Genomic DNA, 60,948 nt, shown 5'->3' with positions numbered 1-60,948 from the left:
CCTATTGAAGGATCTAGATATTCATAATCATTTTATAAGTGACAAGAGTATGCATTTTATGATGACATGCTGCAATGGGTTCATACAAAGGCTGCCAAACTTGGGTTTTGTGTTGTGATCGGAAGGTACGATAGTGATTCGGATAGATGAAGTGCATTTGTGACATTGAGATGCAAAATAAGTGGTAAATATATACTTCCTCTCAGAAATTTCAAACAAGATGAAATCAATTCAAGAAAATGTGAATGTCCATTTAAGTTGTATGGTTATCGGTTGGCAAATAATAAATGGATATTTAATGTGATATGTGGTTTACATAACCATGATTTATGTGCAAAGTTAGTCGGTCATCCAATTCCAAGAAGAGAAAGAATGTGTTTCCGACATGACATTGAATTTGGTACCTCCCAAAAACATACTTGCAACCTTGAACCGCAAAAGACTCGGGAATATCTCAAATGTCAAGCAAGTGTACAATAGGCGTTATCAATACAAATGAGTGCTTATGGGGATATAATCGGAATGCAACACCTCTTGAAATTTCTAGATGATAACAATTACGTATCTAGGCACCGAAGATGCGAGGATGGAGTAACAGTAAAAGAAATATATATTGGACTTATTTTAATTTCATAAAATTGTTCAATATGTTTCTCACTGTGTTTATAATTGATTCAACATATAAGAGTATCAAGAGGAAAAAGAGGAAAATTTTTGTATTTCTAGAGTGCGAAAAAGAGGAAAAAATTTGTTTGGGCTTTAGAGGTTTGTCGGTCAAAGTTGAAGGACCAAGAAGAAATACCGAAAGTAGTTATTACTGACCGCGATACCGCTTTAATGAATTTGGATGCAAAGGTATTTCCTACTTCTTATGCATTACTTTGTAGGTATCACATTACAAAGTGGGCGTTATTGTGGAGAAAATTCTGGATGCATGGTATGTTATAATAAATGCATCTAAAATAGTCATATATGATGATGTTGTTATACATTTCAGGAAGGTGTGCATGAAATATCATGATTTACTAAAATATGTTGAAAGCACAATTTTGGACCAGGTAAAAGAGAAGATTGTTTGTGCTTGGGATGATTAGGCTATGCACCTTGAAAATACAACAACAAATCGAGTTGAGTTTGATCATGCTTGTTTGAAGAATTGGTTGGGAAATAGTAAGGGTGATTTGTGTGCGGATTGAGAATTTGTGAATCAAATGATACAAAACCAGCATAATAAGATACAAAAATCATTTGGTCGTAGTATAACAGTGTTGGAACACACGTTCAAAGACAACACTCTATATTCTCATTTGATCGGCAACATATCTCGATGAGCTCTAAATTATATTTTTCACGAAGTCAAATGAGTTGGTAATTTAGGTTCAGATAGCTCAAACTATGGTTATGCACTGGTGAGAACATATGGTATTCCATTTGTTATATCTAAGAAGGTGAAACTTGATAGCCTGATATGAATGGACGAAGTCTGCAGTTATTGGAAGAGGCTCAGTTTTGATGATGGCGGTGTTATGAAAGACATTAAATCGAATATCTCCATCTTGATTGAATAGGAAGCGATACAAGAAATATTTTTAAAGGCCGATGACAACACGAAACTCCACATTAAAGAGCAATAGGGGAAGATTGCATTTCCGGGGACCAAGGACTTGAAACCATCCTCTCAACCGGTAAAAACAAAAGGAGCACCTAAGAAGGTCAAACCTACACCGAGTGGCAATTCAGCATTGAGGAGTCCATCATATTTTAAACATGTTGACAAACTTTTTCTTGATTCTCCGACTCCAGAATCTCAGAAAAGTGTTTTCAAAGGAGCTCGCATTAGCAAACCACCTCCTACGTCGCCTTCATGAAAAATTCCATTCATTGAGGAGATGTTGGTTTTTATGCACAATTACATTGAACGGATCGTCAATGTCAAAGGTGACGGTAACTGTGGTTTTCAGGTTGTTTCTGCTTTACTCGGCAAAGGGGAAGAGGATCACTCACTTGTTCGTCGTACTCTTATCCAAGAGTTGAGAAGCAATAAAGAGTTATATACACGGGTGTTTGGGAATAAAGAGAAAGTTGAAGAAATTTATCACTCTCTTGTACCTTGTATTAATGGACATGCACAGGAGGATTAATGAATGTGCTTCCTTGAGATGTTTCATCTCATAGAAAATGCGTATGAGAAAGTGTGTATTGATCTTACAAGATACAGTTTTTCAAAAACTTTTTACCCACTTCCCACTGCTCCACCATCAAATTCCAGTGATCGTATCATCTATGTTGGGTGGGTTTCAAATCTGCATCATTTTGTTCAAGTGTGTTTGAAATCGGGATGCCCTATACCACTTACATCGCCGGAGTGGGTTGCTCATTATACAATCAAATCTGAGACTTGGTCTGACTAATTTATTGAAAGGATGCAAGAGTACACCAAATTGAGCAAGATTGAAAAACAAAAAAAATAAAGAAAAGTCAAAGGGTGTATCACTTATAGATTTGACCGGCGACAATTATTTTGGTTAAGTAGTTATTTATCATTTTATTGTAAGTGGAATTTTATTAATATGTTATGATGTCTAATATATACATTTTGTAGTTTGTCAAAAAAAAAATTGCATGCAATACAAGTTTTTGTCTATTCTATTTCTGTTTGCAATGCCATGGAAGATTCCGAAAATACATCTTCGAAATAAAGGAATAAAGGGTGGTTCTGAAGTTACATTTCTGAACGTTTTCTGTCACAATATAGGATTTGGGAGGTCCATGTTTCCTCCAACTACTATAAATAGGCTCACTTGGCATATTGTTTCTTACCAAAAATCAAAATGAACATCATTTGACATCGCTGGAATTGTTCACTTTACCGACAATACACCAAAAAGTAACATTGATATCAACGTCCACCTGAATTTTATGATATCAATGGTATTTTGATTTTGTCAAATTGGTGTTTTTCAATTATGTTTTTCTACTTTCTGATATGCAAAATTTCAAAAATAACCATCCGACAGTATTATGGATTTACATCTCCGGAAAAATTAGTGTTTTAGTAAATATTTAGTGCACCGGAGATACATCTCTAAAATCCAAGTATTTTCGCGAATTGCACTAAAAAGTCATGGGGTGCATTAAGAAATTTTCTATATATTTTTGTTTTAAAAATCTTGGAAACAAAATCAACACACATGCTGAAAACATATAATATTGCATATTCCAACCCGCTCCTAAGGACATTAAATTAAATATTTCACAACTTTTTACCATCTCAACTTCATTGACAAAACTGCTTCTCAAACTATAAAAATAAGGTAATATTACTACAGTTGTACACAACAAAAAGTAAAGGCCCCTCCTCAACCTCAACTTCCTTTTCCCTCCCCTTTCAGAGTTTAAAACTAGATCGTGGCTAAATAACGGTGTCAGATTATATGTGATAACTCGTACTGCTGCTTTGATAGATTTATCATTTACATTATGGCACATATAATCACAAAAATTCAAAAGTAGCACGCCATAGCTGCAATGTTGGGTAAATTTAGATATGCCTATACAAATGGCCTGTGCCTCAACTTATAAAGAATTAGTCGACTAACACTCGACAACTTCCTTAAAAAAAATATGTCACAATTATCATTCCATTATAATGGGGCCTACAGATGAACGGAACATATTACTCAGGGCAAGCTGAACTTCTCCAGAGGTGTGTTCACTCCTCACAAGATCAACCAATAGTTGAAAGAACCGTGGAACATACTTCCGGAATGAATCTTTTTCCAGACCAGCCAAACCTTGCAGTGCTGAGATGACTAGAGATGTCCTAGCAGCTATTTCCTCTTTCTTTGTTGAACTCAGAGGGAGCTTTCTTCGTAGCACTGGCTGTGCGTCAGACTTGTGAAATGTGGATACAGAGCTTGCACAATTTAGATATATGTCTAATACATTTTCACATACACTTACTAACTCTTGTTCTAGATCTATCTCCTTGTGCACAAAATAATGATCGTCGTGTAAGTTTTGTAGAAAGTTGAGGTGATTTTGGAAGGCCTCGTTTTCAAAATGAACCACGGGCGGGGCAGATAATTCCAAGATAGAGCAAGCTTTTTGCAACTTTTTCAGCAGGATTGCCTCTCTGTTCAATTGTCGAGCATGCAAAGCAACTGATGAATATAATTCAATAAGGACTCTGATGTTGTCTGCTGATAAGGATTGCTGGTGTTTTCTGTATAGATCAGTTGTAACCTGTGATCAGAATACAAAAAGCTGCCGTCAAGATGAACTCATGCAAAGATGAAACTTATAAGTGATTGACTATTTTACATTATGAACTTCCATGCATGACAAAGATATGTTGACATAAGAGCAACCACCACAAAAATGGAGTGTTCAATCTCCCTATTTTACCCATGATATGGTGTGCAACCTGGCCATTAACAACGTGTGATCCGAGAAGATAAGGACAGAGCTGTATCAGGAAGGGGAGGCGAGTTGAATGGTGGCAATGACAATAAAAGACAGAGATACTGACAATGGTAGAGGGAAAACTAGGGTTTAGGAGGAAAGATTTTGTCATGCAAGTGAGAAGACAAGAATGGCGAAACAAAGTATAGCAACTAAAACTAACTCCATATCCTAAGGAAAGTAGCAAGCCTAGTTTATGATAGAGATGAAAAAAAAGACAGTTAAGGATAAATATCGACCACAAAGTATAAGAAAAGGACAAAATCTTATCATGCTTTTATGTTTAGTTGAGAAAGAGCAAGAAGTAAACCTGTAAAATAAGTAGCTGCATAGCAATATGATTCTTTGTTCTTGAGACAACATATGTGGCCGTTTGCAGATTGTCGTCATCAAACTCATCATTTGTCAAATCATGATCAGAAGACTGTGAAAATTTAAGTACTTCAATATTACTCATGGTTCTCAAAACCTTTATGAATCCAGGCACTGTTGATGTAGCTGCATCTTTCAAACACAGAAAAATCTCTTTCCATTCTTCTTCTGAAAGCCTGTTACCAAGGTCACCTGTGAGACGCACTAATCCAGCAACTCCAGTACTAGCTGGACCCTGAACAGGACTTCTAATGAACCCTGTCAGTACGGACACAACACCTGGTAGCTGAGACCTCACCATATCAAAGAAGGTGACAAATAAATCTATTAAACATTCTGCTGCTACCGGAGAAGTCTCAGAATCCCATGTGCCTCCTTCGGTATGCACAGATACTGAAGATGAACAATGACCCTCTGATATATTCATGTCTCGCTTTCCACATACCGAATTATATACAGGAAAAACAACAGAACAGAAAATGCTATTCCAAAATGTGCGTGAAAATAGATGACCATGATCCTTCAAAATGTTAAAAAGAACCTCCAAAGAACTCTTTTTGATAGCTGATCTTGGATCAGAAGTTAATTTTGACAACCCTGCAAAAGAAACAAAAAAATTTACTTCAAAACAGAAAGCACAGACAGGGTTTACAAAACAATTGACATATATCCTAACACAGAAAGACTGGGGTTATCCAATGCTGCACAGAGTGAATGGAAATAACTTCATGTTTACTTTTCTGACACTAACTAGGAGCTAAGAATACACAGATCTACCTTCTTTATTAAGAGAAGTGCAGTAGGCAACTCTGTTGACCTACTGCAGCAATCATCACTCGATTTTAACACAAAATTTAATGTAAAGCTTACAGATACATTATGGTAAGGGAAGCACCAACATGGTTACAACTTACAAGCAATAGACATCTCAGATTTATGCAGGCAATCAACCAAACAGATTACACAATTTATCGGGGCAAGAATTTGCTTTACTGTCCCTCATGCGTAGTGGTGTAGAAACTGTACAAAACATCTTGCCCCATAGCAATTAATAGCATGTGAAGGCATCTTACCTGATAATAAAGGAATCCAAAAGGACACGTGATCATCGTTATCGGTAAGAGCTTGTACATCAGAAACACCATTTGTTAATATAACTGATGAGCCATCAGCACTACTCTTCTTATTGCATACAAGTCCTCCATCAGCAAGTCTGACTGCACAGAAACGAAGAAATGCAATTGCATTGAGGCTAACATCACTATTGAACCGGCTATTCGTAAATGTCAAAAGGCATCCAACACAATCAGTGAAGGTTGTTGTTTCCGTCTCAGTAATATAAGGAAAATATTCACGCACTATTTTCTCCATAGTCTCAAAGGCTAACAATACAATATTCTTCCGCTCATCAGCTGCCGCAGCTGTAAAAACCTGAGACAAGAAAATTGCATGATAAGTCCAAATATTTCCATGCCTTAAACTATCAAATCCTTACAATAAGACATGCATATGATTACAATTTTGGTCTTTTATATGAAGCCCATATCTGAGCATTATGTAATAGGTGAACGTACTACATGTCATTGCATCAAAAATTTGTTGAATATTAAACTTCTATGTTGTTCTAGATTGTCGAAAAACCATTAATAGTTAGACTACATAAGTGTTCTTCATGCCCTTTTTCTTGTTTGTATCCATTTTTCTTTTTAACAAGTTTAAAGTGTGCAACTTTTATTGACAATTTTACAATTTTAGTGTTAAGGTTATTAGAATATGCTTTGGACTTCCTAATTTACCAACACACCAAAAAAAAGAGAGAGAGGTGTTCAAACATATATTATGTGTATAAGTATTTCTGCATTATCCTTACTAGAAATGCTTATATAACAAACTTTAGATTTTAAGAAATGCAATAAGGAGGATTTCTTCCTAAACCCCTTTTTGTTCAAATATGTAACTTAAATATATGCTCAAATACAGAAGAAAAAAAAGCATGCATAATCAAATGTAAAGAATAATAAACAAACACAAATTTTCTGTCTTATTTAATTTTGCTTTTTGTCACTAAACAGATACAGTTCAGCAATACTTGACGATTTAAAACTTGAACTTCCTACCAAATAATTTAAAACCATGACCAAAGCTATAACTTCAACATACCATAAAAACACTTTTCCAGCCAGATTTCACATTACTGACACGGCTAAGGACCATCTGTGAAATACAGCGAACTATTAATTCTCTAATTTCAGTTGAGTTGCTTTTCTGCATGACAATCACAAATGGTCTGAGAAATTCATTCTGGAAGTTATAATTAGCCAGCTCCTCGCGCTCCAAAAATTTCATTGCAAGTTGTCGTAGTGAATCTATCGCAAAAATTGCAACTGACAGGTTTTCTGACAATCCAACTGACACAAAGAAGTCGGATAGAACATTCCATATGCGAGACCATACTAATCTAATGCGGTTCATATTATAATGCCTGCAAATGTAATCATATTCTGTTCATAACTTAAAACAAATTGAATTTCAGTTAAGAATTTTAATCACCTGTGTGCAAGAGAAGAGAACTTAAAAACATCAACTATTAAAGAAGAGAATTTAACAATGAACATAAGTATTTACTGTCGGAGATATGAATTCATTCTTGAGTTACACCAAACATTTGGTCCTTGATATGGTATTAGAACATCAAGGACCTAGTAGTTAGGTAGGATGCCAACATAAAACTGGCATGTACATTGTCTGTACAGCTGACACTAACTAACTGATACATCAGCTTAACTAAGTGTTAAAATATATACTCTCATACAGGCCACACCTTCAATCGGCGACACTAAATTTTCCGAATAGCAGCCACCAGTAGCTTCTCACCACCACTATAGCACACTATTAACAAAGAAATTTTTTTTTTCTTTGGGCGTTCATTCAAACATAACAAAAAGAATATCACAAACCTTGGACCATGGAGATTGAACAGACTGAAAACTCAAATCTTCCATCTACTAAATCATTTAACTTACTTGTAAAAGACAATACTATTTCAAGAAAACATAAAAGGCCCAAGCCAAATCTTAATTGCTCTCTTGTAAATTTCATCTTTCATTTATTACCATTGTAATTTCCATGTATATAAGTTAAGCAAGCATGCTGCTGAGTGCTAAGCAATTCAAGAACATTCAGCAAAACCCTACTTTTCTGTTTATTGTTTTTCACAAAAATATTACTTAAAGAGGACTTAATGTTGCAAAAAAGAGCACCACCTATCGCATATAAGGGGAAAGAAACTTACGCAATTTCTACTATTTTAGTGAGGCCAAATACACGAGGGTCTGTTGGAGACTGTAACTCGGAGATGGAAACTTTGCAAAGAGCTTTCACAAATGCTACTATTGCTTCGCCATTCAACCCTTGACTATGAGCAAAGACATGGTTCAATTCAAAGTTTCCAATTTGATCCAGTAGATTCAAGTTAGAGATGAAACTATTTATCTGTTCCGGTGTTACCAATGTAGAGGGTTTTCCCCCAACACTTGTACTATCATATGGACTCCCACGAACGATAGCCATCATGGCTGGATTCTGGAGAGTTCCTTTCTTGAAAGAAGAGAAAGCTAATGTTTTTGGTGTTCTTTCCTCTGTTTCAGAATTAGCTGAAGTGAAGAAGGTTGCATCACTTGGAGCGCCCTCACCTAACAATTGCAAATGCTCAATTCGGGAGAGGCATGTTAATATGTGTTCCCATGCTTCTTGTAGATGATCACCGTCTTCAATAGCAATCGATATTATTGCCTGTAGAAAATTAAGATGTAGAATATATATAAGCAAGATATATGCATCATATAAAATGAGTCACATGCATGATAAATGCAAAACAAAAAAGAATGTAATAGCCGCATTATATTATCAAAAAGGATTTCGAATAGAAGCAACCCATTCATTACTTCTTTCTTATATAATTACAATATTGCTAGAATGAGATCAATATATGATTTACTAATCAAAAGCTCAAAACATCATTAAAATAACAGTGACAGCATGTATTTTGAGGTTTGATTTGTTGTGCCTATAGGCACTGTAAGGATGGGGAAAAAAAGTCATTATACATGTTGGTGGAGAATAATTTGCTTGGAGTAGTTTCAGCAACAACCAAACTAAGATTCATTCACCTTGACAGCATCAACATTTTTCTGTTTCATATCACCAGCACAATGCAGATAAGTAAATTTGGCAACAGATGTAACAAAAGCATCCCTTTGAGTCTGCATGCCCATCACAGCAGTAATATGCACAGCATGTCGAAATCCCTGTAAGGATTGAGAAGTAGCTACCCTGTCATCACTCTGGTCAAGTGTTACACTGAATGCAGCCAGCATAGGACCCCAACATACTTCCACCATAAACCTCAATATAGCCACGTCTGTGACAACATGATAAGCCGATCTGCAACAAGAGATAAATAGAATGTCTTACTAGGGAAACAAATTGATGGATGTGAGTCACTTATTTCATAAATAATCTAGCGGATAGCGAAGAAGAAAAGAAAATGCACAAATGGAAAGGATGTACGATGCAGAGCCAATATACAATCACAAATACTCTCTCTGTAACAAGTTAAAAGGAAATTTTGGCTCATTAACTAGCAACAAAATATATGTAAAAGTGGACTCTTTTCTTCATATTTACTGATATTAACCTAAAAATGGCCTTTAGTTAATTTTAGTTTCAATAAACTAATTAATTGAAACAAGTTTTCATAAGATTAGTGCTTCTAATGGATAGTTGAACAGTCATTGAAGAATAAAGGATAGTATTCATAGTATTTAATATTTGATAGGATCCTAGTTTCCTTAGATAGCTCATTCTATCTTAATTTCATCCTAATATTATGTGATTTTGATTAATTTGTCTCTTGTATACTTGTAAATCTCTTATGAATAGTATGAGAAAGAACCGAATTAATTTGGCTAAAACAATTACCTTGAGTTTGGTTTGGGAAGCTTAGTAGAGTTATCTTTCAATTTGGCATGATTTGTCATTGTTATTACATGTGATGATGAAGAAGGCATTAAACAACTGAAGCAACACTTGTTTAGACATTTTAAGACCAAAGATATTGGTCATTTGCAATATTTTCTTGTAATTGAGTTGCTCGATCAAAAACAAGTATTGCCATTTCTTCAGAGGAAATATGTTCTTAACATTTTGAAGAAAAGAGGGATGCTTCATTGAAAGTCTGTCAGTACTCTTATGGACCCGAATGTGAAGCTTATACCTAATGAGGAGGAGCCCTATCAAGACCCCAATCGGTATCCAATATTAGTTGGGTATTTAAACTACCCCACTATGACCATGCCAAAACATTTCATTTCCAGTTAGTGTCAGTAGTCAGTTTCTCAATTCACCGTGTTAGTCTTTGAAATGCAATCGCTCGGATCCTAAGATACATCAAGGGATCACTACGAAAAGGGCTTCTTTATATGGACGGCCCCACTAATATTCTTGGATATTCTGATGCAGGGTCAAGCACCGAAGCAGAATACAGTGTTATGGCTAATGCAACTTGTGAACTTGTATGGTTAAGGAATTTGCTTCAGGAGCTTAAGTTTTTGGGAGATAGCTCCTATGGAACTTGCTTGTGACAACCAAACAGCTTTCCACCACTCGTCAAATACAATCTTTTATGAGAAACTCAATTTGTAGAGGTTGATTGCCATTTCATTTGGGAGAAGATTTTATCGAGCGTCAACAAGACTTCCTTTATGGGGTCCTAGGATTGCTTACATATGTAACGGGCTTGATGCATCTGACATATATGTTCAAGCTAGTGACATATATGTTCCAGCTTGAGGGGGAGTTTATTATTAGATTTATTCGATAGGATATCCTAGTTTCCGTAGATAGCTTATTATGTCTTAATTTCATCCTAATATTAAGGGATTGTGATTACTTTGCCTCTTGTATATATACTTGTAAATCTCATATGAATAATATGAGAAAAGATCGATTCAAATGATAGCATATGCTTTCTTTGAAAATTGGCCGATCTTGAATAAGTTTAGCAAATTCAACCGGCACCAAGTTTAAGTCCAGGAAACAAAATTGTGAAAGTAAACTAGAACATTAACAAAGAGTTAAAAAAATTGTGCCGAAAACCTTAGTTGAAATGAAAAGCTGAGGAAGATAAGAAGTTCAAAAAAATTCTGTTGAAAATTTAGAAGGAAGATGCTTTCTTGATAGCAAATACTTAATGGTGAGAACATGAAAAAAGTTTGATTTTCATATTAAATGTCCAATTTTTTTATGAAATTAAAAAAATGAAGCGTAATTTAGGTAATAAAGTTGATTTTTTTAAAAGTTTAATAGAGGTAAATGAGAATAACTAATTATCTTAATGTGTGTGAAGTAGTTGATTTTTCTAATAATTTGTTGGGGAGAGTATACATAAACAACTAGTCAGCAACAACAATATCATTTCATTAATCATCTCTGCAGATATATCACTATAACTTTCTTAAGCCTCCCAAAACCCTCATACACTCATGACCAAGACCCTTCGCTAGGTTATCAGGCTCTCCAACTTATTTCAAAGCATATCGCCAACTTAAGTATGTGATAAGAATAGACGCTTATCACATTTCTTTGTACAAGTGTTGGCTATAAGAAAAGTTAAAGTTAAAGCAACATAAACAAAAGTTGTATACTTACTTCCCAAGATCTAATCCCCATGCAAACCCCCGATATTCTATAAATACTCTCACCCAAAGACCCCATTAAGATCTACTAGGAGAATCTTTTTCTTAAAATGGTATTGCCTGACCTAAATCTTACGAATTGTCCCAAAGTATGTGTTCAATAAAAGACATCTGGTGAAAGATTCAAGGTAGCTTAGTTAAGTGAAAATCTATATAAATCAAACAAACAGCACGCATTCTATACGGAAAAAGGGTTTATCAGGTATAGTCTTGCAACTGAAAAATTCCACAAAAACAATCCAAACATTGAGTAATGTTGAATATCTTAGCTTACTCTGATTTTCGTGAATTTGATTTGAACTGCTCCTGAATATGCCGAATGAGAAGCCCATTTGCACCCACTGCTTTTTCCTCATTTTGCTTCCAGTTCACAAGATTGAGTATACCATCCAATCCCAGCAATCTATTAAAGCTATTTTCTTGCTTACCCTGAGGTGCAGAAGAATCAGCCTTCATCTTAATTTCGTTTCTAACAATTTTATCATAAAGGGCCCCAAGATATTCCTCTGGTAAATCCTTTCCATCATCAATTCCTCGGTTGTTTCGGATAAAATCAGCCTTTGTCATCTGAAAAGCCATTAACACAGAATGTGCACAAAATCCCGGTCAAACCCATATCCAACACCTTAGAATCACAAAACAATATATCCTGAATTTGTATTGTCAATTGTAGAAGAATTACAATTGATGTAACTTATTATTATTCATTACCTTAGAATCACAAAATAAGATATCCTGAATTTGCAATGTCAATTGTGTAAAAGAATTAAAATCATACTTTGTCAAAATCAATTACAAAAGTTTATAACACATGCTAGCTCGTCATGTTCACTCAGATTCCTTAACACAAATGATGTAATTATTTATCATTATTATCACAGACCTAGTTAAGAAGATAAAAGAAATAGAAAGAGGAAACAATTTATATTTTAAAGATTATTGAAAATACTGAATTGCATTGCTCTGTTGGATAGTTCTGCATGGTACAAAACATATTTTTTAATTTTCATCGGTCAAATAATTTGGAAAAGAATGCTCAGAGTGAGCATGTCACATAGCATACTCAAACCATTGAGCCTTAGACATAAATATTGAAGATTAAGTTGGGGCAAACCTTATCTTTCACCATATTATTATGAGCGTCTGTATTAAGCATTATTACAGAGTAAGCAAGAACGTAGGCTGTATCTGCACTGCTGAAAGAACTAGGGCTGCATTTACAAAAGCGCTCAGCAAACTTCTCCATAATGCGATCAATTTTCTGTGCCTCACCAGGCAACCTAAAGCCCTGAAGAAAAAACCGTATAGCTTCACCAAAGTCCATCCCTTTGAAGTTAAAGGAATCTACATAAGCATGCATAACTTTCAGAGAAAAATCCTCCCTTTCCCCCAAATAGTCACCAATCTTGGCCTCGTCAAGGCCACCAGTATTCTTAAGGAACAGAGCCACTTCTTCTGGAGAACTACCAATTTTTTTGTTGCTTATCAAGAATTCAACACCCTTGGAAGGTTTTCTGTTAAAAAGTGATATACCTTTCTGCATTTAACCCAGAAATGCATCAGCACATAATATGGAAATATTAAGCTAAGGAAGATGAAATTATGCATGAATTGAACCCATTATTGGAGCATGAGGGGAGATGAAAAATAATTAGACATAACACAGATATGTTTTTTGTGTAAAATGAAGCGATCATTTCTCAATGCTATGTATATATGATACTTAGCAATATGACAATATAACAACCTGAAGCTCAGCTTTATATAACCGACGCTGCTCTAATGTGGCGGCGTCTGAAAATTCAGAATTTCCATCGGGGTGTAGCTCAAGATCAGAAACATTTCCGTCTTCTCCATTCAGAGTTAGCGGACTCTCTCCTACGCTGGTGCTTTCAGGGCTCTTTACAAGATCCAAGTCTCCTGGCCTTATCTGCTGGTCCATCCATGCTCCCATTGACTTAATGATGCTGACCAAGCAATTCACAGATTCATGTCGGAAAGTAATATCTTGTGCTGGAGACAAAGATGTGGTCGACCCCGTAGGTGGTCCCAAAGCAGTTTTTAGAAGACCATTGACTATCCTGCAAATATCTAAGGAATTATAAGTGTTTAAATACTAAAACATGATGCAGAAATCAAACATAAATAAAGGAAATATGAACTTTGGTGAAGTTGTATTGGAGCCCCATGTTGTCCAGGTTCCTGAATATGTCGAGTTAACTGCTGCCAACACTGTTTGTAGGCTAAAAGACGTATAATATAGGCTAAAAAAGGTACTATGTGGGCCAAAACAATTACCATGAGTGTGGTTTGGAAGATCCACAAAAGTTGTGGTAAGTTTAGGCTTCAGACAAAGCCAAAGAGACCATACTCTATTTATCAAACACTCTAAATCAAGGAGAGTAACGGTGTTATTGGTGCATGTGGACATTGTCAAGAGATAACGACAGCAAAATATTACTAAAGCATGATACCTTTCAAATATGTTTGAAGCATCCACATCACAATCATAATTAACAAAAATGTCAATAATAATCTGAGGATCTTGGGATAATTTGTCCAATAAGTTCAGGACAGTCATTTTCTGCAGAAAACTGGGCTGAAGCACATTCTCAAGTACTCGGAGGATAAGCATGGGAAAAAACATGCCGATTTCTTTTTTCAAGCATGATCTATATTTTGATAACAAGTTCATGAAAATGGAACACTGGAGCTGAAAAATGGCCATTGCTGAAAGAGCGCTGTTCTTTAATAATGACAAGCAAAGATACTGCTTGATGCCATTGAGAAACCTGCACTATGTAAAAGAAAATATAGATGACATAAATATTGATTATCAATTATATAGGAAAACGAAAGATCTTGGGGGAATTAACCCCTTTATGTTTGTGAAATAAATATACTCCAACACTCGGGATAAAATAGAAACAGAAACTTCAAGATTCAACCAGTAATGAAAGATACAAAACTGTAGCAAGGCTGTACAGTCTCTCTTTATATAACAAATTGCAACCCCTTTAAACTATGTTTGAGAGTTTGGAGGAGAGGAGAGGAAAGGGCTTTAGGGGAGGGGAGGAGGGCAAAATAGAGAGAAACCTTATACTTTATTTGAGAGTGATTTTGTAAAGAATAATAAATAAATACTTATGATTAATATATTTTTTATTGAGTATTATAACAAAATAAATTGAATTTAAAGAATTTATCTAAGTTATCCTAAACCCCCCAAAATCTTCCTCCAATACATTTTTTTAGTTCTACCAAATTAGATAATATTGCATTATGAAGAAATTTTGAAGTTCTCCCCTCCTAAACTCTCAAACAAACCCTAAGTACAAACATGCGCAGTAACGAGTTTACAGGCGAAGAGATTTTTTAAGACAGATGTGTATGCCACTTTGACCAAACACACCAAGGGACTACTGCCAACATGTAATAACATTTTCAACCAAACGCTATTGTCTATTTTTAGTTTTTTTTACCAAAAAACCAAACTCGTTCCAAAGTAAAGGACATATCAAGCATTCTCCAGGAACCTCAAAAAGATTGTTCCAAAGAAAAGTAGTGACCTTATAATTTAAGAGATATGGATCTGCATTCTGCGCAAAATCAATTGTCGTAAGTAACCCTGTTAACATGGAGTTTTTGTGCACATAAAAATGACCTTGTGACTTTCAGTTAGGTCTGTTGGGAAGGTTTACAAGAAAACATTCCAAAAATAAAATAAGTTCAAACACAATTGGTCATAATACACTAGTATCTCTATTAACTCTCAACAAAAATGAAAGTCTAGATTCTTAAAAAAAAAAACCTGAATAGAACTTTCAGTCCATAATGTCTGAGTCATGCGTACAGATGAAATAATTAGATTCACTTCAACAATTAGTTTTTGCAAGTGAAGAGTAAGATAGTACTTGCCTTTCATTGGCGCGCCATATGGAGCCGCCATTATCCATGACCACCTTTAGGAGCTCCAAGGACAAAATTTTGCCTCTCAAGAGGATCCGGTCGTCAGGGTGCTGCTGAGATGAGAATTTCATAGACAATTTGCACAAATTTTTAAAAAGAAGAAAACCGTCCTCCCTTATTTTACTTCCATCAGGTCCAGGTTCAGTATCTGTAGAGGTTTCATCTACTTCTTTGGGCAAGGGTTTGGGGGGCAAGGGTGGGGTGGGTTTGGATATTTCGAGAGAAGATGGTTTGAGAGGAAGGCCCTGAGTAGCCTCCATGACTTCATTGATCAAATTTTGGCAAAAATGTATGGAATTACCCTCGTTTAAATTCTTATCTGTGAATTCCAATAGTTCACTAACAGAAACCTTTTTAATGGAAACATCCATGGAGTCTTCCTCGACTCTGGTGAAAACAATAGTGATGATCTGGGCAAGAACGGACTTGGCACAGATCTGATTAGTTCCGTTTACCCCGCCTAGGTAGACATTATAACAAGTTCTAACAATCTGAACCAAAGAATCTCCCCGGATGAGAATGCAGGGGGATCTTACAGCAGAAAGCAGGACTCTGAGCACGCCCAACTCGATAGCCTCCTCGCCAAGGCCACTGGACTTACATATGGCATCAATTATATTGAAAACAACGGGCTGTGAATTATCGATCTCGCCGCAGACAAGACCAAGAGAGAGGAGTTTAAAGGTGCATTCAAGAGCAGGCTCAACAACCTTAGCGTAAGCAGAGTCAAGGGCGAGATATAGAGGTTGAAGGACATATTCGGCATCTGAGGAGGAGAGACCTAAAAGAGGGGATTTAGGATCGCATTGAGAATTGGAGGAGTCGGAGATGGATTCAAGTTTGTCGAGGGTGGATTTGCAGGAGGAGACAAGTTGAGAGTGCTTACGCCAGGCGGCATTCTTAATGATCTTGTCAAGTGATGGACCAAGGACTCTGCCACATCTTGAAGGACCTCCCAGGGATTGAGATGCGGACATTTCTTTCAAAGATCAAGATCAAGATGAAGATGAAGATTATAGATTGGAATTGGATCGCATATAATTAATTGACTGATCTGTGTTTGTCATAAATGCGACCATGTCAATTCAGCTGCCTGGAGATTGAGATTGAGATTTCAATTTCAATTTCAAATTAGCTAGCTGCGTTCATGGAGCAGAATCAAAACATTGCTCCGTCAATAGGCTCTTTGGTCTACGTTTCTGCATAAATAAATAAATCAATAGGAAATTAACATGTTCACACATGGCAAACGGGTTTCATGTTGGGTATTCCAATTTATCCGACCCAATCATAAAAATCATTTTCTAAATTACCAATTTAGCCCCTTTTCATTAATACTGCGTTATTAACACACATGTGCATTTGTAAGGGTTAATTTATTTATTTATTTTTTTTATTAGAAATAGGGCCTAAGTCCATCGGATAAGAACAAAGTTAGAGAGACATTTCACTAGTAGATGTCAATTTTTTTATTTTATTATAAGAATGTTTAAGAGCGTAAGTCGCATCAGCACAAACATTTGTCTCTCTATGCGCATGAGAAACTTAACAGCTCTCGAAATCCTCCATGAGCTCACAAATTCTTTTGATCAACACCAAACTACTCACATTATTAGATTTCCCGATCTCCAGTGCTGCAACCACTAACTGAGAATCAACATTAATTTCCATTTTTCTCAACCCAAGTGTTCTAGCAAGTTTTGTCCCTTTCCAAAACTCTCCATAATTATGCCACAAACGGTTTATAATTTTCCAAATACTTGCCTATTATTCTTGTTAGTCTCATTCATATTAATTTTCACCATGTCATTCATAAGAGGCTTCCACCCATTAACCGACTCCCAACCTCCCTCTCCATAACTATATCGTTACATTTCTTCGACCTCTCGTACTCAAGGTGATTCTGCAAAATATACTCCTCTGGAGCAAAAGGTCGTCCATAGAATGTATCATGTTCTTCCCTGTTGTACCACCCTTCAAATTTAAAGCAATCAAATCTCAATGGTTCATTGATAGGAACTGGACCCTGATATTATTTGGAACAATTTTCTTTCATACTTGCATGGCTTTCACACAGTCCCTCATAGCATGTAAGGTAGTCTTACACAGTTGCCACATAAATTACAACCTGCATGCCCTAGCCTTTTCCTATTTTTATTATGATTTGTGAGGATTCTATCATGCTTCAATTGCCAAATAAAGCTATGCATCTCTCTGGCGCATTAAGCTTCTAGATATGCTTTCAATCTTCTTCCACCAAATGATCATCAAGACCATCAATTGTATTGAAAATCTCCTTGAACGAGAAATCTCCATTAGTTGTACATGCGATAAAAAAATGCCAATTTTAAGCTCCCTCGTCGGCGGCAAGCATCCAACCACTTAATTTGTCCCAATTCCAATCTCCATTATAATCCACCAAATCACACACCTTCAGCCCAATGAAATCATCTGGAATGTTACTGATACAATCTTCCAAACAAGCATCCAACCCTAACCAGATATCTTTCTATGCATCTATACTTCTCCATCTCCAATACTCCAAGTGCCTGAGTTAAGCATCTCTAGAATAAATTTCACTATATCTTTCTAAAGGCTAGAATAATTTCCTTTAGGCATAATAGATCTATCAACCTCTTCCATTTTATATTTGTCCCTCATGACATTGCATCATAAGTCCTTCGCAATACTAGGAATCTTCCAACCCAGCTTCATCATACACACCCTATTCACTGTCTCTTAGTTGTGGAATCCTAGGCCCCTCATTTCTTTATACTTTAATATCGTATCATAGCCAACAACATGGACTATCCGATGCTCATCAGTATCACCCCAACGAAATTTATGCTGCATTTTGTGTATCTTTTCTATATAAGTCTTTGGATTCTTATTGGTCATCATCTGATAGAGATGGTTCATTTCTATCACACTTTAGACAAGGGTGCTTCTTCTTGCAAACGATAAATTGTTTCTCTTCCAGTTCGCTAACTTTCCTACAATCTGATCTATGACATATTGAAAATCATTTTGCCACACAACATGACGGATCTTCGACCGATTGCATTATGTAATGTGATTTATAAAGTTTTTTCGAAAACACTTGCTAATAGATTAAAAAATTGCTCAGCAAAATGCGAATCAGAAGAGCAATCGGCCTTTATTGAGGGTCGATTCATCCAGGATAATGTCATGATTGCAATTGAAATTATTCATGCTCTTAAAAGGAAGGTGAACAATAATAATGAGCCTCTTGCTCTTAAGATTGATATTAGCAAGGCGTATGATAGAGTAGACCAAGGTTTTCTGGAAAGTATGCTTAGCAGTGTGGGTTTTGCATATAGGTGGATTCATTGGGTGATGATGTGTGTCACTTCAGTGCATTATTTTGTGATTGTGAATGTGGATAATGTTAGACCTAATAAACCAGGAAGAGGTTTGTGTCAAGGAGACCCACTATCTCCTTACTTGTTTATTCTCGTTTTAGAAGGTCTTTCGGCTCTCATCAAAGGGGCAACAACTCGTTGGGACATACACGGGATCCAAGTCTGTAGAGGGACACCTAGTGTGTCCCATCTTCTTTTTGCTGACTGTTTTTTGTTTTGCAGGTCCAATTTAGAGGAAGTTCATCACCTTATACGGTTACTTAAAATTTACGCTGAAGCACCAGGGCAGGAAATCAACTTGACGAAGTTAGAGGTTTTTTTCAGCCGTAACTTAAGCAAAGATGGTCAGGAGGATCTTGCTAGACTTATGGGAGTACGACATGTGCTGGTTACATGAACTTATTTGGGATTACCTTCTATAATTGGTAGGAGCAAAAAAACTACTTTTGCTTATGTTAAGGACCGAATTTGGAAGCAGATAAATTCTTGGAAAGGTATATCTCTATCCAAAGTTGGGAAAGAAGTTATGATTAAGTCAGTATTGCAATCCATCCCTACTTATATTATGAGCATTTTCCTCATGCCTGAAGCGGAGGTCAAGTACATTGAGAAAATGTCGAATTCCTTTTGATGGAGAGGAGAGAGTAACAATAAGGGTATAAGATGGATGACATGGAATAAGTTATGTAATACTATGAAGGAATGAGGTCTGGGATTTTGTAACTTTAAAGCATTTAACATGGCTATGGTGGCTAATCAGAGATGACATATTCTTTCACATCCTCGATCTCTTGTGTCCATAATCTTCAAAGTAAGGTACTTTATTCGTTGCTCTTTCTTTGAAGCTAACCTGAGTAATAATTCGAGTTTTATTTGGAAGAGTATTTGGCAATCCATGAAAGTATTAACCCTTGGATGTATGTGGAGTATTGGGGACGACACTAAAATCAAAGTTATGAATGAACCTTGGTTTCGAGGGAATGGAGAAGGTTGTTTGATGGCCCCTCAAAGACAAGGTGCGTATGATATACATGTTAATAACCTTATGCTGCCTAATAGTAAACATTGGAATGTTATGATTATAAGAGATATTTTTTATAATGCAGACGTTGAAAGTATTATTCAGGTGCCATTTGTGAATGAAGTGACAAAGGATACTGTCATTTGGAAGAAGGAGCAAAATGAGATTTATAGTGTGAGGTATAGATATCGTCTTTGGAGAAATTCCCAACTGAAAATGGTGACTGATACAATAAGAGAGGATTGGAGTAAGTTATGGAATATTTCCACATCCCTCGGGTGAAACATCTTTTGTGGAGAATCTACAATGGTTTGCAGCCCAACAAAGTCAGGACAAGTTGAACTTGCACCAACATCTAACTAATTGGCAAGCTCCAAATTTTAGGTGGCTTAAATGTCATGTTGATGCGGACTTCAATAAGAATCAGGATACCACTAATAGGGGTTGGTGTGTTCGTGATCACCTTGGTAGATTTATTATTGCAGGTGCAATTTTGAACATTGACAACCACTCAATCCTAGAGGCGGAAGCCATAACTATTTCTACAGTAATCCAAGGAGCTATATCCTTGAATATATAAATGTTATATTTGAAAATGACTCCTAAATGGTGGTTCAAACGCTATGTTTCAATCATTGGTTCAAACGCTCTGTTACAATCTTATGGATAGCTCTGAGTTTAGTATAATTCTTATGTCTCTACATGTTTTATTGCAATTTTTTTGACTTTGAGGTAAAATTTATAAAACGACAAGTAAATTTAGTTGCTCATTGGTTATCGAAGATAGTCCATTCTTGATCTCGGTGTAATACTCTCCTTCTAATTAATTTTGTTTTGGTAAAAAAAAGAAGAAAAAAAAAAAAAAAAGGAAAAACAGAGAGAATTACAAATCAACGGAATAAATGAACAGAAATGAGATCGACAAAGTAATGAATAAAACCCTAAAACAAAAAAGCAGGTGAACGCTGGTAGTTGGTCGCCGGTCACCCAGGCCGTTTTTTGTTCGCGGTGGTCACCGGGATTCCACAATTGACAATTGGCATGTGAGTGATCTTCGCCTTTTATTTGTATAACTCACCTCTTATTTCTGCACAGACATGAGTAGCACTCGACAGCGAACCCTTGGTGGCGGGGCTCATCATGTAATGGACTATCTGAAGCGCATGCAATCAGAGAACCCTGCTTTCTTTTATGCTGTTCAAGGTGATATTACTCATGTTGCTGGAAATATATTTTGGACTCATCCAACATCTAGAAACAACTACTCTTATTTTGGAGACACTGTTATTTTTGACACTACCTATAACACTCATCAATACCGGGTACCATTTGCCTCTTTCACTGGCTTTAATCATCATGGTCAACCTGTTTTATTTGGTTCTGCATTGATTCTCAATGAAACTGAGTCTTCCTACATATGGCTATTCAGAACTTGGCTTCATGCCATGTCTGGACGCCTCCCTCTCTCCATTACAACTGACTTAGATCCACTCATACAACTTGCTGTTGCCCAAGTTCTTCCCCCAACTCGTCATCGCTTCTCTACTTCCAGTATTTTCAGAGAAAACAGAGCCAAACTGCTTCATTTTTGTCAATCTCATCCTACTTTTGAAACTGAATTCATCAAATGTGTTCATCATACTGAGACTATTGATGACTTTGAGTCTTGTTGGCACTCACTATTGGAAAGATACTGTATCATGGATAATGAATGGCTTCACTCTATTTACAATGCACGGCAGCATTGGGTCCCTGTCTACCTGCGGGACACTTTTTTTGGAGAAACATCTTTGAACGGTGGAAATGAATGTTTGAACTTTTTCTTTGACGGACATGTCAATGCATCCACCACATTACAATTGTTGGTTAGACAGTATGAGAAGGCTGTGTCGTGTTGGCATGAAAGAGAACTAAAAGCAGATTTCGAAACTACCAATACTAGCCCAGTTTTAAAAACACCATCTCCAATGGAAAAGCAAGCTGCAAGTCTTTATACCAGAAAGATATTCATGAAATTCCAAGACGAGTTAGTAGAGACAATGGCAAATCCTGCAACAAAAATTGATGATTCAGGAACTATCACCACTTACCGGGTTGCCAAATTCGGGGAAAACCAAACATCTCATATTGTCACATTTAATTCTTCTGAGATGAAAGCTAGTTGCAGTTGTCAGATGTTTGAATATTCAGGAATCATTTGCAGGCACGTATTAGCAGTCTTCAGGGCTAAAAACGTTCTTACACTTCCGCCTCATTATGTGTTGAAACGCTGGACAAGGAATGCGAAAACTGGTATGTTGTTAGACGAACGCGCATCTGAGCTGCCTAGTAGTTCTCGTGAGTCTACGACAGTACGTTGCAACAATTTACGTCAAGAAGCAATCAAGTATGTGGAAGAAGGTGCTAAATCAATCCAAACATATCATGTTGCAATGAAAGCTTTACAAGAAGCCTCAAAGAAGGTTTGTATTCTAAAAAAAAAGGGTACTGGAACAGCAGAGGGACCTGCAATAGTAAACGGGGGCAGGAGTGAGTTGCTTACAGGAGATGAAGATGTTTCAAGCTATCAATCTGTGGTTAGTTTCTTTGAACTTCTCCTCTTTCTATATTCGGTATGTTAGTTATGCCTTAGTAGTATAAATAATGATGTTAGTGAATTGCATCTGTTATTATGTTAGAATATTGAATGAACTGTTATGGTTAGGCAGAGAGAGTTATCTTCTTTGAGAAGCTTTGCTTTGGGGTAGACTGAGAGTTTTCTCCTCTGAGAAGCTTTGCTCTGGGGTAGATTGAAATTCATTCCTTTCTATATTGTTCTCTTTCTTCATCTATTGAATATTTTACATTGTAGATATATTTTTATTTTCTTTACTTCATTTCTTACGATGGATTTTTAGAGTTCCATCACACCACCACCAACTTCAAACCCATTTCAGAAAATCCTCAAACTTTATCTAACGTTGCCCTAGACCCTTTAAATTCAGTATCATCCTTTAACTAATTATCTCAAGTGTTCTTCGCATGTTACCAATGAATCCTTCCATTTAATGATATCCTCATCTTATGTTTTTCATGTCTCCCTATCTCCTTCATTGTTGACAGGTCATCTAAGTTTGAATAAGTTGAAGCGATTGGCTTTTCACCTATCAAATTTGAAGTCCTTGTAGTGTGAGTCGTGTTAGTTTGGTAGACATGTTAGAGTGTCTATTTTTTTTCTCCGTAAGTGTCAATAGTAGAACTTTGTCTCCTCTTGATATTGTTTATTTTGATATTTGGTTATTCATTTTACCCCTATTTTAGGATTTAGTTATTAGATACTTCTCATTCATAAGACCCAACATAAGGAAATAATTCTAATTTTTCTGTTTTGAAAATGTGAAAGACCAACCTTTCATTGGTGTTATTTGGGTATCGTTCAGATCCTTCAGGACTTGTTATGGTCAGTGTTATTAATGAGCTATCATGACAGTTTTTGTGCCCACGGCCATAGGAAATTTTTGAAGTGCCATCCACCATAGGTCGCAATCACACGTTTACATCGACAAATTTAGGTCATCTGCCTCAAACCGTCTTCCGCCATTAATATATCATTGTTATTAGTCCAGTTGTCCCTACACACTGCAACAAAAATGGTGTCAGTACCAAACATTGTTATCTAGTTAACCCTAATTCCTTATATATCACGGGTCGTCGCATATCCAATTTCATTGTATAATTCAATACACTATTTTCAAATTATTTAACTGATTGGTATATTGGATAAACTTTAATGATTAATTGAGAATAACTAAATATTTTAAGTATTTTTTTTTCCAAAGTTTCTGTTGGGTGTTTCCCAAAACTTATTCCATATGTTTTGGTTATTAGAGTATTCTGTGAAAGACCTTTTTTTTTTCTTTTCATTTAAGACTGGTGATCTGTTTTTTTCATCTCCGGTCATTTTAATACCACTGATGCAACAGGCAGAGAAGCAAAAGAAAATCCAAGAGTTGGCTGCTGAGTTAGAGACCACAAATCAAAGATGTAATGTTTATAGGGCAAACTTGCTGGCGGTGCTAAGGGATATGGAAGAACAGAAGTTAAAGCTGTCAGTGAAGGTCCAAAATGCAAGACTTAGTTTGAAAGAGTGACTACAAAAATTGATGATAGGTTTTACATTGTTTATCTGTCTAATTTGATCTATATATTAGCTCGCTCATTAGGTTGGTAACCTTTGCGTTGTCTTATCTATATGGTTAGAGGTTAAGTTTAATCAGTGTTTATTCCGTATTTATTGATATAGTATACTATAATATGATTGAATATTTAAGTTTCTGGACAAGTTTTCAATTAAACAGAATGTATTATTGAATTCACAAACATGCTCACAAGTAATAACCACGGAAGAGAAAATTAAGGATCATCCATGTACCTGTTATTTTAATGTTTCTTTTGGGCAGTATTTTTCCTATCCTATGGAATCCCATGGAGTGAAGCTTCACATTTTCAAAATCCGAATTTGCCCTTTTTTATTTTTGGAAAATACATGAAAATGTATCGAATATACATAATAAAGGCGTTACAAATGAGACATCCTGTTTTGTCAATACATAATTCAGAAGTGCATTTCTGACATAATTAAAAAATAAGTGCATTTCTGAAATAATTAAAAAATATACTTCTAAAAGACTGTAACCCCGTTTAAAACACTAAAAAGGTATAAAAAAGAATGTTTTTTTTTTTGTTTTGGATGAAAAAAAGAAAAGCTCGTAGTAAAGAAAGTCAAATACTATATAATGGTTATGTTCATCAAACACTAAGCTAAAGAAAATCAAATACTATATAATGGTTATGCTCATCAAACACTAAGGAAAAGTTAAACAAACATAAGGTTATGAAAGTGCGTTTTTGAATTATTCAGGAGATGTATTTTTGAACTAAATTTTGAGTGAAGTGAGGATGACTCACTCATAAAATGCTGAAGTGTGTATCATGAGTGCATCTGGAGATATATTTCTAAAATTAAAGAGCATTTTTGGTTTTTTATTAGAGTTCGCTAGCAATCCATGGGGTGGATAAAATTGCCCTCTTGTTTTTCTTAACTTTTTTCACGAGTTCAATATCTTTATTTTTGTGTAGACATGATATTAAGGGCATTACTTTTTCCATCACATGGAGTGAAGAATCACCATTTGAAAACTCAAATTTGCTCTTTTTATATTTTGGAACTTTATTTTTGTGTAGACATGATATTAAGGGCATTCCTTTTCCCATCACATGGAGTGAAGAACCACCATTTGAAAACTCAAATTTGCTCTTTTTATATTTTGGAAGTGCATTTTCGGACGCACCTAAGATACACAAAAAGACGTTGCAAGTGAAACACTCCCATTTTGCTAAAAAAATAGTCCAAAAGTGCATCTTCATATTCGAATTTGTGAAGCGGAAAATTGAATTAAATATCACTTTGCATATTCTTTTTTCTTATGAACAAACTAAACTTTTTTTCTCAAAACCCTTAAAAAACCTCATTCCATTCTTAATAAACTGTTGCATTTCAAAACATCATTATTGTGTTTTATGACATCTATATGAGGAAAAGAAGTTGAAATTTAAGCTAATGTACATGCATTTTCTTCTTCATTGCTAGTTTTAATATGGTTTTGTAGTAAAAAAATGAACGTTGAGTGCATAAATACACTTCTGAATTATGCTGCATGTGTTTCGAATATGCACTTATGGATTTTTCTAAGGCTGAGTTTGAATTTTGAATTTATTATTATGTTATGATTGATCGTAACTATGGTGCACCTTGATACTTTCTCTAAAGCTACTATGTCTATGAATGTTAAATCAGATGCATTGGAAGATGATATTAAACCTGGTGACATCGAAGATGATATTAAATCGCTTGATATCGAGGTAGATGTTAAATCGCTTGATGTCTAGGTAGATGTTCGTAAATAATTTACAAGTAAACATGAGTTTGCTGTTTGTAAGCATATGCTCCAAGGGATCTACACGAGGTTGCCCAAACTGTGGTTCAACGTTGTAATCGTGAGGTATGATAATGGTTCTAATAGAAGACATGCATCTGTAACAATGAGATGCAAATGAAGTGACAAGTATAAATAACCTATTTTGAAGTTGAAATGGGATGACACCGAAAAGAGAAAATATGAGCATCTTTTTAAGGTGCATGGGCGAATAATACATGAAAATTTAATGTGGTGTCTAGTATACACAATCATGACTTGTGTTACAAGATAACTAATCATTCCATTGTATGTCGCCTTAATCCCGAGGAGAAAGAACTTCTTTCTGACATGACATTGAACATGGTGTCGCCCATAAACATACTTGCAACTTTGAAACGGAAGAGACATCAAAATTTCTCAAATATCAAGCAAATTTACAATGTTCGTGCCGTAAACAACACGACGATATTAGGATCAAGAGCTGAAATGCAACAACCGTTGAAGTTTCTGGATGATGATCACTATGTTTCTAGGTGTCCTATACCAATGACATCATTGAAGTAGACAACACATTCCACAAAAGAAGCTGAAACTTGGCTGTATCAATTTTTAGAAAGGATGGAAAAGTTCACCAAGTTGAGTGATATTGAACGAGAAACAAATCAATAAAAATTAAATGTAGAACCAGTCATAAAAATAGATTTAGGTGGTGACACGTGTTTTGATGCTTTTTAGTTTTTATCGAACAATATAGTTAGGCAGTGACCCGCTATTTGTATGTTATGCTGTTAACGATGTAATATGGATACAATTTGATACATATATGATGTATATTAAACATTAATTGTATAGATATTGAATGGACGCAATGATTATAAAATTAAGGGAAGATATTCTAAAGATATTAAATCGTATAGTTTTTCCTATCAAGACTCCCCGTCCATTAACCATTAAAGGTGTAATTCATTATAATTATATAGAATTTAAGAATTTTTATTGATTTATTTTGGGGATCCAATTGAGTTGTGATAAGTGTAGGTTTAGGGATGCGGATCCTCTAACTGCACCCTGCCATTCACTCCATAGTGTCCTTTGGATGAATCAGAATCTTAATATTAGGACACGTTTTCAAGAAACCATTAGACACATTAGAAACCGGAAAGGCATGCGTGTTAACATGATCTCTAATTGACCGCTGCCCCGCATTTGTAAACGATCACTATCGTCTCTCCGCTAGCCATTCTCGTTGATATCATTTTCATTTTCTATGACAAGTAAAACTTTTTCTCACTAAACCAATTAAGGCAAAGAGAGTCCTTTCAATAATCATTCAAACGGGAATGGTAACACACAGCAGAGCTAAGATTCTAAACCAATGGCGGTGGATGGAGGGGTTTACAGTGTTGGGAAGACGACGGTCTAAGGCAGCTGTCGTGGCGGCAAGACGGGAAGATGAGAAAACGCAAGGGAATTTTGTTTGTTTTTTTTTTCTTGAACACGTGTCCTAATATTAAGATTCTGATTGATCCAAAGGACAGTATGGATTGAACGGCAGGGTGCTTTAGAGAATCCGCATCCGTAGGTTTAGTGAGTATAAAACGCGTGAGACATGTTTAATTCAAATAAGAGGTGCAACTGAGTGACCGCATGGGCAGCCGCCAAGGTACGCACAAGCTTCATTCGGCGCATCCCTCAACGACGATGGCGCTTCGTTTTGAGGTAATAATAATGTTAATAATCTCTATCTCTCTCTGTGCGCGCGTGATTCTTATCTTGTCCCTTTCTCAGATTCTTGGTAGGTTCAACCGTGCTCGTGCCTCTCGATTGACACTCCCTCATTTTGTGTGTCAAACGCCTTTATTCATGCCAGTCGGCACGCAAGGTTACACTCATCATTGCCTTTGCCTTACTAGTTTGTTACTATTTCCTATTGCCTACTTGTTCGTTTTTCATCTCTTGGCAGGAACCATCAAAGGATTGACAACTAGCCAGCTCCAAGATATTGGTTGCCAAATAATACTTGGAAATACTTATCACTTGGCCCTTCGACCTACTTCTGAGCTACTTGACCAACTTGGTGGTCTTCACAATTTTATGAATTGGCCACGTGCCATGCTTACTGACTCCGGTGGCTTTCAAATGGTTTCACTCTTGCATCTTGCCGATATCACTGAAAAAGGTGTCACTTTTCAGGTATACCTTCTTTCAATGCTCTCTGTCCGTTTTTCAATTGCTGCATCTTCATTTTCTTTCTATTGCTTCAGTCACCCGTAGATGGAAAGCCAATGCTTCTAACACCTGAGGATTCAATTCAAATACAAGTCAGTACTAGATTTATCCAATACACCTATGGATGCACTCTAATTCACTTTTCTTTTATAATACCCATTCATCTTCTCATAAATTGTGCAGAATAGAATTGGAGCAGACATCATAATGGCTCTGGATGATGTTATAAAGACCACCGTTACTGGTCCAAGAGTTGAGGAGGCTACGTATCGAACACTTAGATGGATAGACAGATGTATAGCAGGTAATTGTATGTGAACACTTAGATGGATAGACTGATGTATAGCAGGTAATTGTATGTTAGCAAAGAGAAGCGTTTTAATCTATGGTCATATTCAGTACATGTAAACTACTTCAGTTGGTAGGAGTAATTATCTGACTCTGTAAATAAGGGATAGGTTTGGGATTATGGTGAAACCAACTCATATATAAAAGGAAATAGGAAGAATCCCTTTAAATTACATAATAGTACAACAGAACTTCCATGGGTTTACGCTGCCCTTAATGTCTAAATGGCCTCCTTTCCAGTCAAACTCCAAGATAAACTTCTCTAATTATCCCTTATTTATTCTAAACATAAACAGGGAAACATTAATAAAATGTAACTGCTCCTAATAATATAATAATTGCCACTTAAAAATATGACTGCTAACTCATCATTGTTCCTTAATGAAAGTTCTAACAGTATCTTACATGTTAAACAGTATCCCGAAGATAAGAAAATGGATGCCATATTGCTTGGAAAATGAATGCCATATTGCTTGGAAAATGAATGCCATATTGTCCTATAGATTTTACTTTTCAGCACTGCATTCTATTATATTGTTTTTGCTTTGCATGCCGAATATTAATACAAGTTGCCTTGTGTAAACAGCTCACAAGAGGCCTCATGATCAGAACTTATTTGGTATTGTGCAAGGTGGTTTAGATCCTGTGTTGAGGTGGATTCTAGCAAAAACCATAACTTTGCTATCTGTTGTGCCATTATATATTTTCTACTAGTTAATGATTTATGAATTTGGACATTTTATTTTGCTTACTAATACATATTTTGTAACCAGGGATATTTGTGTTAAAGGTATGGTGGAGCGCAATTTGCCTGGGTAGGTCTTATGTTCATGTCAGTATATCATTTTTGCCAATGTCTTTATACTTTTTTGCTGTGCTTTATAAGACCTAAACTAGGGAAAGGGTATTGATGCCACTAGGGAAGGATGTTAATCTCAAATTTGATGTATAATACTAAAGAAGCAGGAAGGATATTTAGGTTGAGCATTTTTTCATTCTATTCATGGAATCGGTAATTTTAAGGGCGTTGGCCAAGAATTGAAATAGCTTGGACGAGTTATTTTGTAATTTTATGGAATTGTCAAGTCCTCTGGCATTAATTCTAATTCTGAATACAAACATAAACATCCAAGCTCAATTCTAGACTCCAAAACAGACACCAAGTGAAACCATACAAAATGAATTAGGTCTCAATGGCCTCTCAGAAAAATTGTTCTTTGTCAATGGCGGTTTATGGCAGATGACCAAAATTCTGCCTCATAAACTTAGGATTGCGGCCTATGATGCTGCCTTGATGGATGGCTGCTATTTAACAATGCTCAATCTTCTTGTTGGTATTGAGTCTCAATTTTTTAGCAACATCCATCAATTCCTGGAAAGAAAAAGTACATATTGAATGCATTTGTTTTTTATATTGAAATGGGTGTAGATGTATATAGAAAGGTTTCTTAAATGCATTACACAAATAAGAACGAGTCTTAAATTACATGCTACCCCTCATAATCTGTACTGTAAATCATGAATTTGTGCATTACCATATTTGGATATTTTTCCTTGCATAATTTTTTTCTTCTAATAAAAAATGCAACTTTTCATAAACTTAAAAAAGTAAGCTGTCTTCAATCTTTATGAATATACATCACTGGCATGTAGCGGCCTTAAATTAGTAGTTATTTCTGTAGTGACGGGGAGCTAAATATAATTTTCTTTTGTCACAGCTATGCTATTGGCGGTCTTTCTGGCGGCGAAGATAAAAATTCATTTTGGCGAGTTGTTGCTCAGTGCACTGCTGCTTTGCCAGAGGATAAACCGCGATATGTTATGGTCAAATTTACTTTATTGAACACAAGTATCTTGTTTTTAGTGAAACATTTCAATGTGATAGTGATGTTGCAACATTCCCTTGAACTTCTTTCAGGGAGTTGGTTATCCACTTGACATTGTTGTTTGTAGTGCTTTGGGTGCTGACATGTATGACTGTGTTTATCCTACTCGTACAGCACGCTTTGGCACTGCTCTAGTTCCTGAGGTGATAATCTTTTACTCCTTTATTGATAATATTTTAACATTATCTGTCTCTGTGTATGGTAGTCATATGCGTATATGATATACCCATCCATGGCTGTTTTACCTACACGACCAGCATATTTTTCCTAGAATTGTGCTAGTAGCAGGTGTTTCTACAAAAGGTGCAAACGTTTGTGTATAGGCTAATATAGGAAAAGTATCCGGAAGATATTGCCTCCCTATTGGGATATATTAATTTTTCATTTGCACATTGGGCCAGTTTTAATATATTTGACGTGTGGAATAATGAGAATTTAGAATAATTCTTCGATATCCTATTACTTACTTTATTTTTTTGGTTTCTTGCAGGGAGTGTTAAAACTAAAAAACAGAGACATGGCCGACGACACCCGTCCAATTGATCCTACTTGCCCCTGTATGGTATGCTTGTAAGAGGCTGGTTTTAAGTTTCAATTTTTTTTGTGGAAATTAGCATGTGTTCAGTGTTTTTTTTGTTGTTACAGGTTTGCAAGAACTACACAAGGGCTTACATCCATTGTCTTGTGACAAAAGATGCCATGGGGTCTCAGCTTCTTTCATATCATAATTTATATTATATGATGCAGGTACAAATAATATCATGTGGTAAAATGATTTATTATAAGTAAATGATTATCACATTAATGTTTATGGTTAAAATTATTGTCCTTTCATAATTTGCAGCTTAGTAGGGATCTCCACTCTTCAATAGTTGAAGGAAGGTTCCCAAAGTATGTTTTACCTTTATATTCAATTATTATCTTGTCCATTTTTATTTCATTTCTGATCTGAATTAATACTTATCCTTTCAACTAATTTCTCGCTTCTCAACCTGCCAATAACCATATGTATATATATTTTCTTTTTGAAGGTTTGTATGCGACTTTCTGCGCCAAATGGTATGTTGGAGAAGTTAATATCAACCTTGAATTTTGAGTACCATTATATTTGACCTCTGGTTAAAAAGTCTACATAATTAATGCATCTTTTAACTCTGTCCATGAACATTGGTAAAACAAACAAGAAGGATAAATTAGTAAGTTTATAATTATAAAAAAAAAAGGAAAGAATGATTCCATTCAATCTCCTCAAATTGGGGGAAAGAAAATAGAGGCAACTGCTGGAATGAGATGGATTAGATTCCCTTGGATTCCACTTAATAACATATTTTTTAATAAACAAAGCAACTTTATCCCATTCCCCTTAACTCCGTCTAATTCGACATATTCAAATATAGTCGGATTGGTAGATGGTCTATCGATACTCGACTTTTTTGGCGTTTTCTAGTGATGCCCTTCTGTTTTGCTCGAGAGTGAATACAAGATGTCATTTTGTAAAAAGAATTTGATATAATTACTTTCCATACATAATGGTTTTTCCATACTAAAAACCATTATGTATTTTTGTAAACATGACCATTCTTTACATTCTATTGAGATATATTTTCATCTTACTACAGTTCCCAAAAGGTAATGTTCCTGAATGGGTCTGCAATGCTATGGAAGTGGCTGGAATCGACATTTCTTCCTGCTGTGCTCCACTTTCATCGTGCCAAGAAAATGTGTCAGAATAATTCAAGTTAGAAATTAGTTTAGACTAACGATTTTTTGCAGCATAAATTTTGTATCCTACTTTATGCTGCTCAAGTAAAAATTAGTTATTTATGGTTCCTTTTAGTTCTTATTCACCATACACTTGTCAAGATTAATGTTGTACCCTAGAATGCTGGCCAATGATTAATAGAACGATCTTGAATTTTCTTATAGTCGGATTGATTGTTTCAAATACACCCAGTCCCCTACTTGAATAATTGATTGTCTTCTATGCCTATAAACTAATTTTATTTCCTTTGTTCTTGAGCATGCAATTGCCACATCATCTTTTTGTTTTATTTTATTTTTAAAAAAATTAAAACTTAAATCAATTTATACTCAAGGTACTGATACCCAATTAAAATTCATGGGTACCAAATAATTTACTTTATCTTTTTTACCTTTTTTTTTTTCTTTTGAATTTTGCATAATTAAATGGACATGAAGCGTAATGGGTCAAGCCATGCGCTTTATGTACCCCTAGGTTGAGCCCAACGCGTGCCCTAAATGAATGGTAGTTCAATTAGTTTTACTACTACACCCCCTAGGCAGATTCAACTATTTGTATGTTCTTCATAACTTTTGATTGGTAAATCCATTTTTCATGAAATAAAAAATAAAAAAAAATTCTTATCCTTTAACATGAGTAGGTAATTAATATGATTTTTTCCATATGGTTTGATATTTTTTTCAAGGGCTTTCATTCAATGTATCCATGATTTGACTTGTTTTTTTTTTAGCCTTGCTTAAGGAATCAAATCAAATGATTTTGAGCCAATTTGTTGGATGTGTTTAGACACCTCATAGGTGATCTATAATGTGTAAACTTGAGGTCTTTAAGTGTGTGATTGGATGCCTATTGGAATGAAGTTTTAGGACCTGATTCACTACTTATTTGAATGTAAATGTTTGCTTGTTTATACCTATATGGAAATGCATTTATGCAACTATGTGGGAGATCTTTATTGACATGAATTACAGGACTTTGATAGGTCTAAATTACCCCTAACTTTTATGTTTGATCACACTCATTGCCTTGTTCAATGTGTTGCACCCCAATTTTTGACCACTGAGATCCCACCATAGCTTAAATATTAGGATCATCATTGTCATCATTATCATCATTATCATCATGCATTTATCATTTGCTAACCAAAAATACAAAAAAAATGTTGTTTGTTACTTGTGTCCTAAGACAGGAGACTGATCAAGAAGAAATTTAGGAAATTAGGGTTTTGAGGCCCACAAAGAAATTCAAAATTCTTCCATGATTAAAAGGGTTCTCCAATCGATATAAAGGCCCAAAGTGGTTCAATGCAAAATCAATCACCTTCAAGTTCATCAGAAGCTCCAATTAGGGTTTTGACATAATTTCTATGGAGGGTTGACTTTTAATCAGGAGATGGTTCCAAGACTCAAAATATGATTCAAGGGCATCCAAATCAACATTACAGTCCATTCATATCATTCATTTGAAGAGGAGATCTTGATTCATTTGAAAATCACAAAACTGCAGTTCATCTGGACAAAGTCAACTATGCAAGTCAACCTTTGACTTTTGAGAAAAAAGTCAACCATGGACTTCTAAAGATCCAAATCATCATATGGATATTGAAGACATTTGATCAAAGAAAATTCAAAAAAATTCATCAAGAATAAAAAAGTCAACAAAAAGTCAAACTAGGGTTTTTAAGTGTATTTTGACCTAGTTCATGCATCTCAAAATTTTGCTTACACACTCAAAAATCTCCCAACATGAAAGTTGTAGATCTTGACAAAACAAACAACTTATCACATTGGAACTTTTTTCAAAAAGTGATTATTTTGAGAGATATGAAAATAAGAAGATAATTTTCAAAGACTTGGAAAAATTTTCAAGTGTTTTACTTGGATTTTTTCTTAACTTTATGGTCATTTTTCTCAATGATTCAAGAGGAGTTTGAGGAAACTTTCAACTACTCATTTGAAGTATGTAGCAAGGGATTTCCAAAGAGCTAAGTAGCATGAAAATCCATGGCTCCATTCATGAGGTATGATTTTGTCAATATGCCACCATGAACACTTGAAGAATGGTGAAGAACATGAAGAACAAGTTTGAATTTGTTCAAAATCTGCAAGAATCTTCAAAGTACAGCCCCTCTAACTTGTTTAAGAGGCCATAATCAGAAGATTACACACTCTTTAGGGCTATGATCCAAGTGCTTAAGCCATTAACCATAGAATCATTCAATTTCAAGCATAAAGGTTACACTTCCATTCTAGTAAAGTGACTTTAATCACCAACTCTTGCATTGAGCTCCCAACTTGTTTATTCTGTCCCAAAAGCAATTTGAATTCAGCAAGCAAGCCTTCAAGATCAAATCAAAACTTTGCAAGCATGCTTAAAGCTTTGTACCTCACCATTGAAACCATAACTCTCACATATCTTCACAAATAAGCAACATGGTACAAAGTCACATGGGAGCTTCAAATCTCTGAGATTTTTCCCTCCACAAACCCTAAATCTTGCCTATAAATAGAGAGCATTGCTCATTGCTTCCCTTACACCGGAATTCTCTAAGTCCATAGTCACTTGAAATTCTCCATTTCTTGTTCTTTTCACTTTTATAGTGAATTCTTGTTCTGAAAGTTCTGGGTGTCAACCAATTGTTTAGACAACTTCTAAACATCATTTAGAAGGTGTCTATACCTTCCTTAGCCTCTCAATGGTCCCCAAGTGAAATTTCACTTTTCAACCTCCATTAAAGACCTTTTTAAGCTCATAACTTGTCATTTTTCAAACCAAACACTTTCAAACCAAACCAATTGTCCTAATAGCTTCTATTCACCATATTGAAGCTATCCATAACCCCTAAACACTTGCCAAACACCTATAACCAGAAATCACCATTCAAATTTCCTTAAAAAGAACCTTTGAACCAAACTTGCCAAAACAAAATCCACTCGTGCGTTTTGAGGCTTTTTGTGTTTGTTAGCTTCTAAACATCATATAGAAACTAACCAAACTTCTGTTTTGCATCTGGAACATCATTTCCATGGCTAACTCATCATAAATTTTTTTGGTTTTAAGTGGAATTCGAGTTTGTGGTTGCAGGTACAATTAAGAACTTTTGAGCATTTCAAAAGCTTCCTTAAGGTTCATAGAAGCTTTATGAATACTTGAGGAATTCCCAGGTCCTTCACATTGCTCTGCTCGAAGCCATTTTCAGAGGTAACTTTCTTGATTTCGTGCATACTTGTTTGAGCATTGTTTTGATTGAAACTTGTTCCTATTCTGTTTAGAATCATGTAGGGATTAATAGCCCTAAGGTTTTAGGGCCTGATTGTGTGTTTTGATCATTTAATTTGATTTTGAATTTTTAGGGTTCTTAAGGTTTTTCCAGAAATTCAAATTTATCTCTGATTATTAATGTTAGTTAATGATATGGTTAGACTCGTGATTAAATTCTGATCATTTTAGAGTCTTAGTTTGTCAAAATTGATTGAGTTTTGAGAAAGTTTGAATTTGACCATGGATGATGTTCTTGGTTGTTCACGCGAAGAAGATGAAGTTTTGGTGGGAATTTTGAATTCCATTTAGGGCGCGTTTTAAAATATAATGAATGGTAGCCATTTACTTATGACTACATCGTATCCAGCCCAGTTGGTTAAGCGCGTTTGTGTGAAAAGTATGCTCTAAGTCTGGGGTTCGAATCCCCCCACCCTAGACTTTTGTTTTATTTTGGTATTTTTCCATGTTAACTAAGTTTGATATTTGTTGATATGTTTAAATTACTATGTCACCACACGCACACAGTAGAGTTGGTTGTTGTTTTGTGCTGAGGTCAAGGGCGTGGGTTCAAGCCCTGGTAGCCACACTTTCCTTATTTTTTAGATTTAACATTTTTAATCCCTTCTTTTTTGTGTGATTTATTTATTTCATGTATTTTAATACCATGTTAAAAAAATCCCTAAAATATTTATTTTATCATCAGTTAAAAATTAATCAAAAACATGTTCTTTTATGTTTAAAAAATCAACTAAAAATTGTTTTATTTTGATTGTTTCTTTTATAGAACTTTGTGAATGTTTGTTAATACTTGTTTAGGGTTAGGTTAGATTGTCATTGACCCTCTCATGTGCCCATAGACCATTTCTCTTAAATAAAATCAAAAACATGTTCTTTTATGTTTAAAAAATCAACTAAAAATTGTTTTATTTTGATTGTTTCTTTTATAGAACTTTGTGAATGTTTGTTAATACTTGTTTAGGGTTAGGTTAGATTGTCATTGACCCTCTCATGTGCCCTTAGACCATTTCTCTTAAAGAAATTGATATTTAACAATTAAAATTAATTAGGATTATGTGTATGTTTCAAAATCCTAATTTCTAAAGCCCTAATTTAAAAAATCCTTAGGTTTAAAACCCTAACAAAAAATTTGAAACATGTTGATCTTTGTTTATCCATGTTTATCTTTGTACACACTTGTTGATTTTAATCCATGTCTTGTACTTAATTATTAATCTTTGTCTTGTACATATACTTGTTGATTTTATATCCATGTGATTTGTACTTGTTATTATTTTGTTTATCTAACCCAATGTTTAATCATCACATTAACCATTCATCATTCATACATGATTTGAATCCAAGGGCTTAGATGCATTCATCTCTTGTTTGTTAACACTCACTTGTTTGTTCTTGTACATACATGAGGTATTTATTGTTAATTGTTTAAGCTTGATGTTTTATCCAAAGGATGAGAATGATATTGACTAAATTGTCAAGGTACCTAAATTCTTTTCCAATCTCTTTTACTTTTGTGTTAAGTATTTTAAAGATTTTCATTTGTTTATGGTTTAGTATTGTTAAAGCTTAGCCAAAAATCCTTTTGTTTTGAAACATTGGTATTGAGAATAGAATTATTCCCGGTGAAACTATTCTTAATCCATTGATCTTGTTTTTAAACCTTGGTGTTAAGAGATGAATTATTCCCGGTGAAACTTCTCTTAACCCATTGACCTTGTATTTTAAAGCTTGGTCCTTCTTTGATTTGTTTTAAAGTTTGTTAAGTATTTTAAAGCTTAACCCTTTTTAACTTATTAGGTATTTTAAAGCCTAATTCCTTGTTAACCTGTTAAGTATTTTAAAGCTTAACCCTTTTTAACGTATTAGGTATTTTAAAGCCTAATCTTCTTTTAATCTTGTTATGTATTTTAAAGCTTAACCCTCTTTTAAAAAACTTGTGAGTATTTTAAAGCTTACACCCAAAATTTTTTTGGCTACTTTAGCCCCCCCTTTTTCCCTTTTTTAAAAGAGGAACTACAGAAGCTCTGACTTCCCTATTGCATCTAAGGGGTATGTAGGTCTAAGATGCGATATCTTATCGAGCTCACTTTCAAAAACTTCTCTTCCCACCCCAACCCTCTATTTCAAACAAGTTTTCTCACATAGGATTTTCACCAAAAAAGGCATTTATAAACAAAAGATAATAACACAAAAAACAAAGAGGTTCCCATGGAGTACCATGGATATGAGGGGTGCTTAAAATCTTCCCCTTGTATAACAAATCACCCATTCCTTTTTGGAAACAATAAAGCGCGGTGGCGACTCTGTTTAAAATGAGCTAAGTCTTCCGATGACTCTAGTCTCACCAAATTCACCGCTACACAATGTGAATCTTTTTGCCATGCTTCTTGGTGACCCTGGTGAAAACCCTTAAACGCCCCTATACTTCAGAGATGCATTTCCGAAGTGCAAAAAAATGCTGTTTTCGGAGATGCATCTCCGAAAACACCTTTTTTTTTTCAAATTTTTTCTTATTTCGGAAATGCATTTCCGAAAACAGCATTTCGGAAGTGCATTTCTGAAATACTGCGCGTTTTGCAGATTAAACAAAACAGCCCCTCCCCTCCAAATCATTTACCCTAAACCAATTTCAAACTCATCCTCTATGAGATTTTCTGCAAACCAACTTCCAAGGCTACATCAAAGGCTCCATCTACTTGTTCTACTATATTAAAAAAACATCTCAATCACCTTCAATTTGTAAGTTTCTAAAACTTTAGATCTATGATTGAAATGCATGTTAGGGTTGTTAGAAATTAAAAAAATGATATAGGGGTAGGTTGTTAGTAGTCTTTAGGGTTGTTTAGAAGCATAAAAACTGATTTTGAAGTGTGTTTTGGGGTCTGCCATGAAAGGTGCAAAAATGGTGTTCGCAGGGGTGTTTCCGAAGTTCATTTCCAAAAACACCTCCCTCACCAGTTTTGGAAATGAACTTCCGAAATGTGTCCAAAAGTGTTTTTTTTTAATTGTTTCACATTCTTATGGATTTCAATTGTTTTAGGAATATGACAGGCAACCCAACACGTATCAGACAGGGGAGAGAGACACAGACAGCGTCGGCTAGACGCGAGCGTGCGGCACAACTTGCATCGATGCGGGGACGGGGTGGAGTACGAGCACCCGTACAGACAGATGAGCCTGGTTCCTCGTTTGGATCGAGGAGTCGGCTGACTAGGGTATCTTCTTCCCGTCAGGAGGAGGTACGGGAGGAGTAGGAGGTTAGATACCAGGAGGCGGAGGAGAAGGTACCGAATGTTGACCATCCGCACGGGGAGGAGGAGGAGGAAGGCTACCCGGGAGGGCCTAGGGACACGTCCGTGCTGATTTCCTACCACGAGCACGTCGCTCGACGTGTCTGGGAGGGAGAGGTATTTTTTATAATTTATCCGACTTTATTTTTTAACCGTTATTTATTTAGCTTTTTATTCCATATTTTCTTAACGGTCTAATTAACAATGTTTTTTGTTTTTTTTTTGTAACAGGAAAGACCGACTTTAAAAATGGTGAACCACGCGCGAAAGATTTTTGGTCTCTTTGAGGAGGGCATCACCCCTTTGAATGGTCAAAACAAGTGGCCCAAAATAAGTGATCCTGTCATTTTCCCTCCCATGTTCAAAAGAGGCCCAGGCTGACCCAAAAAACTTAGAAGAAGGGATCCTGATGAATCAAATGCAACCGGGTGGAAAAGATCTAACACTACTCATAGGTGCAAGATATGCATGAAATATGGTCAAAACAAAAAACATGTAAGAAGAACAAACAGATTATTCTACATAGCAACCCAAATGTCAATACAACTGAGCTTCCCACACAAGCAAGTCAAACTGGAAATGTTCAGAAACCAGAGCCAAATGTCACCACAACTGAGCTTCCCACAAAATCAAATCAATTCTGAAATGTTCCTAAACCAAAGCCAAAAAAGGTTAGTGTTGTGTTTTCATAATATGATTGGTGTCATACCCCAAGATTTGCCCTCTCATTTTTAAAGACAAAAATCTTCAAATGCGAAAATAATTGAAGAGGACACCCTAAGCTTTCCAACAAATTCAAAATTATTCCCAAATAATGAGATTGAGAAAATTATGGCAGGTGAAAGTTGGGAAATTTTGAGTCAGTGCATAAAATCTAAATTGAGCAAATTCATTATTGGGCCACAGTTTTAATCCAATCACCCCTTAAATTGTTTTATTTTAATTGTTTTGATTTATTCATTTAAATAATTCAAAATAAGGAAAATAAAATAAATTAAGCTCTTAGAGCATCTCCAATGGTGCAACTCATTATTTCGTTTTTTGTGGGACCCATTAGTCCACATCATCTTGAAGCAACTCACTCCAATTTTCACTCCAATGGTGTAATTTTAAAGAACTCATATTGGGTCCCACAATTTTACTTTGTATATTAATATTTTATTCATACTAAATTTTATTTGATTTAAAATAATAATATAAATTTTAGTTAATATAAAATAAATAAAATTATATTGTTGAAAATAGATTGTTGAAAATTATATTGATTAGGGTCCATTTGACCTTAACAATAATAATTTGAACAAATAAGATGGAAAATTTGGTAAAATATATGATCAATTGAAGACTAATAGGATGATAAAATTGTGTGAGAGAAATAAATTTATGAGATACAATTTGAAAAATATTGACTTCTATTTATAACCAAACAAAATAAATAATTAAAAGAAAAAAAAAAGAAAAAGAAGAAGAGCCGTTGAACAACGGCTACATTTATAATAATATTTTAATGCAAAGGACCGTTGCATTGCACACTACCAGCTGCATGTGTGGCGGACAGCATGTTTGGAAATTTTTTTACAGCTGGCGGACAGAACTGAAAAATACATGCGCTGGAGATGGTCTTAGTGAGGTCCAAGCCCATTTTCCTTTTAACCTAATGTTTTCTTATAAATAACTAACAACCCTTATTTTTAACGATTCACCAACCATTCACCTCTACCAAATTCTACGTTCCCATACACTAACAATCAACAACTCTCATAATTTTACACTCATCCACAAAAAACTTTTACCATCGTTACTGTCTGTTACGAATAATCTTCTGTCACTCTAATTCATTCCGGTTGCAGCAGAGTGATAAATTTTCCAGCCTATCAGCCGAATTCTGAAACTACTGTTTCGATTTGCTCCGAATTTTTTCCAGAAGTTTAGAAAAAAAATCGAGGAACAATACTCCTTTAGAATAAATTTCTAAAGGAGTTCGACGCTCAAAATCGCAAATTCCTCGTTTTTCTATTTTATTTGATTTAATTTCTATTTTCATATTTTCAAAAAAAATCTCAAAAAATTTGTAGCTTCGTTATCTTATTTGATTTGATTTATAATCAAGTTTTTATAATTTTTTTTTTATTTTGATCACTTTTCTATTTTTCCATGTGTTTTCTTAACCGTAACATTGCAGTGGTTTATGAACAGGTTTCCTATGGATTGGCCAACTGGAAGGAGCTTTATCCCTTGACCTCAAGGAGTATCCAAGTGTTTTTTGGCCAAAAACCTTTTTGGCTTTTGGTCAAATCAAGGTTATTCGTATTTGGTCAAAAACCTTTTAATTTTTGGCCAAATCAAGGTTATTAGTAATTTTGCCATAATTTAATTTTCTAAACCCCAATTATTTTTTATTTTATATTATTATTATTATACTATTAATATTATTATTCTTATTATTAACATTATTATTATTATCCTTTTTTGCAGGTACTTCCTTTGGCCATTAACCCTGTTTTGGCCAAACACTTTGTTGGCCACTTTCCCATAATGCACCATCAAGGATTGCCACATCAAATCTTAGTCTCTTCCTTTTGGTTCTATTTTCTTCATTTTTTCTTTTCCTTTAATTAACCCTCTTTTATTATTAATATTTAATTAAAAACCAAAATCTTAAATTCTCCCCCTTAGGTAGATGTTGTCAATTTTCATGAATTAGGGTTAGGGTTTTATTTTTAGACTAATAATTATTTTTAGGCTAATTAATTTAATTTTAGGATTTATTAACTTTTTTTTATAATTTTAATTAATTTAGCCATATTTAACATTAGGTAGGTGTTGCCCATTAACATTCGTTTAGGTTTTTTACCCTTTAGGTTTTTTTTACCCTTTAGATTTTTTTTAGGTTTTTTTACCCATTAGGTAGGTGTTGCCCATTAACTGTAGGCTAGAGTTTTTACCCTTAGGTTTTTTAGCCACTAGGTTAACCTTTAAGGTTTAGGTTTGCCACTTTTGTCTTTAAACATTGAATTTCTTTGCGATTCTTCTTCTCATATCGTACTTCATTGATTGTCGCATGCCTTTAATTTTTTGTTTATTTATATTATTTTATCATTTATTTTAAACTCTAGAAAATATGTATAGGTCGCAAAAAGTTTTCTTGTAATAGCGTAGGTTTACTTTCCGCACACTGTAACCGCCTTTAAATTCCTGCACTATATAACTGTTAGCAATTGAATAGGATTGTATGGCAAACTAAAAGCAACATAGAATAACCCTAATTTTCAGGATTAATGTAAATCAATCACTATTGTTTCACACACACCTTTAGGGTAATTCCTCTTATACTGCCTTTGATTAAATAGTCAAGTTGTCATACCCCAAAATTTTCCCATAATATTTTCAGATATTTTGACTCACCTGACTTTCAACTGCTCAAGAATATGCAAGAATTGGGCTCACTTACCCGTCTCCTAAGCAACAAGCCTCCAACTAGGGTTTTCTCTCTCCTAAGGAGAAAATCAACTTCTGATATCTCAAGTGGACTTCATGGTCTCTCACATGCCTCAAATAATCCTCATGCCAAGTTTTAAGCTCTGATTCACAAGTTTGCTCAGTCAACTGCTCAAATGGACAACAGACAACCAATTTGACCTAAAAGTCAACTATGGTCAAATTACAGTCAAAACTCCTGATTTTTTGTCAACATCAATATTTTGAAGTCAAATTCATCATTTGATCAAGGGTTGATCATGATTCATCAAGGAAAGCTCAGAAATCATCAAAAGATCAAGTTTCTAAATTAAGATTTTGAACCAAAAGTCAACGGAATTTTGACCAGCCATAACTTTCACATGGAACATCAGAAATTTCACAAACAAAGGCCTATTTTAAAGGAAATTGAATTCTCTACAACTTTGTCCCTCTAAAGCCAAGGCCAAAAATTCTTCATTTGGGAGATATGAGCCAAAACATTACAGGTCCTTTTTGAAAGTCAACCAAAAGCAGTTTTTTCTCAAAGTCTATATCATCAAGATAAAATCTCCAAATGCAAAAACAGTTCCAAAGTGGCTTGTAGAGGACATCTTGGGCTTTCCAAAAAGTCTTAGAACACTTCCATACCTTAAAAATTGAGGGAGGTATGCCTTGTCAAAAGTTAGCCAATTTTTGAAGAAAAATGTGAAGCAAATAAAGGTCAAAATGGATTTTCTTCCAAATGGGCCAGACTTTTTATGACCCAAACTTGTTCCTAAATCCATCAAGGAGCTCCAAGCCCATTCCCACGCCCATGTGATTTTTATGTCATTTTTTATTGAATTTTTATTCATTTAAAATGCAATTTAGATCAAATAATTGAAAGAAAATAAAAAGATTTGATTTGGTTCTATTCTCCAATCAATTTCAATCATTCAAAGGGCTAAGATATGATTCAATTTCGTGCAAAGAGATATTGGAAAGAAAGGATGGAAATTGGACCAATTTTAGAAAGTTTGCATTCAAGAATCAATTGAACATCAATCTTACAATTCACCAAGGTTTAGCCCAAGTTTGTTACCCTAATCCAATCCTATATATGCATACAACAATTCAAGATGAGAGGGAGGATTTTGGAGGCCTCAAGAACCTTAACCAAGTTGCAAAAAATCGTAGCCTTCAAGAAACTGGCAGGCCAAGGTTTTTGTCAATTCAGGCTATTTTGAGGATTCCATTAGCTTCATCGGTGTCCTCTGATCAATACCAACCATTTACAACACATCGAAGCACCCAGAATCGTAACATTGCCCTACTCAATTTCAATTCTTTTAATTTGCGATTTCATACATATATGCATTGTTCATTGGATTTGAGTGCGTTTTTATGTTCATAACCTTGCTTCGATGCTTTCTGGGTGGTTGAATTGGATTTTAAGTGCAGGGACAAAGCTCTACCATTATTAGGGTTGGGAAGCTCCAATTTGGGGAAACCTAGATGGAGGCAAAATTGGCCCCATTTGATGGTACCATCGTGTTCGTAGTGAAGTTCCTGACCGAACCATGGCCTCACCCGTCATTTATGTGCTGTATTTTGTGAGTTTGATTTTTGCAGGTGATGTAGTGACAGGAAAAACCGTCACTATAGGTAATGGCTACAGAAGGAAACTGTGGGTATAGGCCTGGATATTCCATGAGGACGATGAAGGGGCTGGGCGCGCGAAGTCTTTTCGTTCAAATGTTCTTAGTTGTTTTTTTTATTATATTATTGTTGCTTCATATTAATATCACTTGGCAAGTGCAGCATAGATGGCAGGCGTGTTTTGGAGCATTGAGAGAATGAACCTGGGTACGATCCCCAAGCCACACAATTTTATTTTTCAAAGTATTTGTTCGCAGATCCTATGCGCCCCTTATATGAAGGCTCATTATACACCCTCAACATCCAACCATGAGATCACCAACGCTCTGGATCCAACACACCAGGGTTGAAGGATCATGACATGGACTATCAGCCTTGCCACACTCAATTAAAACCCTGGTTTCTTCTACTTTTTATTTTATTTTATTTAATTGCTTGTTTTTATACTTTTTTATTAAAACCCTAAAAAAAAGTTTTATAACAATTTTTTTAATTTAGATTTAGATTGATAACATAATTTAGTTTTAATTTAGGTTTTTTTTTAATTAATGCTTAATTTAGGTTTTTAGATTAGTAATTTAAATTAGGGTTTTATTTTTGAATAATTAAGGTTAATTGAGTTAATAATTTAGTAATTAATTTTAGGTTAAATAAATAAATTTAGGATTAATTAGATAAATAATTAGGGTTAACTTTTGATTTAATCAGGATTAGGGTTTAATAATCATTTTTTAAGTTTAGCCTTCAACCTCCAAAAAACCATAGGTAAACCTTAGAAATTATCAATAATGTAAGAGTTGTCTATTAACTATAGGTTTTTTAACCCTTAGGTTTTAACCTTTAGGTTTGTCTAGGTTTTTTTAGTCATAAGGTTTTTTAACCTTGATTTTTCTTAAAATATATTTTATTCGCGATTCTCTCCTCATCTCTTATTCTAGTGTATGTCGCATGCCTTTAATTTAGTTATTTATTTTCCGCCATTTAAATTCTAGAAAATGTGTATAGACTTGCAAGGTTTTTGTAATAATTTAGGTTTATTTTCTGCCTTTATTTTCCGCATTTTATTTTTCTGTCCACGGGTTTTTGGCTATGTAATCCCCCACCCGAAGCCTTGTAATAGCGTAGAAACTTTTATTTCTGCCTTTATTTTATATTAACTACGTGGTTAGTAACAATAGGGAGTGACAACAATTTAATGAATTTAGTTTTCCTAATACAAGATAAAAATATCTGAATATAATCATGTGATTGTTGCACCCACACATCTTTAAGGTAATCTCTCTCATTGCTGCCTTTCAATTAAAAAATAGTCAAGTCCCTCGAATACGAGAATGCCTTAGCAAATGTTGCCCTCAGTTCATTATCACCATAAAAGATCATCGACTAATACCTATAAAAGAAAACAAACAATGGTCTTACGACCCAGAGATACAGGTAAGGGTGTCGGTTACACAAGGAGAACGGGTTAGCACTCCTCACGTCCGTCGTACTCGACGGGATCCGCTCTTGTTAGTCTAAATCTAAGGGTGTTATCTAGAAATCTAAACCTAAAAGCTAAAGGGAAACACACGAAGAAAGAAGAGAAAAGAAACACGGGAAAAAGAAAGAAAATATATACAAGATTGTGCTCGTTCAGGCCCCGCGACCTAATGCCTACGTATCCCGATTAAGGAATCAGAGCAGCCGTAGTTCGGTTCAAAAGATTTTATGTGTGTGTGTGTGTGTGATGTTAAACGTCGCATTTCACTGCTGCTCGATCTTTGGAGACTTATACAATTGTCGTGGAACGGAGTTAACATGTGCATAAAAGAAAATAAAAGAAAAATCAAACAAAGCATTTTAAAAGGAAAATAAAATATAAAAGATGAATATATACAAAAAAAAAAAGGTAGCTAAAAAGGAAAATAAACAAGTTTAAATATTTTTGTGATTTTTGATAGTGAAAATAAAATCTAAACTAAAAAGCATGTTTTTGTAATTTAAGAAAATAAAACAATTAGTAAAGTAAAAAAAGATATAGAAACATTTAAAGGAAATAAACACAATGGGCTTAAAAGAGCAAGCAAATGGGGGTGTAAAAGCAAAGACAGGCGCTGGGCATGAGTAACAACACCAGACCCAAAGTAAATTGAGAGAGCTAAAGCCCAATAAAATCACAAAATCTGCCAGATAGGGTGCGCTGTAGAAGGATGGGTGCTGCAATGAGGAAATCGGATGGGCCATAGTAACTAAGTCCACATCACAAATTAAAACCTAACCCAAAAAGCAAGTGGGGGAGTCCGCCTCCTCTCTCAACTCTCTCACGATATCTCTCTCTGCATCTCATGGCTCTGTTCTCTCAACTCTCTGTTTTGCATATTCTCTTTCGCAAATCTATCAAACTCACTCCCTCTCAGTTCGATTCCATCTCCTGCGCTCAACTCTCTCGCGTGTAACTCTCTCACGTTAAATGGCCTCACCAAACTCTCCCTAATCTCTAAATGGTTCTCAATACTCAAACAACATGGAGATTCTATCTCACTCGGCAAGCACAGATTAGAAATAACGAGCAATATGATGTAACAACAACAAATCACGGTTCATCTTCCGATTTTCAGTTTCAACATGACTAAGATAAGAACAACAAGCAACAAGTACTTTCAGAGCAACACACAACAAGGGCAGCATATCGAAATCATCTCTATCTCCTAATCTCTAAATGGTTCTCAGCACTGAAACAAACACGAAAATTCTATCTCACTCGGCAAGCACAGATTAGAAACAACAAGCAACATGACATAACAACAACAAACAGAGGAACAACAATCATCAGCATCACTTATACATTCAAACAACAACGACAAAAATTGCAGTAAGTTTGAGAAGAAACGAAAACTTACAAGCTCGGAGCTAGTCCGAGAATTTCGACACGACGAACAAGAAAACCAGAGAATAAGCTGCTCCTTCCTCTCCTTAGTTTTGAATGAATTCCGCTCAGATTCTGAATATATGAACCGCGCGATATTGATGCGATTTGGATTCCATTGCCTTCTACTGTTGTGGTATCAAATCGGCGACAATCACAATGCTGAGAACGTCGCTATACGGTGATGATGAACGGAAATCGTTGTGAATTCAATCTGTGGAGCTTCGATGAATTCCTCGCGTTGGTGTTGACATTGTTGGATCGTTGAAGCTCAGTTGAAGAAATCAATTCTGAATTGTTATTCCGATGGGGTTTCTTGAAGATCTTGAAGTTGAATTCGTGTTGTTGTGGCTGATGCTGAGGAAACAGTGATGAAGATGTGTTGAGGTTATTGATCGCGGATAGTGCGAGTTCGTTGCTGAAGCTTGTCAGTTGAAGCGTTGAGGATTTGAAGGATTCGGTTTTATTGAATGAAGGAAACAGAGGGAGTGAATCAATGAAGGTTTTCTCTGGATTTGAAGTAATTGATGAAGGTTCGATGAAAATTTGGAGGAGATTTTTGGTTTCATTTTGACAGCATAACTTTACTAATTTTCTCCTCCCCTATTCTTGTAACTGAAGGTGTTATTATATAGGCATGAATGAGTGAGGAAAGTGTGATCAATTTGAGAGGGAAAATTTGCTCACGATTCTTTTGCGTTTTGGAAAATTTGAAGAAAAACTTGATGAATCCGTGATGCCTTCTTTGGGTGATTTCCAGCCCTTGATTAAGCTGAATGGGTGGTTGAGATTGTGTCATGACTTACCATTTGAAAAGAATTTTGAGTTAAATCTTCTTGCTGCAGAAAACGTGAAGAGATGTGGAATGTGTGACCTCATGGGCTGAAAACGTGAACTTCTGCTTGAAACGTGACTTGGCTTGTGCACTGCTTTCATTCCACCTATCTATTTGACATACAAAAGAAAGAATAATACTAATAATAATAACAAAATATAATGGTTAGTAGAAAAAGTAAATAGAAAGTAAACTAGAACTTAAAAGAAAAGATTAAAATTGATCTTAAAATTTAATTAAAAATTCAACTTAAATAGGAATTAAATTGAATTAAGAATTAAATGCTAAGAATCAAAATTAATATTAAGAACAAAAACTAAAATTATACTTTTTATATTTTTGAATAAGGACTAAAATAGAGATAATGGACTTTAAACCTCAAACCGGAATTGACTCGAAACGTTTGACTTTTGGGTCGATCCTCTTTGAATCATCCCACAAATCTTGCTTTCTTCGATTCAATCCCTGTCTTACATAATAAAAGAGAAACAAGACATATTTTTGCAATTTTGGATTGATGGTTAGTAAACATAAAGAATAATATGATAAAACACAATGATGCAAATGAACAGGAATCGTAGGGTAAAAATCAGGGTGCAACAATCATGAGTCCCTTTGATGTTTCCTACGATAAGATGATGATCGTCCCTTTCGAATTCTAAGGCATCCTCACTGGTTGCCTAAAATGACTATTATATTCTTCCCTAAAGACTACCTGCCCTCTTTATGGTAGGGATAGTATTATGGCGAACCATAATCTTCGATGACCCTTTTTCAAATCCAATGAAAGGACTACCTACCCTCCTTATGGTATGGATAGCCCTTTCAAACAACAGACTTAAAGAACAAGAAAGACATTAAACTTAGGGTAGGTACTTTTAACTACTTACTCACTATTCAAACTCGAATTACTTTTCACACCCCTTTTTTAAATCAATTCAAAAGGCTACGCTTATTTACAAGCTAAAGTCCTTAACAAATCTTTTCCTAAACACACACGACACTTTTCGAACAATTCAAACAAACAAAGTGAGCTAAGCAATTAAGAGCCCATGGATAACCATGGATACAAAGGGTACTTACACCTTCCCTTTGTATAACCTACCCCCCGAACTCAATCTCTTTCAAAAAGGTCTTTCCTATTCTTTTTGCCTTTCCAATTGGATAAAATAAAAGTCGGTGGCGACTCTTACACTCATCCAAATCCTTCATTCAATGATGAAAAGAACAAGTTGTAGAGTAATTGTGCATTATTTTTATAGTGAGTTCAGAATAAGTTGTATTTTGTGCTTAATCTTCAAGAATTACCTTAATCGGAGCAAATAGTGAGGAGTTATGGCAATGTGAATGAAGACTGCTCAAGGAACCCGTATGTCCAAAATCAGCTTTAGCCCCTTAACTTCAAATATGATTATCTCCCTGATCCCAAACATGTAGAAGGAAAATGTTATATGCAAATTGAAGAGAACTTTGTAAGCTTTCCAACCATACCAAAATCGTTACAATCGGAGTTATGAGCAGAAAGTTATTACCTTTTTAGTGGAGCTGCACCATGGAATACGAAAATGGAATTTGTTACATGAGTTCTTCCTTTCTCTTCTATGCCCCTAGCTCACACTCCCTCTCTTACTTACATAAATTCTGGTTTGCAAACGTAAGCCTCTACCAACTACCTTAATGCCATGCATGTGAAAATTAAAGTCCATGATACACTCTAACTAAGTCATATTTACACCATTGCCACTTGGTTAGTTCCTAACTAATTTCTATCTACTCCAACTAACTTTTCTTAATGCATAATTAATCCACAATATCTTCTTAGTATTTCATAATCACGCTTGAATATAATATGGGATATTACACTTTCTCTTCTCAATATATGTGGTCTATCATATGCAATTTTTGGAATATCTTTGCCTTTTACAAAAGTGTAGTCTATGACATTCAATTTCCGGAATTTCTTTCCCTACTCCAAAAACGTGGTCTGTCATATGCAATTCTTTGAATTTCTTTTCATTTTCAAAAAACATGGTCTATCTTATGCAATTTCCGGAATTTCCTCCCCTTTTCAAAAAACGTGATCTATCATTTGTCGTTTTTTGGAATTTCTTTTCCTTTTCCAAAAATGAGTTTAATCATATGGAATTTCAGAAATTTCTTTCCTTTCTTAAAATGTGTAGTCTATTATATGGACTTTCTGTAATTTCTTCCCATTTTCCAAAAATGTAGTCTATCATATGCCATTTCTAGAATTTTTTGTCCCATTTCCAAAATCGTGGCTATCATAAGAAATTTCCGAAATTTTTCACTTCGCCAAAAACGCGGTCTATCATATGTCATTTAAGGAATTTCTTTCCGTTCTCCAAAAATGTGGTCTATCATATGCAATTACTGGAATTTCTTTCACATATCAAAAAATATTCGTTATCTTATGCAATTTGTAAAATTTATTTCACTTCTCCAAAAACGGGGTCTATCTGTCACATGCAATTTCTTGAATTTCTTTTTATTCTCAAAATCTTAGTCTATCATCTGCAAATTCTCGAATTTCTTTCACTTCTCCAAAAAGCATGGTCTATCATATGCAGCAAATTCAAGAACTTCTTTCCCTAATCCAAAAACGTCGTCTATCATATACAATTTCTTAAATTTTGTTCCCTTAGTCAAAAACATGGTCTAACATATCCAATTTATGGAATTTCTAACCATTCTCCTAAATGTGGTATATCATATGCAATTTTGTAATTTCTTTCAAATCTAAAAAAACGTTAGCTATCTTATGTAATTTCTGGATTTTCTTTCCCTTTTCCTAAAACACGGTCTATCATCTATCATATGCAATATCTTGAACTTATTTCCCTTGTCCAAACACTAAGTCTATCATATAAAATGTCTCTAATTTCTTTCACTTCTCCAAAAACGTGGTCTATCATATGCAGCAACTTCCTGAATTTCTTTCCCTTATCCAAAATGTGGTATATCATATGCAATTTCTGGAATTTCTTTCCCTTTTCCAAAAATATGGTCTATCATATGCAATTTATTGAATTTCTTTCGCTTCTCCAAAAACTTGGTCTATCATATGCAATTTTCGGAATTTCTTTCCATTATCCAAAAACATGGTCTATTATATGCAATTTCCGGAATTTCTTACCGTTCTCTAATAATGTGGTCTATCATATGTAATTTCCAGAATATCTTACCCTTCTACAAAAATATGGTCTATCATATGCAATTTCTGGAATTTCCTTCTCTTCTCAATATATGTGGTCTATCATATGCAATATTTGGAATATCTCTGCCTTTTACAAAAATGTAGTCTATCACATTCAATTTCCGGAATTTCTTTCCCTCCTCCAAAAACGTGGTCTATCATATGCAATTCTTTGAAATTCTTTCCATTTTCAAAAAATATGGTCTATCTTATGCAATTTTCGGAATTTCCTTCCCTTTTCAAAAAACGTGATCTATCATTTGCCATTTTTTGGAATTTCTTTCCCTTTTCCAAAAATGAGTTTAATCATATGGAATTTCAGCAATTTCTTTCCTTTCTTAACATGTGTGGTCTATTATATGGACTTTCTGGACTTTCTTCCCATTTTCCAAAAATGTAGTCTATCATATGCCATTTCTAGAATTTTTGTCCCATTTCCAAAATCGTGGCTATCATAAGAAATTTCCGAAATTTTTCCCTTCGCCATAAACGTGGTCTATCATATTTAATTTAAGGAATTTCTTTCCATTCTCCAAAATGTGGTCTATCATATGCAATTACTGGAATTTCTTTCACATATCAAAAAAATGTTCGTTATCTTATGCAATTTGTGAAATTTATTTCCCTTCTCCAAAAACGAGGTCTATCTGTCACATGCAATTTCTTGAATTTGTTTTTATTCTCCAAAAACTTAGTCTATCATCTGCAATTTCTCAAATTTCATTCACTTCTCCAAAAAACGTGGTCTATCATATGCAGCAAATTCAGGAACTGCTTTCCCTTATCCAAAAACATGGTCTATCATATACATTTTCTTATATTTTGTTCCCCTCGCCAAAAAACATGGTCTAACATATCCAATTTCTGGAAGTTCTTACGATTCTCCTAAATGTGGTCTATCATATGCAATTTTTGGAATATCTCTGCCTTTTACAAAAATGTAATCTATCACATTCAATTTCCGGAACTTCTTTCCCTCCTCCAAAAACGTGGTCTGTCATATGCAATTCTTTGAATTTCTTTCCATTTTCAAAAAACATGGTCTATCTTATGCAATTTCTGGAATTTACTTCCCTTTTCAAAAAACGTGATCTATCATTTGCCATTTTTTGGAATTTCTTTCCCTTTTCCAAAAATGAGTTTAATCATATGGAATTTCAGCAATTTTTTTCCTTTCTTAACATGTGTGGTCTATTATATGGACTTTCTTCCCATTTTCCAAAAATGTAGTCTATCATATGCCATTTCTAGAATTTTTGTCCCATTTCCAAAATCGTGGCTATCATAAGAAATTTCCGAAATTTTTCCCTTCGCCATAAACGTGGTCTATCATATTTCATTTAAGGAATTTCTTTCCATTCTTCAAAATGTGGTCTATCATATGCAATTACTGGAATTTCTTTCACATATCAAAAAATGTTCGTTATCTTATGCAATTTGTGAAATTTATTTCCCTTCTCCAAAAACGGGGTCTATCTGTCACATGCAATTTCTTGAATTTCTTTTTATTCTCCAAAAACTTAGTCTATCATCTGCAATTTCTCGAAATTCATTCACTTCTCCAAAAAACGTGGTCTATCATATGCAGCAAATTCAGGAACCGCTTTCCCTTATCCAAAAACATGGTCTATCATATACATTTTCTTAAATTTTGGTTCCCCTCGCCAAAAAACATGGTCTAACATATCCAATTTCTGGAATTTTTTACCATTCTCCTAAATGTGGTATATCATATGCAATTTTGTAATTTCTTTCACATCTAAAAAAATGTTCGCTATCTTATGCATTTTCTGGAATTCCTTTCCCTTTTCCTAAAACATGGTCTATCATCTATCATATGCAATATCTTGAACTTATTTCCCTTGTCCAAACACTAAGTCAATCATATAAAATGTCTCGAATTTCTTTCACTTCTCCAAAAATATGGTCTATCATATGCAGTAACTTCCTGAATTTGATTCCCTTATCCAAAATGTGGTATATCATATGCAATTTCTGAAATTTCTTTCCCTTTTCCAAAAACATGGTCTATCATATGCAAATTATTGAATTTCTTTCGCTTCTCCAAAAACTTGGATATGCAGTTTTCGGAATTTCTTTCCATTATCCAAAAACATGGTCTATTATATGCAATTTCCGGAATTTCTTACCCTTCTCTAATAATGTGGTCTATCATATGTAATTTCAAGAATATCTTACCCTTCTACAAAAATGTGGTCTATCATATGCAATTTCTGGAATTTCTTTCTCTTCTCAATATATGTGGTTTATCATATGCAATTTTTTGAATATCTTTGCCTTTTACAAAAATATAGTCTATCACATTCAATTTCCGGAATTTCTTTCCTCCTGCAAAAACGTGATCTATCATATGCAATTCTTTAAATTTCTTTCCATTTTCAAAAAACATGGTCTATCTTATGCAATTTCCGGAATTTCCTTCCCTTTACAAAAAATGTGACCTATCATTTGTCATTTTTTGGAATTTCTTTCCCTTTTCCAAAAACGAGTTTAATCATAAGGAATTTTAGCGATTTCTTTCCTTTCTTAAAATGTGTGGTCTATTATATGGACTTTCTGTAATTTCTTCCCATTTTCCAAAAACGTAGTCTATCATATGCCATTTCTAGAATTTTTGTCCCAATTCCGAAATCGTGGCTATCATAAGAAATTTCCGAAAATTTTCCCTTCACCATAAACGTGGTCTATCATATTTCATTTAAGGAATTTCTTTCCATTCTCCAAAAATGTGGTCTATCATATGCAATTACTGGAATTTCTTTCACATATCAAAAAATGTTCGTTATCTTAAGCAATTTGTGAAATTTATTTCCCTTCTCCAAAAACTGGGTCTATCTGTCACGTGTAATTTCTTGAGTTTCTTTTTATTCTCGAAAAACTTAGTCTATCATCTGCAATTTCTCGAATTTCTTTCACTTCTCCAAAATCGTGGTCTATCATATGCAGCAAGCTATGAAACTTCTTTCCCTTATCCAAAAACTTGGTCTATCATATGCAATTTCCTAAATTTTGTTCCCTTCGCCAAAAACGTGGTCTAACATATCCAGTTTATGGAATTTCTTTCCATTCTCCTAAATGTGGTATATAATATGTAATTTTGTAATTTCTTTTACATCTCAAAATATATTTGCTATCTTTAGCAAGTTCTGGAATTTCTTTCCCTTTACCTAAAACATGGTCTATCATCCATCATATGCAATATCTTGAACTTATTTCACTTTTCCAAACACTAACTCTATCATATAAAATGTCTCGAATTTGTTCCACTTCTCCAAAAACGTGGTCTATCATATCTAACAATTTCCAGAATTTCTTTCCCTTATAAAAAATGTGGTGTATCATATGCAATTTCAGGGATTTATTTCACTTTTCCAAAAACGTGGTCTATCATGTGCAATTTATTGAATTTCTCCCCCTTCTCCAAAAATTTGGTCTATCATATGCAGTTTTCGGAATTTCTTTCCATGATCCAAAAACATGGTTTGTAATATGCAATTTCCGGAATTTCTTACCATTCTCTAATAACGTGGTCTATCATATTCAATTTCTAGAATATCTTACCCTTCAACAAAAATGTGGTCTATCATATGCAATTTCCGGAATTTCTTTCTCTTCTCAATATATGTGGTCTATCATATGCAATATTTGGAATATCTTTCCCTTTTACAAAAATATAGTCTATCACATTCAATTTCGGAATTTATTTCCCACCCCCAAAAACGTGGTCTATCATATGCAATTCTTTGAATTTCTTTCCATTTTCGAAAAACGTGGTCTATCGTATGCGATTTCCGGAATTTCCTTCCCTTTTCAAAAAATCGTCATCAATGATATGCCAATTTTTGGAATTTCATTCCCTTTTCCAAAAATGTGTTTAATCATATGGATTTTCAGCAATTTCTTTCCTTTCTAAAAATGTGTGGTCTATTATATGGACTTTCTGGAATTTCTTCCCATATTCCAAAAATGTAGTCTATCATATGCCATTTCTAGAATTTTTGTCCCATTTCCAAAATCGTGGCTATCCTAAGAAATTTTCGGAATTTTTTCCCATCGCCAAAAACGTGGTCTATCATATGTCATTTCATGAATTTCTTTACATTCTCCAAAAATGTAGTCTATCATATGCAATTACTGGAATTTCTTTCACATATCAAAAAATGTTCATTATCTTATGCAATTTGTGGAATTTATTTCCCTTCTCCAAAAACGGGGTCTATCTGTCACATGCAATTTCTTGTGTTTCTTTTTATTCTCCAAAAACATAGTCTATCATGTGCAATTTCTCGAATTTCTTTCACTTCTCCAAAAATGTTGTCTATCATATGCAGCAATTTATGGAACTTCTTTACCTTATCCAAAAACTTGGTCTATCATATGCAATTTCCTAAATTTTGTTTCCTTCGCCAAAAACGTGGTCTAACATATCCTGTTTTTGGAATTTCTTTCCATTCTCCTAAATGTGGTATATCATATGTAATTTTGTAATTTCTTTCACATCTCAAAATATATTCGCTATCTTATGCAAGTTCTGGAATTTCTTTCCCTTTACCTAAAACATGGTCTATCATCTATCATATGCAATATCTTGAACTTATTTCCCTTGTTCAAACGCTAAGTCTATCATATAAAATGTCTCGAATTTCTTTCACTTCTCCAAAAACGTGGTCTATCATATCCAGCAATTTCCAGAATTTCTTTCCCTTTTCCAAAATGTGGTCTATCTTATGCAATTTCAGGAATTTCTTTCCCTTTTCCAAAAACATGGTCTATCATATGCAATTTATTGAATTTCTTTCCCTTCTCCAAAAATTTGGTCTATCATATGCAGTTTTCAGAATTTCTTTCCATTATCCAAAAACATGGTTTGTTATATGCAATTTCCGGAATTTCTTACCCTTCTCTAATAATGTGGTCTATCATATTCAATTTCTAGAATATCTTACCTTTCAACAAAAATGTGGTCTATCATATGCAATTTCAGGAATTTCTTTCTCTTCTCAATATATGTGGTCTATCATATGCAATATTTGGAATATCTTTCCCTTTTACAAAAATGTAGTCTATCGCATTCAATTTCCGGAATTTCATTCTCTCCTCCAAAAACATGGTCTATCATATGCAATTTTTTTAATTTATTTCCATTTTCCAAAAACGTGGTCTATCGTATGCAATTTCCGGAATTTCCTTCCCTTTTCAAAAAACGTTATCTATCATATGCCATTTTTTGGAATTTCTTTCCCTTTTCCAAAAATGTGTTTAATCATGGAATTTCAGCAATTTCTTTCCTTTCTCAAAATGTCTTGTTTATTATATGGACTTTCTGGAATTTCTTCCCATTTTCCAAAAATCTAGTCTATCATATGCCATTTCTAGAATTTTAGTCCCATTTCCAAAATCGTGGCTATCATAAGAAATTTCCGGTATTTTTTTCCTTTGCCAAAAACGTGGTCTATCATATGTCATTTCAGGAATTTCTTTCCATTCTCCAAAAAATTGGTCTATCATATGCAATTACTAGAATGTTTTCAGAAATAAAAAAATGTTCGTTATCTTATGCAATTACTAGAATTTTTTCACATATAAAAAAATGTTCGTTATCTTATGCAATTTGTGGAATTTATTTCACTTCTCCAAAAATGGGGTCTATATGTCATATGCAATTTCTCGAATTTCTTTCACTTCTCCAAAAACGCGGTCTATCATATGCAGCAATTTCTTGAACTTCTGTCCCTTATCCAAAAACGTGGTCTCATATGCAAATTCCTAAACTTTGTTCCCTTCGCCAAAAACGTGGTCTAACATATCCAATTTCTAGAATTTCTTTCCATTCTCTTAAATGTGGTATATCATATGCAATTTTGGAATTTCTTTCACATCTCAAAAAATGTTCCCTATCTTATGCAATTTCTAAAAATTCGTTCCCTTTTCCTAAAACATGGTCTATCATCTATCATGTGCAATTTCTTGAATTTATTTCCCTTGTCCAAACACTAAGTCTATCATATAAAATGTCTCGAATTTCTTCCACTTCTCCAAAAACGTGGTCTATCATATGCAACAAATTATGGAATTTCTTTCCCTTATTCAAAATTTGGTCTATCATATGCAATTTCTGGAATTTCTTTCCCTTCTCCAAAAAGGTGGTCAATCATATGAAATTTTTGGAATTTCTTTCCATTCCCCAAAAACGTGGTCTATCATAAGTAATTTTTGGAATTTCTTTCACGTCTCAAAAAATGTTTGTTATCATATGTAATTTACGGAATATCTTTTCCTTCTCCAAAAGTGTAGTTTATCATATGCAATTTTCGGAATTTCTTTCCTTTCTTTAAAAACGGGGTCTATCATTTGCATTTTTGGAATTTCTTTCCCTTTTCCAAAAATGTGGTTTATCAAAGGGAATTTCAGAAATTTCTTTCCCTTCTCCAAATGCGTGGTCTGTTATATGGAATTTCTGTAATTTAGTCCCTTTCTATAAAAATGTGGTATATCAACGCCATTTTTAGAATTTCTTTCCCTTCTCTTAAAATGTGGTCTATCTATCATATGCATTTGCTGGAATTTTTTTCCATTATCCAAAACTGTGGTCTATCATAAGCAATTTCTGGAATTTATTTCACATCTAAAAAAATGTTTGATATCTTATGCAATTTCTAGAATTTCTTTCCCTTCTCCTAAAACGTGGTCTATCTATCATATGCAATTTCTTGAATTTCTTTCCCTTCTCCAAAAACTTAGTCTATCATATGCAAGTTATCGAATTTCTTTCATTCTCCAAGAACATGGTCTATCATATGCAGCAATTTGGGGAATATCTCTCCCTTATAAAAAATATGGTCTATGATATGCAATTTATGGAATTTCTTTCCTTTCTCAAAAAACATGGTCTATCATATGCAATTTATGAAATTTCTTTCTATTCTCCAAAAAGGTGGTCTATCATATGCAGTTTCTGGAATTTCTTTCACGTCTCAAAAATGTTTGTTATCATATGCAATTTCCAGAATATTGTTTCCTTTTCCAAAAATGTAGTTTATAATATGGAATTTCCAGAATTTATTTCCGTTTTCTAAAAAATGTGGTCTATCATATGCCATTTTTGAAATTCTTTCCCTTTTCAATAAACGTGGTTTATTATATAGAATTTCAGGAATTTCCTTCCCATCTCCAAATGTATGGTCTATTATATAGAATTGCTTTCCCTTCTCAAAAAACGTGGTATATCATACGTAATTTTTGGAATTTTTTTCCTTTCTCCAAAAGTGTGTTATATCATATGTAATTTCTAAAATTTCTTTTACATCTCAAAAAAAGTTCGCTATCTTATGCAATTTTTGGAATATAATTTCCTTCTCCAAAAATGTAGTTTATCATAGGCCATTTTGGAATTTCTTTCCTTTTTTCCAAAAACGTGGTTACTCATATGGAATTTCAGGAATTTCTTCCCCTTCTCCAAATGCATGGTCAATTATAAGGAAATTTCAGAACAAAAAATTCTCACCCTCCAGAACAGAAACTTCTCTCCTCTTTCCTCTCCTCCCCTCACTCATTTCTCACTCTTCCTTTGGGAAAAACATCACGCTGGTTTCGCGGTTTTTTCGGTCTAAAAAAATCGGAACACGGTTAAACTAATCACAAACCACCCATTCACCCAACGAGAAACGGCGATGGAGTTTCGTCAAATCATACAGAGAAGAACAACATCAACAACACGTTCTCAATATAATTATGTTTTGGTGAGCACTTTTCTCTTCTTTTAATGACCTAGTTACTCATAGTCATACTTAGATTTTATGATGTTGATTGTTGAATAATTTACACCATATGAAGTGCTAACTTTTGGTTCTATATTTCAGACAAGCTGGTTATGTTTAATAAATTTTTTTCATAACGTAGCCGCATCTTAGCTCTTTGAATGACTCACAGCTGGTCATGTTTAATAATTTTTTTTCATAACGTAGCCGCACCTTAGCTCTTTGAATGACTCAGTACCCGATACTGGTACCATACTTGAGTTGTAGTAGACTAGATATGGTAAGTGGAAATTGTCTTTACACTTGTGTTGTACGTCCCACTGCAATTTATGGACCTGGTGAATACATCCACCTACCGAGGATTATAACCATGGCAAGGTTGGGGAATTTTGACCTGCATGCCACCCATATGAAATTAAATTCCCAATATGCCACCCCGCCAAAATTTAGTCCCAAAATGCCACCATTTTGTACCTTTTTTCACTTTTTGGCAGGTCTGCAGATTTTTTTTTTGCATGTCAATGGGTGACCGCCGTTTCAATTGGAGGCCATGTGAAGGCCTCATGAGGCCGCCATTTCAATTGGAGGGCACCCATTAATTTATTTTCTTCGTTTTTTGTATTATAATTATTTTTAAATGTTTTTTTTAATATATAGTTAATATTAAAAATTATAAGTTAATTATTTAAAGTATTAAAAAATTAAAAATTTAAATTTGTGAATAAAAATTAATTTATTTTGATACATTTTATTATAGTTATTATATATAATGATTAAATAATTATAACTTAATTATTTTAATTATTTTAAAAAAAATTAAATTTGTCCATTAAAATTAATTTATTTTGATACATAAGAGAACAATAAAATTTAATAAAATTTAATAAATATTATAAATTAATAAAAAATAATAATAATATTTCCCGCCAAAGCAAAATATTGTACTATATTTTCCCTCCAAAAATATGGGTAGAAGAGGTCTGATCTTCTATAAATAGAGGTATGTATGTGAGAGTTGAATTATCAATTCTTGTGTTGTGGTTAATTTTAACAGTTAAAAATCATGTCTGTTTGGGCTGTGGTGTTTTTTGAGGAAGGCGAACACATCAGGGTATGTCTGAACCCGCATTGGAATTTCAGCAGAGTTGTTAGAGCCATCAACACCGGGTTTCGACAACTTGACGGTCCTACCCGCAAAGTTAAACAAATGGATTATCGCTGTCCATATATAACCTTGACGGATGCAAGCCCAGAAGGAACCTACATGTATTACTGGGATCGTGTGAAAGATGATGTCGATGTGGATCTAATGTTTTGGACATACAGTGGAGAAGTTAATCGAGGCGTTCAAGATCCACTCGTTCTAGCAGTTATACTTGAGTAGTTTAAATGTTGTATGTTGATTGAGTCCTGATATGATCTATTTGTGTCTGAAGCATGTCTTTTGCTGTTTTGATTATGTTGTTGTAATCTAATTTTAAATCGTTGTGTTGTTGTAAACGTTATTATGATGTTAGTAGAAGTTGAATATTCTAATTAGAGTTGTCATTGATATTGAAAGAAACTACAAGGCAGTGATGAAAATAAATTAACATAAAAACATAAACACAACTAAGATGATGGTCCAGCTCGGTTTGGACATGTCTTGCGATAATGTCCGAACTCGCGACAAATACCACATCTTCTTTTTTCCTTCTCATAATCATCCATTTCTGTTCGTATGCGGGTACTGTTTGGGCGACCTTTCTTTCTTCTTCTCATGGCGTCATTGTGGCAAAGAGTATCTCCTTCGTATCGAGGCCAGTCAGCCTCAGTCCCCACCCCTATGAAACTTTCTTCGTAGACCTTAAACACGTTAACGACCTTGAAGACATCAGCTATATGCACGGTATAGTCCTGATGTATGCTCGCGCACGCTGCAATGACATGCGAGCAAGGCACATGAAATGTTTGAAATTTTCCACACTCGCACGTTTGATTTTTAAGGTCGACGTTGAAATGACGAGTCGGTCGACACTCATTATGGTTCATTGTTTCCTCCACCAAGAAGCAGAACCGTAGACGATCAAATTGCCTAACGTGATGACTACTTGCTTTGGCAGCCTCCTCTTCTATACCTTTCAGGAAACTTTTTGTATATTGTTGTCCAGAACCCAATTTTTTTGTCCATTCGTGCCCTCTTTTGCCAAATAACTCACCCATCCTAAAGTATGTAGATCTCACCAATGCTGTAACGGGTAGATTACGAGTGGCCTTCAAGACTGAATTCATTGATTCTGCCAGGTTGGTAGTCATGTGACCCCACCGTTGCCCTCCATTAAAAGCTCTGCACCATTTTTCTCTTGAAATATTTTCTACCCAGTTGTATGCATCCATATTTGACATACGTATTTCACCCCTGTAG

General features: G+C 34.6%; 3 protein-coding genes across 6 annotated transcripts; 2 read left to right on the top strand and 1 right to left on the bottom strand.

Moving 5' to 3' along the window:
* Positions 1-3,198: 3,198 nt before the first annotated feature.
* LOC131626218 (brefeldin A-inhibited guanine nucleotide-exchange protein 1-like) lies at positions 3,199-16,765 on the bottom strand. 2 transcript variants are annotated; one of them, XM_058897048.1, is made up of 11 exons: positions 15,510-16,765; positions 14,066-14,383; positions 13,339-13,672; positions 12,706-13,128; positions 11,866-12,158; positions 9,006-9,279; positions 8,129-8,628; positions 6,997-7,318; positions 5,910-6,267; positions 4,775-5,433; positions 3,199-4,245 (listed from the first exon to the last, which is right to left on the bottom strand). In XM_058897048.1, the coding sequence occupies exons 1-11, from the start codon at positions 16,535-16,537 to the stop codon at positions 3,637-3,639; spliced, it is 5,118 nt and encodes a 1,705-aa protein (XP_058753031.1). In that variant the 5' UTR covers positions 16,538-16,765; the 3' UTR covers positions 3,199-3,636. The 2 variants fall into 2 exon arrangements, with proteins under 2 accessions (XP_058753031.1, XP_058753032.1); XM_058897049.1 differs by lacking the exon at positions 15,510-16,765 and having other exon boundaries at positions 3,200-4,245; positions 13,339-13,682; positions 14,066-14,245.
* Positions 16,766-20,868: 4,103 nt separating this feature from the next.
* LOC131626217 (protein FAR1-RELATED SEQUENCE 9) lies at positions 20,869-24,278 on the top strand. The gene is made up of 2 exons (XM_058897047.1): positions 20,869-22,540; positions 23,927-24,278. The coding sequence occupies exons 1-2, from the start codon at positions 21,062-21,064 to the stop codon at positions 24,092-24,094; spliced, it is 1,647 nt and encodes a 548-aa protein (XP_058753030.1). The 5' UTR covers positions 20,869-21,061; the 3' UTR covers positions 24,095-24,278.
* A 2,705-nt stretch (positions 24,279-26,983) lies between these two features.
* On the top strand, positions 26,984-32,309 carry LOC131626216 (uncharacterized). 3 transcript variants are annotated; one of them, XM_058897045.1, is made up of 14 exons: positions 26,984-27,640; positions 27,710-27,803; positions 27,885-28,114; positions 28,186-28,242; positions 28,334-28,454; positions 29,085-29,151; positions 29,272-29,313; positions 30,217-30,316; positions 30,417-30,527; positions 30,875-30,946; positions 31,030-31,131; positions 31,229-31,275; positions 31,416-31,443; positions 32,004-32,309. In XM_058897045.1, the coding sequence occupies exons 1-14, from the start codon at positions 27,569-27,571 to the stop codon at positions 32,115-32,117; spliced, it is 1,257 nt and encodes a 418-aa protein (XP_058753028.1). In that variant the 5' UTR covers positions 26,984-27,568; the 3' UTR covers positions 32,118-32,309. The 3 variants fall into 3 exon arrangements, 2 of the variants coding, with proteins under 2 accessions (XP_058753028.1, XP_058753027.1); XM_058897044.1 differs by having other exon boundaries at positions 26,988-27,640; positions 30,217-30,322; XR_009291072.1 differs by having other exon boundaries at positions 26,990-27,640; positions 30,217-30,322; positions 30,875-30,941; positions 32,004-32,063.
* The last annotated feature ends 28,639 nt before the right edge of the window (positions 32,310-60,948 follow it).

This window comes from Vicia villosa, unplaced genomic scaffold (assembly GCF_029867415.1).
Source record: "Vicia villosa cultivar HV-30 ecotype Madison, WI unplaced genomic scaffold, Vvil1.0 ctg.000274F_1_1, whole genome shotgun sequence".
In the NCBI taxonomy this organism is placed as follows: Eukaryota; Viridiplantae; Streptophyta; class Magnoliopsida; order Fabales; family Fabaceae; genus Vicia; species Vicia villosa.
This window is presented reverse-complemented; position numbering and strand designations above follow the sequence as displayed.

Excerpts from the sequence above, each read along its gene's own strand:
- LOC131626216 (XM_058897044.1), top strand. The coding sequence starts at position 27,569 with ATGGGCAGCCGCCAAGGTACGCACAAGCTTCATTCGGCGCATCCCTCA. Across the intron at positions 27,804-27,884 it reads CATGCCAGTCGGCACGCAAG|GAACCATCAAAGGATTGACA; the intron begins GTTACACTCATC and ends ATCTCTTGGCAG. Across the intron at positions 29,314-30,216 it reads GTGGAGCGCAATTTGCCTGG|CTATGCTATTGGCGGTCTTT; the intron begins GTAGGTCTTATG and ends CTTTTGTCACAG.
- LOC131626218 (XM_058897048.1), bottom strand. The coding sequence starts at position 16,537 with ATGTCCGCATCTCAATCCCTGGGAGGTCCTTCAAGATGTGGCAGAGTC. Across the intron at positions 12,159-12,705 it reads ATAATATGGTGAAAGATAAG|ATGACAAAGGCTGATTTTAT; the intron begins GTTTGCCCCAAC and ends ATGGCTTTTCAG. Across the intron at positions 6,268-6,996 it reads GCTGGAAAAGTGTTTTTATG|GTTTTTACAGCTGCGGCAGC; the intron begins GTATGTTGAAGT and ends TTCTTGTCTCAG.
- LOC131626217 (XM_058897047.1), top strand. The coding sequence starts at position 21,062 with ATGAGTAGCACTCGACAGCGAACCCTTGGTGGCGGGGCTCATCATGTA. Across the intron at positions 22,541-23,926 it reads TTTCAAGCTATCAATCTGTG|GCAGAGAAGCAAAAGAAAAT; the intron begins GTTAGTTTCTTT and ends CTGATGCAACAG.